A 72,089-nucleotide genomic window follows, 5' to 3' on the forward strand; every position below is an offset into this window, starting at 1 on the left:
ACTCTGCAGTCTTCAATCCCAATGACTAAGGAATGTATAGCTTACCTCTGCCCGCCACCACCGTGTGAACCCTCACAGGCATGTCCTTGTCCGGCACTTGCACCGCCTCCTCCCCAGAGTTGTCCTCTCGTCCAATGCCACCACCACCTCCGCGCTGGCCCCGTCTCCAGATGTTCCACCTACAAAGTACATTTAATAATGTTAGAATACACCACTCACTACTATATAATATTTGGTCTAGGAGGAAGAAAGAAATGTGAAAAAAAGTGTACAATTTAATAATTTTTGACTGTGTACTCTAGAGTAAAAATGTCCCTTTTTCCAGGGAAGGCTGTTGTCTTGCTGCACTTTTTGGTACAACTGATGAATGTTTGCTTTTTACTTTTTAACACGCACCACTTTTTCTCCTAACAGACAGAACCTTGACTTCTAAGAACACGAGCAGGATCAAGTTCAAACCAGGTGAGAGCTCGGCTCGACCACAAGAAATGTGTCCAATTAATCGTCAGCACTAAGCACTTTTCCATTTTCAGTTACACGTTCACTTTTATGACAAACTTGAATTTAATAAATGTGTTTACTTTTAATAAAGCTTTTAAACTTAAATAGACTCTGTGGTTTTTGGTCCTCCAGACTAGAGTGGATGAGCTAAAGGTTTTCGAATTTTTGCAAGCATGAGTCCGTGCCTCTGCCATCGGTGACTTTGGGAGCTAAATGACTCTGCCACACTATCTAGTCAGTAAGGAGATTGGGGGTTCAACTACAAAGTCTGTTATCACTGAGGTATGTGGAAAGTCTAACAGTTACAGCACCTATTATAATTGATAAGCTAAGCGATGCATTATTTAGTGTCCATAGTTCTGTTTGTGCAGATTTGTCCCTGCAACAGTAGTAGAATGGATTGTCCTCCTATCCAAACCAAAAGTAAAGTAGTATCTTATTATTTCTTGGTGGTGGTCATTCACCTTTTTATTGTTGGCAATGGTCAAAGCATAAACATTTAGAATACTTGAAAAGACATTATGGACAATCCCAGAGGACTACACTCAGTGCATAGAGCTATTGCTGACTAGAATGGGAGTCCAATGGAAATGCCAAATGTGCAATCTTAGTTAGCTACACAGACAGACTAATAAGAATAATCTAGTAATACCACACGGAGTCATAGTCGAGGCAGGATAAGAATTTAGATCCTGTCTACAAGAAGATCAAAGACGATTTAGAAAAAATCGAATGAGGAACGCTAGGAAAAAATAAGTACTCTATATTAAAATTAAAACTTACTGGGGCCAGCAAAGGAGCCCTCGACTGCCCGGTCCTGGCCTGCATCGACAACAGCACCCTCCTCCTCCTCCTCCTGTGTCCTCCTCTTGCCCCTGGGGGAAGCTGATGTACAACATGAAAGAAAGAAAAACAGAAAACATGGATGATATTTCTCAACCAAATCAAACATTTAAAAAAGAACTAACAAAGTAACAAAATATTTTTGCAAAATAGCAAATAGGGAACGACTCCACGGGATATATTATTGACCAATCTCATGTGGTCGACTACGTCATTACTTTAGTATTGCTTGATTTGAGGACCGTCGAATTGGAAACTACCCTATGTAACTCACTAAACAAAGTACTAAAAAGGTTTGCCTAGGATTGGCAGGCAGCAGTCCGCAGCACGCAAAGTGACAGCCAAAGTCCATCGTGATTGAAGATCAGCGACAACACTAAGGTTTCCTACTACATTCACCAGTCATTAAAATACTCAAACTATTAATCCACCACCACTATTTCTTCTTATCGCCATGTGTACAAAGGAAGGACTGGACTTGAGTCTGTAGGGACTGATTTAGAAGGCCCTTCCGGCTCTTTTGCTCCATTGTTGCGTGACTTTTGTGACGCAGCGACAGCACAAAAGAGGCGCAATGGTGCGGCGTATATTAACAACGTGACGCATCTGGGAGATGCATCACGTTGTAAAGCCCTGCGCCAATAGGGGTGTTCCGGCGCAAGGGAGGGCGTTCCTGCGCAGGAACGCATCCTAAAACTGGCTGAGGGAAATCTACAAGATTTCAATCAGTCACTTTGAGGACAATGATGCGTGACTCAAACCCTGCGCCTGCTTGAAGCAGACGTACGGCTTGACGCAGCATTGGGGAGATAGGGCACCCCAGAGCATTGATGGAGCTGCACCATCGTTGCGACGCAACTCCGGCAATGCGCCGCCTTTACGGCACAGATGCGTAACGTTTTGGTGACTTTTGGGCCCATGGCGCGCCGCATTGTAAATACGGCGCACCATGGGTGATGGTGGCGTGACGCACAATTACTGGCGCATCCCTGCAACTTTGCAGGGATGCGCCGGTAATTAAAAATCTGAACCTTAGTGTGTAGCATTACGCAGTTCTTTCAACTACACTCATACATAATTTCACAGGCCAATGAAATGAACACAAAATCTAAAACAAATAAGCATAGTAGCAACACTACTGAGAAGAAGGAGAGCAGTGTACCTGAAATGCACAGAAGATTTTGAAATAAAATGTACCTACAATGTAATGAGCAGCATTATTGCTCTTGGTAAAAAACAAAAATTTGCAATATAATAACACAGCAGGAGAAAACATAGTAGTAAAGACATAGCTACTACTACTCACCAAGCCCGGGGATCTCAAGGCCAAGGAGGTCGAGCAGATCTCGCTCACGGGTCAGGACATCCGTCCAGCGGTGGGTGGCCTGGTTGTAGGTGCGCCAGACCCGAGAGTGGTGGTAAATGGCCTGGCACACCTTCTCCCACCGCTTCCGGCGCTCCCGGGCCCCGTACCCGGCACTGATCTTGCCGCCTCCCATGATGGTCCTGGGGAGGCGGCGCTGAACATAAAAAATGAGTTGGGCCACCTCCTCCGGGCTAAAGATCTCCCGTGGCATCACTAGCTCCCCCCTCAAACGCCCGCACGGGAGCCGGACACGGGGTGCGGGACCCTTCCCCTTCTCGGGATGCTTCCCGGCTCCCTTCACCATGGTCTGGGCAGAAAGGAATAAAGAAAATAGAATAGGGAAGAGAAGAAAAGAAAAGAGTTTACAAAAGTAGTTTAAAATTAACCAAAAGTAGCAGTAAACACAAAAATATAGGGCTAGAAAAATAGAGGGATAGATAATAAGTAAAATAGATCAAAAAAAACTTCAAACAAGCAAAGGATGGCAGAGATTGACAGAGGATACAAAGACCATGCCCAGAACCATAGCAATGAATGAGAAACAAGATGGCCGCGCCCGTTCACGACCGCGCGGGTAAGTTCGCGCGAGATTTTCCTTGCGAACACGCGCGAGACTGTACTGGCAAGCCACGGACTTTGCGAGATTACACTTCGCGCCCGGAAACGGAAATACGTCAGGCAAACAAGATGGCTGCGCCCTTGAACGACCGCGAGGGTAACTTCGCGTCTTGCGCTACGAGCGGCTCGCAAAAACGCACAAAACCTTGCCAACTAACACGCCGCAAAAAAAACAAATTGCATATTCGCACGAATTTGCGGCTTCCGAATCCGATCTCGCGCGTGTTCGCACCCCGCGAACCCCGCGAAATTGCAGAAAAACGAGTTTTTCAAAACTGAAAGCACTCGGCAGGGGCAAGAGTTCAAACTCATCATTAGTAACAATTCCCGGTAGTGCCCCTCCAGAATTCAGTTGCTAGTTGCAACAATTGTATGACCCTGCTCTGACCCTCACAGCAGGCTCATACAATAGCTACAAGTAGGCCACAAAGAAGGTCCTGGGGAAAAAAAATGCACTGCAACAGAAAGCAAAATTACAGATAAGGAAGCAGGTGCCAGACTGGAATTTTAAAACAGTGACACATTAATAAACTAACCCCAAATTAATTCATCTCAGTTGAAGCAGGGCTGGTGTGCTTGCTTTTCCCCCCCATAATCTACAGTAATGATGAACCAGAGGGTGGCATTGATGTAACAGAGGGTTGCAGTGGTGAAACAGAGGGTGCTGGGAACCTGTGATGATGAACCAGACATAGAAACAACATAATTCGCGACCGTTGCGCGACGAAATGTAAGTTCGCAATTGCGAACTGGTACGAACCCCTCGCGAACTGGCAGAAATCCTTGCAAACACAAAAAAAAATCCGCAAATTCGCAAGAATTCGCGGATTTTGCGGATTGCGAGTTCGCAAATCCGGATAATTCGCAAACGCGAGATTCGCAAAATTCGCCCATGCTTACCTACAATCACCGTATGTTGAGATACATACACTCCAAATACCACTCAGTGCCACATAATTACACGCCACACAATTACACTGCTGAATGCAACACACACTCCACACAATACCACTCGGTGCCACATAATTATATGCTACAAAATTACACTGTACAAAACGCAACATACACTCCAAATACTACTCAGTGCCACATAATTACACGCCACACAATTACGCTCTACTGAATGCAACACACACTCCACACAATACCACTCCACGCCACAATTATATGCTACAAAATTACACTGCACTCAACACAACATACACCCCAAATACCACTCAGTGCCACATAATTATATGCTACATATTTACACTGCGCTCAACGCAACATACACTCCAAATACCACTCAGTGCCACATAATTACACGCCACATAATTACAATCTATTGAATGCAACACACACTCTACACAATACCACTGTGCCACATATTTATATGCTACATAATTACAATGCAACATACACTCCAAACAATACCACTCAGTGCCACGTAATTATATGCTACAGAATTACACTGCGCTCAACGCAGCATACACTCCAAAGACCACTCAGTGCCACATAATTACACACCACATAATTACACTGTACCCAATGCAACATACACTCCAAATATCACGCAATGCCACATAATTACACACCACATAATTACACTGCACTCAATGCAACATACACCCCAAATACCACTCAGTGCCACATAATTATATGCTACATATTTACACTGCGCTCAACGCAACATACACTCCAAATACCACTCAGTGCCACATAATTACAATCTATTGAATGCAACACACACTCCACACAATACCACTCAGTGCCACATATTTATATGCTACATAATTACAATGCAACATACACTCCAAACAATACCACTCAGTGCCACGTAATTATATGCTACAGAATTACACTGCGCTCAACGCAGCATACACTCCAAAGACCACTCAGTGCCACATAATTACACACCACATAATTACACTGTACCCAATGCAACATACACTCCAAATATCACGCAATGCCACATAATTACACACCACATAATTACACTGCACTCAATGCAACATACACTCCAAATACCACTCAGTGCCACATAATTACACACCACATAATTACACCACATAATTACACTGCACTCAATGCAACATACACTCCAAATACCACTCAGTGCCACATAGTTACACGCCACTCAAATGTCACAAAAATATGTTAATATTTCACTTTTGTTCTTGGATTTTCGTCACAATAAAATACAATGAACATTATCTTCACAAAAGTTATTTACAAAAGTTTAAGCTATTGCCATTATAACTTACAATAACTTTTATTTAAGTATTAATTATTTAAAAAAATGTAAAGCCATTGTTATTTGTAATATCAATACATCTAAGTCACGTAAATACAACACATATTGCATTACAAATGCTATAGGTGTCACATTTGCTCAAGTTAAAAGTATTGGCATTGTAAATGACAAAGCTATTAATTTCGCTATTTTCTAAACCAACACATAAATAAAAAATGTGTCATTTACAACACCAATAGCTCAAACTTTCCTAATGCGAGACCTATTGCATTGCAAATGCTTGTTATACTTGGAGGGGCCGAATATTTCAGAGCTGCACTCAAAAATACATTCTCTGGATGCTTCAAGCATTAAACCAGATGTTAAGTCCTTGACCACTGGCAGATAGTGGAAAAACATTGGACAAACTATTAGAGTCACAGAGAAGCAGGGCCAGTGATTATTTAGTATTTGTTAATGAGCAGTTATCTGTTCTGAGATTAGGAAACCTGTCTTACTTTATGGCAAACACCCTCTCTTTATACGCAGCTGGGCCAGGACTGGGGCCTCGTCACATACAGCAGGTAGAGAGAGGTTTGGGATACTGAGACTGGGGAGGGAGAAAAGAAGAGAGCAGAATAAAGAGGTGGGGGAGGGGTGACCGGCAGGAGCAAGAAGAGGGTGCAGGGAGATAAGAGGCAGTTGTGCTGAGTGCTTTTGCAGGGGGTAGCAGGGTGTGCATAGGAGAGATGTAACAGTTGGTGTAGAGTGGCTGGGAGAAACATGGAACAGTGTGGCCTAAGAGGCAGGGGGGACTTGAAGAAAGAAAGTGAGACAAAAACAAGGGGCCACGAGGGGGAGAGAGGCTGCATGAAACATAAGGCTGTGGAACGGTAGGCAGGGGGTATTTGAGAAGACAGCAATGGGCCATGTAACAGCCTGGGGCGGGGTAAAGGGGCTGCAGGGGCTGGAGGGATTTGAAGAGAGAACGGGAGAGAATGGCAAGGGGCCATGAGGTGGTAGGGTAGGCCACAAGACAGTGGACAAGTTGATGTGGAGGTTGGCTGGATGAGAGAAAGAAAAACACAGGAAAGGAGAGCCTGCAGTTGAGACACCAAGCATTAAAGAAGTGGAAGCGAAGGTGGGGGTTACTATGTTAGAGATTAAAGATGAGAGAAGCCAGGTTAGGAGTTAGATATTGAGACAGGGAATAAACATGTTTTAAACTACAGAGAGTAAGGGAAACATAAGAGGCGTTATATGCGTACCTCGTACTGATTCGAGTGTTTTAGATAATGATGGCGTGGAGGGACAGGCTGTTGAATCAATTGTGACATAAATGAGCAGACCTTATAGTTTATTTAGTAGATGAAGAATGATATATATTTTTGTGTTACTGTTCTGAATCTGCGGGTTTTGGCAATGAGACAGCTTTTTGATAAATGTATAATACTTCATCAAGGTCAGTGTTGTGTCTGCTTTAAAGATTCCACTTCCACGGTTCTCAACATAATAGCAGAACAGGAGCTCAGCCACACACACAAATACAATAAAAAATAATGTCAAAAATACAATGGAGAATACATACAAGGAAAAGCAATTGCTTAAAGCGACCCAATATGAATTATGCTTTAGACTAAATCCGGCCGTACCTTAATGTTTGCACTCGCAGCATTTCTGTTGGAGGGCAGAAGCAGCAACAGGCATGACCTCTCTCTAATGAACCAGCCACAAGCGCCTAAAAATAACCTATAGCCCCGTCACACTTTCCCATCTTCCCTCCCCCACATATTAAGCACTGGTACTACGTCAAAATCAATTGAGTAGCCACTGTTCCAACTAGAAGTTGCCCTTTTTTTGTAAAGGTATGGCACTTTGTAAAATTACTAAAGTGACGATTCCACTGTAATAAACCTTCCTGCTCGATCCCCTAAAAAACTAGACCAGCTGCAACAGGAGCGTGCAAATCCACCGCAGAAATACTAATGGCGCACATTCAGCTACGGTAGTCCTAATAGACCGTTCATCATGACAATTCTGCCCCTCGGGTCAACATTGCACCGATCTGATGTCAGCGCTTCCCTGAAGCAGATCCACAATAGAACCGGAGTAGGACAGAACAGGTGCAGGAACCGGATCCAAGCAGGCAAAAATTAAGCCAGAGCAGGAAGAGAATCGAGGCAGACACTGAAGGAGCCAGAACAACCGGACCAGTGCAGAAGGGGCCCTGGAGGAGCGGGTGTGCGTTCGTCTCTGTCTATTTCCCATCTCGCCATGTGCACTGGGACGACGGATATCTGACAAAGACAAAGAGACCTACATGCCTTTTGCTATTTTTAGTTTCCAATGGAGGGACTGACTTTATGAAAAGACTACTGGAAATTAATCTTTCAAACCAAAGGCTGCACTCGCCTGTCCTTGGAATTCCAAGATTAATACAATTAAAATTAGCGGGGTGCTTGTAGGTCGCAGGTTGGAATTCGGGCATGACGCAGCCCTTCATCCTTCTGAGATCAACTGAGTTGCATCAAATTAGGCAACGTTGCTTCGTCTGTTTTAAGCACAAATAAACCATTGTGTTCTTCACTATTAAGTAGGGCGTGGTGCTCGTGATATAATTTGGCATTATCACGTTTGTGTCATTACAGTTGCATTTGAAGAAATACATAATGCTTCATGAATCCCTTGAAACTAGAAGCTTCACAATCATGGGACTGACATAAATACATTCTAAGTCTGGTGAATACAGCAAAAACAAGCAGGGAATTGAAATCGGTGGTGCATGTGCACCACAGAGGAGCGGGAATCGAAACCAGTGGTGCGCGCGCACCAGAGAGGAGCGGGGGCTGCACGTGCTAGACACCGGTGGGAATGGGCAGAGCAAAGCCGGGACATGCGCCCGCCTTTGCCCAATTGCGTGCCTTTTTAAAAAAAAAAACACGGGAAACCCAATGGCAGCCAGCGAGAGCAAAACCACACGCACGAGCGTGTGGTCAGCTTTCAAAATCCCCTTACAAGAGGTCTCACGCTGCCCGAGCAGTGATGCGCATTGCAACGCTAGGCGCGAGAACTAAAAAAAGGATGTGGAGGAAGAAATGTTGTGGTCCCTGTGGAAAATTATGTTACTGCCAAAAGGCAGGTCCTTGAAATGGAGGACCCTCGTATCCAAAAAAAGGTGGTTGTGGGCCCCTTCTGCTCCCATTGCTGCCCCTGGTGTCATTGCTAGAGTTACTATTGGAGGATGAATTTCTCCTGTGTGAATTCTGGCTTTCATCTGAAGAGTTAAAGCATCCCAATGGTGTGTAGTCCGCTTTAAAATAAGTGTACACCTTCTCCTAATCAAATTTTCTGATATTTGAAAAACAGTTTTGTTGTATTTTATGATTATATATTTAATTCTTTACTGTATGTGTTTCAAATATTCAATGCATATTACATAGGAATGTATCTTTTTGGGCTTCAGCTCTTCAGTTGAAGGCTGGAGCTGAACAGAGAAACACTCTGTTGCACCTGAGTGCTGTATTTATCTCAAGATTAAATCTTCTTTTTATAATACTTCCTTTGTCATCCTTGGATGTAACAAGTATGCTACCATAACTTGAATAACCCAGCACCATAGCACAGAAGAGAAGAGACTCACAGTTATTATTAGCTGTTCAGGAGAAAAGGATTACACTGTTGAACCTATTAAGACCAGCTCAGTTGGCAGGAATCTCATTAATGCGTTCAGAAGACAAAGACATTCTACAAAAATTGCAAACTGTCACAGTATTAGACATGTAGGAAGTACTCATGGTATATCCACTTTCCTTTCCGATATAGGTTTTAAAAAGAAAGCACATTTTTCCAATCCATTCATCCTACCATGAACTAAAGCTAACAATTTTCCATTGTACATTTGGTCCTAAGCTGCTTTGTCCACTACAAAGAGTTTGGGAGAGAGTGGTGCAGTTTCCACTTTTGGGCAGTGGACAGCCTTGTCGATTGTGGAAATTAGGGCCTGCACACTATCAACACTGCATCACCCAGCACCAACAACCCTTGAATCTAAAGGCACTTAGACACCTGTAAGTACCATGATGTGAGACAGAACTTTCTTTCAAAATTGTTAGGAAGGATACACGAAGGGGCACTTTTAAGTATCAAAGTACCTATTGAACAGCACAAATCTGAGCTTCCAAATGGCAACTTTAACTTGAAGGTGTAAGATTCCATATCGTCAAGGCTTCATAGTAGTTTTCTTTGTACTGTGAACATATGGAGAATTTTATTTTTGCAGCTTCTAACCAGATATTGTGGTCCCTGTGGAAACTTAGGGTACTGCCAAAAGGCAGGTCCTTGAAATGGAGGACCCTCATACCTAAAAAAAGGTGGGTGTGGGCTCCTTCTGCTCCCATTGCTGCCCCAGGTGTCATTGCTAGAGTTACTATTGGAGGATGAATTTCTCCTGTGTGAATTCTGGCTTTCATCTGATGAGTTAAAGCATCGCATTGGTGTGTAGTCTCCTTTTAAATAAGTGTACACCTTCTCCTAAGCACATTTTCTGATATTTGAAAAACAGTGTTGTTGTATTCTATGATTATATATTTAATTCTTTACTGTATGTATTTCAAATATTCAATGCATGTTAGATAGGAATGTATCTTTTAAGTCTCTGTGTTGCTTAGCAGTTATGGAATGTTGGGCTTCAGCTCTTCAGTTGAAGACGAGCTGAACAGAGAAACACTCCGTTGGATCTGAGTGCTGTACTTATCTCAAGATTAAATCTTCTTTTTATAATACTTCCTTTGTCATCCTTGGATGTAACAAGTATGCTACCATAACTTGAATAACCCAGCACCATAGCAAAGATGAGAAGAGACTCACAGTTATTATTAGCTGTTCAGGAGAAAAGGATTACACTGTTGAGCCCATTAAGCCCAGCTCAGTTGGCAGGAATCTCATTAATGCGTTCAGAAGATAAAGACATTCTAAAAATATTGCAAACTGTCACAGTATTAGACATGTAGGAAGTACTCATGGTATATCCAGTCTCCTTTTTGATATAGGTTTTAAAAAGAAAGCACATTTTTCAAATCCATTCATCCTATCATGCACTAAAGTTAACACTTTTCCATTGTACATGTGGTCCTAAGCTTTGTCCACTACAAAGAGTTTGGTAGAGAGTGGTGCAGTTTCCACTTTTGGGCAGTGGACAGCCTTGTCGATTGTGGAAATTAGGGCCCGCACACTATCAACACTGCATCAACCAGCACCAAAAACCCTTGAATCTAAAGGCATTTAGACACCTGTAAGCACCATGATGTGAGACAGAACTTTCGTTTAAAATTGTTAGGTAAGGATACACGAAGGGGCACTTTTAAGTATCAAAGTACCTATTAAACAGCACAAATCTGAGCTTCCAAGTGGCAACTTCAACTTGAAGGTGTAAGATTCCATATCATCAAGGCTTCATAGGAGTTTTCTTTGGACTGTGAACATATGGAGAATTTTATTTTTGCAGCTTCTAACCAGATATTGGGCCATATGTCATCCAGTCTGTCTAGATTTAAGTTATTTTACCACTTAACTATATGACCAATTTTTGGTCCACCTGCAGAATTCTCAAAAACACATACATTGCTGATCACATTTTTTACCTGTCTGGTCAAATAGACTTTTGTTTAGTTTTGTTCCGTGTCTCATCGGTACAAATCTTTCTATAAATTTTTCAGGAGCAGTAGAATATTGCAGTGTTACAGATTTGTGATAGTTTTAGGGAGTATAGAGTAACAACTAAGAATAAGGTATGGAAAAAAATGGAAAACAAATTAATACAGGAATGGAAAGGTACACATTTTATTCAAGAGCTCAAGGTGAAGATGGCTCAATCGAAGAATATGTATGAGCATTAAGATCACTAGCAACTTCATGAAAATTTGAAACTATTACTTATGTTCATGTCCTTAGAATTCAGATAATGAGGAAAACTAAGAGCAAGAAAGTTCAAAAAAGGTTATGGGTTGGTGCAGAAATGACTCTCAGTGCAACTGTAAGCACTGCCAAAGGTATTGTGCAACCTGAAGTCTGAGAAAATTGTGCAACAGATTAGAGATGTTAAAGAGAATACCATGGTCAAAAGTGATATGGCTATGAGTGATGTTAAGTTAGTAAAATATAAAAAATCTCTAAGCAAGAGGTACAATGAAAGCAACGTTCATGAAGGGAAAAATACTGTAGTATGTTAAAGATGTGGTAGTAACAGTCAAATTAGGTATTGTGAAGGATGTTCAGCTATTGACAAAATATGCAACTATTGTGAACATAATTGTCATTTTTGGAAGAGTTTGCCATGCTTTTCCTAAAGGTAAAGTCTATTATATTAATAACGAAGATGGAAGTGATAATATTTCTGATCCAAACATTGTGTTGTGTGTAACAGACAGCAAACTTCAAGGTTTTCCTAAGTGCATTTTAACCCCTTGGCAGCTGGGGTAAGTCCCCCACGGAGCAGGGGGTGGGGGGTGCGGTGGAGTAATCTGCGGTCTAGCTGTGCTCATGACGAGCTCAGCTCGCCATGACTCACAGTGGAGCTGTGCTCATGACGATCTGAGCTCGTCACAGACCCGCCCACTCATTAATTCTCCCGCACAGGTGGGGAATTAGACACGTGTGGGAGGGCCACAGCCGTTATGACGAGCTCAGCTCATCATGAGCACAGCTCCACTGTGACATGAGCATGGGAGGGGTTAAAGATTAATGGGAGGGAATTTAGGCATGATACCTATTGATTCTTATGCATGGTTTAGTATAATAACTAAGGGCCCGATTACAAGATTGTCGGTCTTCCTGTAGGACTGCCACCTCATCAGGAAGACTGTGGTGAACCTGCCTGCCAGATTCCGAGTTGGATCCAGGGCGGGTGGACAGTGCGGCGGCGATGTCACAGCTGTGGTTATGTTAGGTTAATTGGAGAGCCTAAACAGCTTACCGCCACTGTTACAGAGCCTACAGCACGTTCGTGCACGGTGTGGTGTGCACCATGTCGTGCATGGCACACTGTGCACACATGACTGCACTTTTGGGGGGGCACATCATGTGCCCCCATATGCATCCCCATGGGAAGATTTGCCTGGGAGTCCTGCTGGGGGACCCTTTCAATGCCTTTCTGCCAAGCATTTCTGTCGGAACCGGCGGATGGTCGAACGAGTGACGGACGAATTTCCAGAAATACCGATGGAGTCCCCATTGGAATCATGAAGGCTTACACCTCCCCCTTATAAATTCGGCACCCTCTGATTGGTCTACCATACACTCCCAGACAGTTATTCCGAATAGAGTGAATACCACGTTATTTACCAATGTAACCGAAGAACCTAGGAGAATTTATCGACTGCGAATCTACAGACCATCCTCAGAATACTTACCCGGCATCCATAAACCAGTGGGTGGACTGATTCCCAGATTACACTCCAGATTGCAAGCAATCGTTCGTGCTCCATCCGCCAATTAAAATATTGGTGCATGAATACAGACTTCCTGAAGAAGGCTCACGCCGAAACGCGTTGAAAAGGAATGCACTTCTGTATTGTTTTGTAATAATTGATTCAATTGTTTATTATTTCACCGATTGCACATGTATTGTCTTTTTTATATATAGTAAAATGTATTTATAATGAATTAAGAAAAATAATTGCTATGAAAAAAAGAAGTTATAAAAATAAAATATCATAATAAATTAGCACTAGAGTGTTTCTAGTCATTAGTAGGTTAGTTTTCTCTCCCCTTTTTCAACCAGGCACATAACCCGGTGCACATTTGCTCTCCTTTTACCCCCATATGCTGTTTCCTTGCCAGGGTTCATCCTATTAGGCAGGGGCCCCATTTTTCCTAAACCTATTGATTCTTATGCATGGTTTAGTATAATAACTAAGGGCCCGATTACAAGATTGTCGGTCTTCCTGTAGGACTGCCACCTCATCAGGAAGACTGTGGTGAACCTGCCTGCCAGATTCCGAGTTGGATACAGGGCGGGTGGACAGTGCGGCGGCGATGTCACAGCTGTGGTTATGTTAGGTTAATTGGAGAGCCTAAACAGCTTACCGCCACTGTTACAGAGCCTACAGCATGTTCGTGCACGGTGTGGCGTGCACCATGTCGTGCATGGCACACTGTGCACACATGACTGCACTTTTGAGGGGGCACATCATGTGCCCCCATATGCATCCCCATGGGAAGATTTGCCTGGGAGTCCTGCTGGGGGTCCCTTTCAATGCCTTTCTGCCAAGCATTTCATGGTGGGGTCCCTGCCATGAAATGCTTGGTGGAAAATCTGGTCTGAATCTGCTTGGCGGTGCTGCCATCTGCATCACCAATATTCCCGCTTGGGGAGTAATGCATCAAAAAAAGGTCCAAGTCCTTGAATGTCATTACACATAATTTAGTGGCTGACTCTAAGGCTTCATAAAACCTCTTTGTGTTTTTCCTAAAGTCTGGCAAATCTTTCTTTATTGTCATTAATTCATACCTACTCCACATAGTATGAACAAATTGAGGAATGAGGTCTGAACAGGAACACCAGCAGCATCAGGACGTGCAAGAAGGGGGTGTATTTCCCTCATGGGATATTCCCCATTCATTTTTTGATATTTTCTTCTAACCGTAACACCCTAATGCAACAATTTTCAACAGCCCAATGAGACATCTGGGGAGGGGGTCATGTGACCTTGCGCATCATGCTACAATGGTAACACCTCTTGTGGGGTATTTTCATTACACCATGTCCACCAGTCCTCTATCCTTTCAGTCATATATTGAATGAGTAAGTTTTGCTGAAAGACATCAAACCTATTTACAGTTGGTATAACAGTTTTCATGGTGGCATTATTTATGTCATCCATCCATCTATTGGCTATCTGATTTAACTCTTCTGGATCAGCTCTCTGTGATCCATATCTAGTATTAGGCCTGTCCTTCCAATTCCCACTCCTATCTCTCAAATTAACACTATGCTTGTGAATCACAGATGGGGTATCAGCAGGCGTGTTTCTAGCAGATGCAAAAGTGGTTTGTCCAGTCACTAGTCTTGGTAAAAGATTTACTTGAGGGGTAGTCAATACATTTGGTGCAGGTATCGCTTGTCCTGCTTGAGACTGCTTGTGACTACTGTTGCACAGCAGATTAATTAAGTGTTGGTCTGGGTGGGACAGGCAGTTGCAGTGGGGCAGGAAGGATTGGTACATTTGGAATGGGTGCTTGAGGTGCATTTCCCTGCTGACCCAGCCGTAGTGATACATTGTGTGCCAGTGCAGCAGGTATGGGAGCCTGTGGGACATATGGTGGGGGATTCCCCAATAGTCTCTCTAATACTTCATCCTTGTCCACATGTTCTTTCTCTTGTGTCACATATATCTTGTTAGTGGTCATTCTAAACACTGTCCATACATTCAATACTTTCAGTTTGTTTTACTTGATCTTCTGCTTTGGTTTTCTGCAACACTCCTCGTTCCTTCTCTCTTTTTTGTTCTTTAATTACTAAAATTGAAGCATGTTTTTCCCATTTATTTAAACTGTCTCCCATCACTTGTCTGACCTTTTTCTCAAACAATCATAGAGCCAGGCGGTGCAATCCTCTGCGGCCGACGCCGCCACGTATTAAATTCCTCCAAAGTTGCCCCAGAGCTCAAGGACACCACTCCTACAGGAGAGAGTTCAACACCCTTTCTCAATTAATTTATTATTCCCTGACGTGTTTCGGTGCACCGCCTGGCTCAATGATTTCAGGACTGCAGGGCTGTAATGGAATGGCAGCCCGATCGCAGCACGAAGGAGAAATTAATTTAAAACTGCGCATCCTTTCTTGAAGGCCACTTGAGGGATGTAAACATTGTGAGAACATTGGGGATGTTGTAACTTTGGACAAATACATGGACCCTATTGAGGGAAATATCGGCACTGCAACACCCAGCATGCTATTCACTGGAGAGTGCATGCTAATGGAACAATGCATTTGCAGTGTATTTTCCATTGTTTGTTTTTGCCCCGCCCTATGATTAATGTGAAGTGTCACCGAAACGCGTCGGGGACTGATAAATTAATTGGTTGCGCTGTTTTTTGAATAATAAAGTTCTGTTGAACAATCAAACATTCATACAAAAAGAAAAAAGGTACATCACCTAATGAATAAAAAAAATTGTTCAAACAGCTAAAACATCATAAATAGATTAAAACAGTACAAAGTGATAAAACTCTAGTAGCCAGAAGTATACACATCCACATGCTTGCTGACCGCACAGGTTCAGTCAATTCTAGATAACCTAGATCTGTAGGCGGCTCACAATAAAGTTATCACTGCGCAGAGTGTGAAGGGATTAGGTAACAACTGTAAGTGCAAAAGTGGCATGCCTAAACTTCAAACTTTTTAACAATGGCCAAATGAATCTTTGTCTAGGCAATGAGAAAAATGCGCACAATAATGTAAAATGTAATTTGTCCTGAGAAGATCGAAGATCGCCGCCACAGGGACCACGTTGGTCTAGCAGGACAAAAAAAGCCCGCTGGGGATGCTAAAAAATGATGCAGCTGATTGAATCTGAAGCGTGTGATTAAAAAATCTTATCATGAACACTGGATAGGCCCTTACTTATTGAAGCTCACGGTTCAAAGTTGAAAATTTGTGATGTAAATCTTGTATAGTTTTAACGTCCCCCAAGGTTAAAGTGTCATGTGCAAAGAAAATGTCTGGCCTACCCAGTGCTTTAAATGGGAAAAAATAAGTGCAGGTACTCATTAAAAGGAGCTAGAGTTGTAGTGAGTGGGCGGGGCTGGGGGCGGGGCTAAGGGCAAGACATAATGATACTTAACAACTTCCATAATAGTTGTAGCACACACCAAAACACATAATGAATGTGTTTATATAAACAAAGCAGGTTAACTCATTACACAAAATGAAAGAGAAATGTGATAATATGTTAACATGTCCTTTTTTTGCAATAGTTGCACCTTCTTAATGCCATACTGTTAATTGATGTTGTTTGGCACAATACTGTATATTTTTGAGCACATGAGTAGGAAGAAACTGAAAATAACCCCACATCAAACCGAAGCTCTTATGGCAACAAGCAAATGAAGCAAATCATCATGACCCTCCCCAGAAGATCTCTCTTGTCTCTTCCATCGATCTTTCCATTTATCCTTTCATCCTACCATTTACCCGCTGATGTCCACCATTTACCCTTTACATTCTGTTGTCTATTCAGTTTTTCATCCATCATTCAGTTTTTAGGTCTCGTGACCTATCAATGCGCAAGCGCATTGAGCGGAGCGAGACTATAGGGCTTTAAACAGACTGCTGTGCCCGTGCGCTTTTAGGTCAATGCGCAATCGCATTGACCTAAAATGCACGTGCACAGCATCAAATTGTCAGCCATATGTTGCCCAGCTTGGTGCCGCTCCACCCCCTGCAGCATCAAAGGCTTTCACGACCGGCCGGCCGTGCTTTCAGTTTCACGGCCGGCCCGCCGTGTGAAGTGCACTTCAAAGGCCGCTCTCCCTGCTCCGCCCCCTGCTGCGGCCGAGACGCATTTCTCCTCCCCCCTCCCCACAGCAATGCCCTCCGTCTTGTTCTATTAGGCCGTTCTCTTGTCAAATTCATTCAGACAGTCTCCTCATTTCCTCTTACCCAATAATTTTACTTACGTGTACCGAACTTCTGCCGGTCTGAATGTTTGTAGATTATTTTGCATTGAGTTTGCAAAAAGGGCAAAAGAAGATAGAACAGCTACTCGTTACGTTGCAAGGGAGGTATGGGCATTCAGTTTGTTTCTAATTCTAACAGTACTTTCGATTTTTCTGATCTCTGTTTTGTACAGTTGATCGTTTCGACTTTTGGTGTCAGACTTTTGTTGTGTTTGGCATGGAATGCCTTTTTCACTAAGTCAGATACTACAGGGAAGAGCAGCATAGTTCATTTTTGTGTGTAGCATTATATTATGTGTGAGTTCCAAAATCAGCAATAATAATATGTCGTGTTAATCTGTTAGCTTTATTCCATTTATGCAACTGATAGATCCCACCTTGCAGCAGTGACTCCATTCAGCTGGTCGCTTTTGTGAGTGTTTCTGTAAACAAGCTTGAGAATGGCAGAGCTATGAAGATTTCTGTTCATACCGTGGTGCTTGTGACTTAGCGCTTGCATTAGACTGGAATTATTGTTTTTTACACCAACAACTGTACTAAGCCTGTGTTTTTTATTTTTATTTGTTTTTACTATTAAATCTGCAAAATAAACGTGCCTGTTAGTGGGCTCATTATGGATTATTTTATGATTGATCTCAGTTCACTTTCTGCTGTTTGTGGGTCACTCAAGACATCTACAACAGCTTGTGCGGTTTGCTCGCTGCTTGGGCTTTTGTTTTGACAGTGCTTGTGAAAGGGTATAATGGTCTCGCTCGTCCTCTGCTCCACCCATTTATAGATCATTTATAGATCAGTCGTATTTCCCCTCTCTCCTGTGAACTTGTCCGTCACGCGGCTTTTAAATGACTCGCATTTACTTATTCCCTCCTTGCTATGGAGTATATACATTTTATTTTAATGTTTCCATCATTTCGCCTTTATTAATTGTGTGTCTCTCTATCTGTTTGTGTGTGTGTGTGTGTGTGTGTATATATATATATATATATATATTCACTGAAAAAACCATAGGTTTCACATCAGTTATAGTTAGGAATTAGCATTTAAAAAACCTATTAAATTCACTGAAAAAAACATAGGTTTCACACCAGTTATAGTTAGCTGGAAATTTTACTGGCATAAAACCAATGAAATTCCACGTTATAGTTAGTTGGACTCACTATAACTTGGGCGTGTAATGCACTGCTGATGACATCACATATTACATCACTCATGACATGGTCAGTGACATCACTCATGACATCACTGATGACACCATCCAGTGAATGTGTGTCTTTCTGAAAAATAAATTGTTTTATTTATGTATATGTAAAGGTCGATGGAAGAATAAATGTTTAAATTATTGTCTTAATGAATGTTTAAAAAAAAAAAAATGATTGGTTAACTGGCTTATTAAGTGTATCTTAGTGAATACATATATTAGCGAGTAATGTTTAAATATTTAAATGTTTGTATCAGTGTTTCACTTTGTGTATAAATGGCTACATGGGTTGGTGAGTAGCTACATGTGTGTGTATATGGGTTATTAGATGTTTTTTTAGTATCAGTATGAGTGTCTGTATGGTTTGGTGGGGGTGTTACTTAGCATATAGATGCATCAATGACTGACTCACTGTTTATATGTTTTTTTGAAGACAGCATATGTGCAGGACTGTATGGGTGGATGAGTGTGTATATGTGTGTGTTAGTGAGTGAATGACTGCCTCAGTAGTGTCTTTATCAGTAACTACATATGTTTTAATCTAGTATATGTGAGTATTGATATATATAAGTCAGTATATGTGAGAGTGAGAGATTGAAATAGTTCCTGTTTAAATAAGTATGTGTTTCTATAAGTGATTGTTTAAGAGAGTAAGTATGTGTAAGTTTCCTTAGAAGTAAGGTGGTAGTGTGTGTATATCTGTAGATGTTAATAAATGGATGTTTATTAGTTTATTTGCATGTGTGAATATGTGTGTGAGTAACTTTTTGATGACTATCGGTGTGTAACAGGATGTATAGGTGTATCACTACATATGATGAGTGAGTATATGTATGAGTGACTATATAGAACTGTTGGTGAATGAGTGGATGTGTATATAGATGGTGGAATTACTGAATTGGTTGTTGTAACTGGTATGGGTATATCCACTTTTTTGAAAATGTTAGTTTCTATTTTTGATTATATGTTTCAAGGGTTACTTTACAGTGAAAGGAGGTCTGTCACTCTGTCACAAGGATGGTGTCATCAGTGATGTCATGAGTGATGCCACTGACCATGTCATGAGTGATGTAATATGTAATCAGCAGTGCATTACTCGCGCAAGTTATAGTGAGTCCAACTAACTATAACGTGGAATTTCATTGGTTTTATGTCAGTAAAATTTCCAGCTAACTATAACTGGTGTGAAACCTATTGTTTTTTAGTGAATTTAATAGGTTTTTTAAATGCTAATTCCTAACTATAACTGGTGTGAAACTTATGGTTTTTTCAGTGAATTTCATAGGTTTTTTAAAAGCTAATTCCTTTCTATATCGAGGTTCTAACCTACGATTTTTTATAAATTTGCTGTTTTGTGTAAGTATTAATTATTATTATTATATTTTTTAATAATTTTTTCCTGGGGCGCTCTGGGTGCGCACTCCGGTAAGCTCTCTGGAAAGCGCACCCAGAGCGCTACTTTCGTTCGTGAAAAAAAATATGAATGAAAAGTAAATATTAACGCAAGACATTTAGTACCATACATATAAAAGCAGTTTTTTTAAAATAAGGAAATGATAATGATTTTGCATTTTCGTGAAACTATCAAAACGTCACTTCGGCGCGCCTCGTAAGCGCCCCCGGAAGCGCCTACGTTCGCGCCGCGTGTGCGCACCCGGAAGCGCTCCGGTGCGCGCAGCGTCAGCGTGTCAAGTCATGTGACCTTAAAATAACACTTTTCATTGGTTGCTAACAGGTTTTTTTTTACAAAGAATGAAATCCCCACCCATTTCCTTCACTTCTTCTTTCACTTTTGTGACTGAAAGACCTGGCTTTTTGCTCTTGCATCTTTCTGGGTTAATCATGGCTGCCAGACCATCCAGCAGTGAAGATGAGCCTGAATTCATCGATGAAGAGCCTCCTCAGCCAAAGGTGAAGGAGCATTTCATTTGGAATTTTTTTTCAATACCACCTAACCAGAAAAAGGTGAATGTTCCAAAAGTGGAGTGCAGGATCTGCAAACAAGTCCTGTCACGGGGTGACCCCACAAAGAAATATTCTTTTGGAAACTTTACAATGATACGGCATGTGGAGAGGAAGCACCCCCAGAATTTTGCCCGGGAAAGTGTCAGGGCTCTGGCACAAGAGGTTCCCAGTGATGGGGCCTCTACATCCACCGGAGGAGCAACTACTTCTGTGAGGGGGCGATCGCTGGAGCTCGTTCCAAATATTCAACCTGCTTTCAACAAAGATGTCCTGAAATGCAGATACTGCGATCAACTCCTTACCTATGGGGAGCAAAGTGTCCTGCTCATGGTTCGAGCATTGGAGAACCATCACTGCCGTTCCCAGCCCTAATGTTTTTGTTCTTTTTGCTCCTGTTGAGCAGTTTCCATTCCCTGTTTTTGTTTATGTTCTTTATAAAGAAAAAAGAAGAAAAAAAAAGTTATTTTCAGAACTACCTTCAATTCTCATCAAAGAGCTATATTCTTAAAAAAAAGAAAAAGAGTAAGTGAAGTGGAGTGCATTGATAATGGAAAGGAAAATGAGTACAAAAGAACAGAAAAGTATGAGAGGAGAAAGGAAGTGAAGTAGGGGGACTGAAAGAAGGTGAGTGTTGGGAAGGAAAGAAAGGAGAAGGAGAGTGTATATGGGGAATGTGGACATTCAAAGAAAATGTTGAAAAGGAACAGGGGTGTGGAAGGGTAAGAAAAGATGCGTTGCTGGAGTTGAAGACTGAAGGCCTCATTTACTTTTTGTGATGCACCAGTGCTGTAAAAAATGCACCTTATTCAGTCATATTTACAAAGTGACGCATCTAGGTAGATGCGTCACTTTGTAAGCCCCTGCGCCACATTATTCCTACGTCATGTGTAATGTATGCAAAAGGGACGTATTGACGCAAGAAAGGGTCTTAGAGGTGACGCAGTGAAATGTATGAGATATCACTGCGTCACTTTTATGACGCTTTTGCGTCCAAATATTACGCCTGTTTCACAGCAGGCGTGCAAGCCCTTTCTCATGGGGCCTGGCCCCATGTGAAAGGATGCATTGCTGGAGTTGCTTCATTTTTGAGACACACTCCAGCAATGCATCATTTTTGCGCTTACAGTTACGTCTGAAATACTGACGTATATGTAAGTACTTGCGACATAATGCGTCATATATTTAATATGACGCATGAGTAGAAGACTGAAGGCCTCATTTATGAGGCCATGCGTCACTTTTACGCCACCGGAGCGTCACTTTTTGTGACGCACCAGTGCTGTAAAAAATGCACCTTATTCAGTCATATTTACAAAGTGACGCATCTAGGTAGATGCGTCACTTTGTAAGCCCCTGCGCCACATTATTTCTACGTCAGGTGTAATGTATGCAAAAGGGATGTATTGATGCAAGAAAGGGTCTTAGAGGTGACACAGTGAATAAACTGGGTTTTCCCCATGCTTCGCTTACCCGGTCCGCTCCCCGGTGCGCATACCGGGCGCTCCCCCGCGCAAATCGAATTTTCTTTTTTTTTTGACCCAGCGGGACCCTATTTATAGCCCCCACATCAAACCTAGGGTGTCAGGGGGGTCTACCCTCCCCCCTTATAGTCATTTCTCCCTTTTTTTTTTGCCACCGCTTGTGTCTCGATCCTACTGAGACACAAGATGGCGGCCGCTCCGGACTGTTTGGAATGTTTACAGACACCCGAAAGCCAATCAGCTTTCTGTGCGCAAGTCGCGTGGCGCGCCCGATGCGCTCCCCGGTGCGCGTACCGGGGCGCGCCTATAGATATATATATTTTTTTTAACCTAAATTACTCAAAAACCACTGGAGCACATATCTTGAGACATAGCAAAGGCACATCGGGCTACCAGTCCCTACAATTTTGCCAAGTTTGGTGGAAATCCATTCAGCCGTTCGGGCTAAAAGTGAGTTCGACCGCCCTATGGAAATTAACATGGGGAAAACACGTTTTGGGACCCCCCTTTTATCTCGGCCCCCGCTTCACGAATCCCCCCCAAACTTTCAAGGAAGGACCGGAGCTCCGCGAGGCAAATTTGAGGAAATTTTCAGGCAGATTTGTCAACCGGCGCCAAAGTTATTCACAATAGAATTTTGAGATTTTGCATTGAAATAAATCCTAACTATAACTACCTACTGGCGACCGCCAGTAGGTAATATATATATATATATATATATATGTATGTATATGTGAGTGTCTGTGTATCCATAGAGAATTCCGTGTTTGGTTTGCTATTCTGTTTTGTTTATGCCGCTGTGTTTCTTTCCTCCGGGTAATGTATTCATGACTGTTGGATATTTACATGTCTTTCTTATAGCTGTCCTGTTCATTTTCTATGGTGTGTATACATGAGGTATTTAACTGTCATACCCATATTGGCTCTTTGTTCTACGATGTTATACCTCTGGAATATTTAATTTTTTGATTCTGCAGCATTCTTGTACTTTATTTAATGTCTTGGGATGCTGGCCTCTTTAACATCTCCCATTTACTACTACTTTTGTTTGTTTTTGATCATTCTCTCTTATCTCGTTTCCACCTTCAGTGTTTTTTCCCTCCGATATTTTAATGTCTCTCTCGCAGGTCTTCCCCTTCCCCCTTTCCCTGCATTTATGACCTTAGGATATTAGACTTTCCCCTCCCATATTCCTCTTCTGTGCTGTTTTTAGCTAGAGATCAGTCTGTCTCCTATCTTTTACTATTTTTTTTGTTTACTTTTTTTGTTGGAATATATTATTTCTTGCTCCGGTCTCTCCACACTTTATACTATGTTTGTAACCCTTTGACAATTTAATGTAGCACTCCAAATGTTCGTTTTATCCCTTGGCTACTGGTCTCTGTCTGGCATTTTAAATACTCTCTCCCCTCTCACCTATGCAGCGCACATGCTCTGCATAGGAGGACCTTTAGCCGTCGCGCTTTTCTTTTTGGAAGCACATACTCATGCTTGTGGCGGCATCCACCTTGCGGGAGCGAGCAGGGGCGTGCCACATGCACGAGTATGTGCTTCCATAAAGAGCAGACCGTGCACGCATACACCACTTCCGGGCCAGCAAACATACGTCGATAACATGGTTCTCACTCTCTCCTCCTCTATCCCTCTCCCTGCTCTCCTCTCTCTCTCTCTCTCTCCCTCTCTCACTCCACTCCCTCTCCTCTCCCTCCTTCCCTATCGTCACTCTCTTTACCTTCCCCCTGCTCTCCTTTTTCTCCATCTCCCCCTCTGCCTGCTCTCCTCTCTCTCCCCTCCGTCCTTCGCTCTCGTCCTCCCCCTCTCTTCCTAACCGCCCTCTACCCTCTCTCCCTTTCCCTCACTTCCATCTCCCTCTCTCCCTTTCCCTCTCTTCCCTCTCCTCTCTCCCCATTTCCGTCTCTCTCTCTCCCCCTCTCTCTCTCCTCCTCTCTCTCCTCTCTCCCTCTCTTTACCCTCTCCCTCTCCCTGCTCTCCTTTTTCTCCCTCTCCCCACCTCCCACTCAGCACCACCACAGCATCACTCAGCACCACCACAGCATCACTCAGCACCTCCACAGCATCACTCAGCACCACCACAGCACCACTCAGCACCACCACAGCACAACTCAGCACCACCACAGCATCACTCAGCACCACCACAGCATCACTCAGCACCACCACAGCACCACTACAGCACTACTCAGTGCCACCACAGCACCACCACAGCACCACTCAGCACCACCACAGCACCACCACAGCACCACTCAGCACCACCACAGCATCACTCAGCACCACTCCAGCATCACTCAGCACCACCCCAGCATCACTCAGCACCACTCACCATCCCCACATCATCACTCTGCATCACCCCAGCATCACTCAGCACCACAACAGCACCACTCAGCATCACCACATCACCACATCATCACTCGGCGCTACCCCAGCATCACTCAGCACCACCACATTATCACTCAGCACCACCACATTATCTATCAGCGCCACCCCAGCATCACTCAGCACCATCACAGCATCACTCAGCGCAACCACAGCATAACTCAGCGCAACCACTGCATCACTCAGCGCAACCACAGCATCACTCAGCGCAACCACAGCATCACTCAGCGCAACCACAGCATCACTCAGCGCAACAACCGCATCACTCAGCGCAACAACAGCATCACTCAGCACCACCACAGCATCACTGGTTCAAATATGTTCTTTCAATCTTTCAAGATGTTTTCAAGCTTTATTACAAATCACAAAAAGATGTTAATATTTCACTTCTGTTCTTGAATTTTCGTCACAATAAAAAACACTGAACATAATCTTCACAAAAATTAATTACAAAAGTTTAAGCTATTGCCATTACAAATTAAATAAATTATTTAAGTATTAATTATTTAAATAAATCAAAAACCATTGTTATTTGTAATATCAATACATCTAAGTCACGTAAATACAAAACATGTTGCATTACAAATGCTATAGGTGTCACATTTGCGAAAGTTATAACTATTGGTATTGTAAATGACAAAGCTATTAATTTAGCTATTTAAAAAAACATAACATAAATAAAAAAAATGTCATTTATAAGACCAATCGCTCAAACTTTCCTAATGCGAGACCTATTGCATTTCCAATGCTTGTCCACCCTTCATATCCAAACCTATCCATCCATCCATCCATCTTTAAACCTATCCATTCATCCTTACACTCATCCATTTCTTTATCTATCGTTTCACTCATCCATCAATCCTTTCGCTCATCTATCCATCAACCCTTTCACTCCTTTATACTATATCCACCCTTTCATTCCATCCACCCATCCATCATCCACTCTTTCATCCATCCTCCCTCCCTTTCATTCATCCATCCAATCTTTCACTTATCCAACCATCATCCGCCCTTTCATCCAATCATCCACCCTCTTTCACCCATACATCTAGTCACTCATCCATCCATCCACTCGCTCACCCACCAACCCTCCCCACTATGTTATTCATGAACCTTTGTCGCCACAGACATTTACACACAAAGTGCCACCCATTTCTTTAAAATACCTCCTGAGAGTATCTTGATTCTCTTTCTCTCTCGATTTTTCATTACAAAGACCAGGCATACAAATGCAGGCAAACACACAAACATAAGCAGACACGCAAAAGACTGCTGTATGTTAAAAGCCATGTTATACTCTTCACCATGACTTTTTTAATTGCCACTGCCAGGGGACTGCCATGATTCCTGTGTTTGCGCAAATGCAGAGGATAGCATGAATGTGGTTGACAGCACAGGGCCTGAATGGACCCCAGAGCTGTCAAGGTTTCAGATTGCTTATGTGTGACATTTTCATAGATTCAGTGGATTTATGAGAGTCAGGCAACTACTAGATGTGTAACACCCAGAGTGGCACATTGTTGCTTCCAAAATCATGGAATGAAGTCAATGGAAATAGACAAATATCAGAAATCACAATCATTTGAGCAACAAGGAAGTCAAACTCTGCTGCAGATGCTATTGAAGCTATTATTTAATTTCTAAAAAAAAAAATCAGCACCCTCCACCAAATCTCAGCTTCAGGTGCGGCCAAACCACATGTAACAAAGGGATCTCTGTGACAAAACAGTAACTCACTGAGCTATCCACATACAATATAGTATATATAATATGCTTTTTTGAAGGAGGCATATTAACCCTCTACGCTACTTAATGGTGAGAGGGAAAACTGTCAGTAGAGAAAATTCTGACCTCTCTCCAGCGGGAACAATAATCACATGGCTTATCTCTGACTTGGCAAGTCTACCTGTGCTGAGAAAATAAAGGGTGCTGCTTCGTAGTCACTGTCAAGCAGGGATGTGAAACACTTTGCACTACTAATAAATCAGCAAAACTGCAAGTTTAGACAAAACATAGCGCATTTTCAGCACAGACGGACAACTCTAGAGTGCCCATTCGCAAGGCCCTCTGCCATGCTGAAGCCCCCTAATCATTTCTGTAACAAACATTTTAAATGTCGATCAGCAGCAGGACATTATTAAATAAATATCTGACTTGGCTGAATCTCTTTACAGCTGTCAGAACGATCCACTGAGAGGAGCTGCTGTCCTGGCACCGCGTGGATCGCTAGCCTGTCTCTTCTTCAGAGTCACACACTGCATCAGAGAAAGCCTTCTATGTACAGACCGGGTAATTGAGGCATTTGACGAGAAAGTAGTTATATTAGTGCTCAAGGAGCCTCTTCCATCGCATTGTCTGGACATTAACCCTCAGATCTAGAGAAATAACGGGAAGTGTGAGAATCCGCCGCCCTTCCCACTGATAAAATGTATCTTTAAAGCATTATCCTGCACTGACTTTTCACTACCTGAAGTGCGGTGCTTTGAAAATCACACGCGCACAGCACACTAGGAGGTAAAATGAATCTCCACCCTGCTCTGTCAAGCACAGCTTGACGGTGAACACCGCATATTATTCAAATGAGCCCTGCTGAATAGCTCAGCAGGAGCTCAGATCGGGGCTACAGAAGTAGCGCCTTGGCTGCCAGACAATTCCACTTCTGCTCATTAGCCTTTTAATGAGTACCGGTACTGTCCTCGGGCAGTAGAGAAGTGCCGGTACTCAGAGTGACAAATCCAAGAAGTGCCGGTACTCCGTACCGGTGAGTACCGGCCCATTTAAAGCACTGGGCCTACCTAAACCTGAAAGACTCCTTTACGTATCGTATCCAAGGAAATTTGTTGCCATGTTCCAATGCCAGGCAATCCGATACGATCAAACGATTTAAGTTCTTATGTTCTGAAGTCCATATTTTTATCCAGCACACTAGAGGTTTGATTGCCACTTGGTCCGCCAGTTAACCAATCCCTAGTTCTTCATGCACAGACCAGACTGGTGTGCCTTGGGGAACTCGTAGGATCCGACACAAGAAATTATTCTCTGCCACCTGTAACCTATGCAGGGACAAGTACCCCCAGACTTCACTACTGTATACAACTCTAGAGATACCTTTGGATTTATACAGTTTTAAGAGACCTCCGAGGCCCATGAGCCCAGTCTACTTGTAAAACTGGTGATGGCTCCCCATTTATTCAGCTCACTCAGCTTCACTTCTAAAAGAGCTTCCCACTGTAGCAAATAGGGAAAGGCCGGGACCTTACCAAGGGTATAGTTGCCGACTTTAAAGCTTTTTGTTCGGAGCCCCCGGGGACCCAACACTAAGACATAGGACTTGGTATAATTCACAGACAGGTCCAGCCTGTCCATAAATGCCACAAAGTAGTCTATTAAAACTGCAGGCCCCGGCCCGTACGGGGCCTATAAAGGAAATGAACACTGCGTTGTCGGCATAGAGTAAACCTGGCAACGCTCTCTTACCTACTCTAGGGGAGTCTGACTGGAGGGCCAGAAGGGCTGCCTCAAGGCCATTAATATAAACTGAGAATAAAAAATGAGCTAGGATGCAGCCTTGACGCACCACCCGTATACAGTTAAAATGGTTGTACATGTCTCCTCCATGGAAAAATCTCACTGTTGCCGTTGTGTGGCATGGAGTGTTATCAATAGATGGACAATGCAAGGTTCCACTCCCAGAGAAGTTAATATGTCCCAGAGCTTAGACTGGTTTACCCTGTTGAAAGCGGAGGTAAGGTCCATGAAAGCTAAATACATGCCACCCAATTGGGCCACCGTGTATTTAGAAATCAGAAGGTGAAGATTGAGACATTGGTCCATGGTTGACAGGCCTTCCCGGAAGCCATATTGAACCTCTGATACAATATGGCTATCTGTAGCCCACAAAGACAATCTAGATAAGAGTACCTGACACAGGACCTTAACTGCTTCAAAAAGGGAGATTGGGTGGTAAGATTGTGGGTTATCCTTGTCTCCTTTTTTTTAAATGGGGACTATGATGGCGGTGGACCAGGAGGGCAACGTGCCCTTCGAGGCCGCCGCAGTTAGGACTTGAGTCAATAAGGGAGCCCAGACCTGGTATTATCACGGAAAAGGTCCGGAGGTATACCGTCAGGGCCTGGGGCCTTATTTGATGCCAAGAGCTCAATATTTGATGCCAAGAGCTCAATGCTTGAGGTTACCCCTATCTTGTCAAGGCTGGACTATGCCAGTTCACTCTACTTGGGGGCTAATAAGGCTGAGGTCAAACGTTTGCAAAGAGTCCAAAATGCGGCAGCCAGAGTCCTGCTTGGGCTCCTAGAAGCTGCCCGACACCAGTGCCTTTCGACGATTACACTGGCTACATATGGCCAAGCGTATCGAGTACAAGGTCCTTTGCTTGTCCTTTAAAATTCTGAAGACCTCCTCCCCGGGAATCGTGGGCAATCTGTTAGTGCCTTATACCCCTCGGCGCCCCTTGCGCTCTATGGGGCAATGCATGGTCACCGTCCCTCGGGTGAAATGTGTATGTGCCGGTGGACAGTCGTTTCGTAGCCTAGCGGCTAAACTTTGGAACTCCCTTCCTTCCCAGATTCGCTGTTTGGACAACTATCTGATGTTTCGGAAGGCTATCAAAACTTTTCTCTTCCCCCGGCTTAGGACTTTGCCTCTGTGTCTTGCTGCTCACAGCGCCGGGACGCCTCTTTGCTGAGGCAGCTGTTGCACTATTTAAGATGGGTTAACATAACATAACATAAGAAAGAAAAACGAATGGGGGGGGGGGCACCACACAGGGAGGGATATCTACAGTGACAGGTTACATTATAAACTTTTTCAAAATGAGACACCCACGGCTCTGGCGTAATGTGGTGGCAAACTGACGGGTTGACTGGTTCTGCGAAGCAAGGGCTGTTGATAATTTTCCAGAATAAAATTGAATCCCTCAGTTCGCCCGCTTTAATTAAATCCTCCCAGGCTTGCTTTTGAAGTTGGGACCTGTGCTCTCTCAGCTACTCTTTATAAAGGCGTTGGCACACAGACACTCTATCTTTCTCCTGTGGCACCAGTTTCAAGGTTGCTTTTAGCCTCCTTAAAGTCTGTGAACATTTATCATCAAACCATGAGGGTGAAATGTTAGAACCTTGCTCAAACATAAGGTCAACATTTGGGATCTGCTTTCCTCCAAACATTCCCATATTGGGTTTCTGATCGAAACCTGTATTAAACTCAGTTCAAATCCTGCAATTGCGGTGGCACTCCCAGAAGGATATCACATTCAAAAACTTGACAGACCACGCAGGGTGGGCGGAGACATAGCAATCATCCATAAAGATAATATCAAAATCTCCATCTTAGATCAATTGTGTAATGATACCATGGAAATCCTAATCTTTAGAATAGACTTACATCCGCAACACAACTTGAAAGGAGCTCTTATATACAGACCCCTGGGTCCACTGTCAGACTTCTCCTCCCAACTGATGGAACTTATCTCCCCACATCTCAACTAGAAATTTCTTTTTTCTAGGAGATTTTAATATCCACAGTGAAAATACTGCTAATCAGGACGCCTCCGCATGTCTGGCAGACCTGGCCACACTTGACCTTACCAAGATCAATGAATGCCCTACTCACTCTGCAGAGCACACGTTGGACTTAATTCTAACTAACTCCCCGAACATTCTTTGTGGGACAACATGCCCTCTGACATGATCAGATCATTGTAGTCCCAAGGATCACACAGACTCTAATTCTCGCCCTATGAGGTGGCATAGACAATGGCACAAACTCAAGCCTCACCAGTTCCAGGACTTAACTCCATTATCCCAGATCTCTGACTCTGATAATGTGGAGGATTGACTGGCCTGCTTCACTACCCTCATAAAAACCACAGTTCATCATCTAGCCCCCTGAAGCAGTTTCCACACTCTACCAGCCGCCCCCAGACCATTTGTTATTCTCCCCATCTCCGGACGGAAAAAATTAATTGTAAAAAACTTGAGCAGCAATGGCGCCTCTCACATTACCCTCAGGACAAAGAAAGATTTAAAGAAACGTTGACTCAATACCATAAAAACTTGAAAACTGCTTGCAAAAAGCACATTGCGCAGCAACTTGAACTTGCAGTGAATCTCCCCCAGAACCCTGTACCAGATCCTAAAGTCTTTCACAAACCCTAAGGCGTGTTACAACGAAGAGGCCCATACCAAATCTTATGTGATAACATAACTAATCACTTTACCCAGAAAATGGACACGATCTATAATAAGATCACTGGTGCCAGTGGTTCACAGAAAGGTCTTACTATAGATGATTCATCAACCACATCAAACGCCTTGATATTGGAGAACTTCCCAGTACTTACACCCAAAGAAGTAGAATCACTACTAATGAAAGTTAAATTTGGGTCCCCATTAGATGTTATCCCCACCAGGACCATCCTCCCTGCTCTCCAAGCAACTCGCTGCCCCTATTCGTTCCATTCTCAACAGCTCTATGAAGGAAGGCAGGCTCCCCCTTGAATGGAAAGCAGCGCAGATTATTCCCATTTGGAAAACTCTTAAAGCTCCCAAGGATGATGTTCCCAACTACCGCATTTCTCTGCTCCCCCTCCAGAGCAGGCTTCTGGAAAAGCACATTAACAAACACCTATCCAAATTTGGTGAAGCCTCAAACTGCCTAGATGTCTCTCAAGCGGGCTTTTGGCCCAGACATAGTACAGTCTGCCCTGGTAGCAGTAACTGATAACATCAGTTAGTGGGCTCGTTATGGATTATTTTATGATTGACAATGGTCAAGCAGTACATTTGGTGCTGCTTGACCTATCTGCGACCTTCAACACCATTTCCCACCAGACCCTTCTCAAGAGACTTAAGGACATCGGCCTCCAAGGGACTGCACTGAAATGGTTGTCAAACTTTCTGTCTGACAGAACCCAGATGGTTAATCTGGGCTCTTTTCGTTCTAAGACCACAAGAGTGACCAAGGGAGTACCTCAGGACTCCAGCCTGAACCCCACTTTGTTCAACATTTATGTTACTCTCTTGGGGCTACTGAGGAATTTAGGATTCATTCCAATCTCCTATGCTGATGATACCCAGCTCCTACTCTCCTTTGATAAAACTAATCCCAATACTCAGGCCTCCTTTTCGGAGAGTATGAAGGTTATTGCTGACTGGATGAGTGTCAACTTCCTCCAGCTTAACGCATAAAAATCGGAGAATATGCTGCCTGGGGAAGCAGTGGTGAGGTGGACTCCCAGCTGGTGGCCAGAGAAACTGGGCCTGCTCCTACTCCGAAAAAGGTGGTCAAAAACGTGGGTGTTCGCATAGATCAGAAACTAACATTAGAAGAACATGTCAACGCCACTATGGTGGCATGCTTTCACACACTCGGTCTACTTCAAAGAGTCTTCCTCTTTTTACCCTCTTCTAAGCAGAAAACTCTGATCCAGGCATTAGTGTTAAGCCTTCTGGACTACTGCAACGGCCTGCTGATCTCAGCCAACAAAGTCTCCTTAAATAAATTGCTGGTAGTCCAGAACACAGCAGCCCGCCTAGTTGCCAATGCTCCTCCCAGACGGCTTCTCCACCCCTTTTACAACAACTGCTTTGGCTCCCAGTGCGGAAATGGATTAAATTCAAGATCTGCTGTATTGTTTATAAATCTCTGCATGACATGGGTCCCAGCTACCTATCAGACAAATTTATAAGGTACCTGCCTTCCAGGTCCCTTCGGTCAGGATCAAAATCATTACTTTACTCCCCATGATTAAAAAAAACTCACTTGGGTGGTAGAGCTTTCTCCTACCTTGACGCCCTCTACTGGATCCAGCTCTCCATTCATTTACGTCAATGCCCAGACTACCTGAAAGTTAGAAAGCTGCTAAAACCTCTTTGCTCTGATGTGTGTCTTCCTGGTTGACGGTAGCAGTCATAGTGCAGAGATACCCCTGCCAGGGTGATGTGGGCGCTTTATAAGCAAATAAATATCAAATATCAAACCAAACCCGCCACGCTGCCTATGGTAGAATAGCCAAGCCCTGTCAGTACCAGTGTCAGTTGGTTATGGTATTAAAGGCGCTATACTCTATATTAAATTAATGAGCCAGGGGCCACTCCCAAAAGTGTGGGTACAAATATGAAATCTAAATTGGTTGCTGAACCCCTACCTTTATAGGTCGGGGCAATTGAGAAATAGACCCGGGTGCCGAAGATCTAAGGAGTTTACCAGATTATGAGTAAACAATAAATTGTTTAATGCCTTCCCTTCCGTTGTGTGTTCCATGTGAAGGTCATCTGAAAGCAAGCAGGGATGGGCTGTCGACTGATTCGTCACAAAAGATGGACAGATATGACAGTTAAATTCACCCACTAAAATAAAATGTAACTGCCCACGACCCTCCTCCTTTTACGAGTCAAAGGAACAATTTAAGGCACCTTCTTGGTGTTGGAAAAATTAATTATTACAAGTGAGTGCTCTCCCTATGTGCATTTCTATGCCCTGAAATGCCTGGGAATCCCACTTTAAAATCTTTAGGTCTTTACATAGATCGAAGGCCACAAAGATGATAAGACCTCCACTAGCTCTACCCATGATTGAGTTTAATGCTGGACCAAAAATAGGCTTATACCCATTCAGAAAAAAATTATTCTTTGTCTCCCATGTTTCTTGTAAACATATAATTTTATATGACCTAACAAACAGTAGCCATCTATCGTCAGTAAACTTCAAAAACAGACCTGCCACATTCCAGAATATAAAGCTAAATTCCCTACCAGAAATGTGATTGATGTTACCAGGGGGGGGAGTGGAGCGAGAGGCTCCTGGGACCTCTCCTGGGGCATACGATTAGTCACGGGGAGCACAGAAAGGGGTGGTATTGAAACAGTCACATTGAGGCTCAATATTAATGGGGGGCAGTCTTCCTCTAAACTCTGTCTCAGGGGATCAATTTGTTGGCTGGGCGAGACATCTGGCTCCTCCACCTTCTCCAGTCAATCCAGCTCATTTAAATCTGCGAGGGGGCCATAAGAGTTTGAAAGTAGCAACGCCTGCCCCAAACTTTCTTTATCCAACCTGCCCCTTGTGGGCAGTGCATCCCCTGGAGCACACAACGGGGTCTATCAAAAAGAAAAACAGGGGGAGTAGTTTGATGCATGAGTTTGGGGAGAATGATTTAGAAGCCCCAGAAAAACTTTACGTGCTTGCTCCAGGTAGCATACCGAGATGATGATGCAATCTTCCTCAAAGGATTTCCTTGATGGACCTATCCACGCCAACCTCCGTGCCATCAAAATATCCTTATGGTCCCTGACAGAAAACCCGGAGTGCAAGGCCAACCAATGGAAGGCTTTATTGATTAGTTGGGCCATAGATTCCTGTTTATGAGCAAGTATCCCTGGCACCCCTGACAATTTATTTATTTATTTAAAACATTTATAAAGCGCAGCTGTCACCTTGCAGGTATCCTGGCGCTGAAGACAACTCTCTAAGATGAATGCAGTAGGAAATGAGCAGTAAAGTGATTGGCGTTTAGCATTTTGGATAGAGCCAGGTTTTAATCTGGCTCTATCAAGACAAGACTACAGAATAGGGAGCACATGCTGGGGGAAGGTCAATCACGGGGAGCTGGTGCTCCTTAGAAGATTGCACCCCTATATGAAGGGCATCATCGCAGCCTAGTGCCTGATGGGCACGTACAACGCTGGGAGCACCATCTCCCATTATCCCAGGACCACCCGCCCCTAGCGCTATATGTTGGGCCATAACTCCCTTGGGTTTAGAAAGGACCTTAACGGGCGAGGCGCCACTGTTACTCAGGGGAATAATAGAAGGGCTAGAGTCAGCTAATAGGGGGCGCGCTGGCAGTTGGGAAAGGCAATGTTTTTCTACTGATGTTAAAAAAGTATCCATCTTGCTTGCCAAAACACTTGTTACTAATTCCAGTTTATCCAATCTTATCAGGAGTGGAGATAAAAGATCTGTTAGAGTCACCGTGAAGTTGTGTAAAGCTGGTGCCAAGTGGGTCAGCCCATTTACAGCAATCGCCAGTCCCTGACATGTGATCACAGAGGCTTCCATGATCTTCTTCGCCTTCCATTTCCCTTTGAGGACGGGGGAGCTCACCGGGTCAGGGGATAGAGTAGACAGTGGAGGAGGATACTCAAGCCTCGGGGCTAATGTCTTGGGTGGGGATAACACCCTGGGCGCCACAGTTGAAGAGGAGGGAGGGGCAGGCAAAACCTGGGCACTGGGAGAAATCGGCAAGGTAAATGGTAAGCTTAGTCCTGTGCACCCTAAATCTAATGAGAGCCGCCTCTCCACCCGAGCTATCTCTTTGTTAATGGCGCCCTCTGATTTTGCCAAGAATGTATCAATGGTACGGCACTGCTGACCCGTAGGAGTCACTAACTGAAACTTCCTTTTTCCCACTATGGTGGATCAAGCAAAGCCAGAGGACAAAGAATCCAGTGTCCTAAAAAACCCAGGGTTGCAGCAAAATGGATGACAAAGGTTAATTCGAATTTTCTTAGAGTCCACGCAAGATTCCACAAAATGCCCAAACAAGTAAATAGAGTACTCACAGAAGTATCTTTGTCCTGGATTCCTAGGGCGTCCCCATCCGGTTGACAGATGTTAGAGACAATGGTAAAAGCTGTCACTCCAACTCAGCCCTTTCTCAGGTTATACAACCAAGAGAGCCGGCCCAGCCCAGCCTTGACCGCCCGCGGATGGGCGTAGATGGGCTCCCCGGCACATGTCCTGCACTGCCTTTAAGCACCTCCGACGCGAAGAGCTGTAACAGGCACCTCCTGGCACAAAGGAACCTGGGGAATTGAGTCCCCCTATGAAGCAAGGTGAGTAGCGGGCTTCCGCGCTGCGGGAAGCCCCGTCCACCCTTAAGCGCCTCTGGGCGCGAAGAGCTGTCACAGGCGCCTCCTGGCGCAAAGGAACCTGGATAATTGTGTCCCCCAATGAAGTAAGGTGAGTAGTGGGCTCCATACCCATATGCACCCTCTTATTTATGAGACTTTAATTCAATATTTTTGTTGTTATTCTCTTATCATTCAATTCCTATTGCACACTTTGACTAATCCCAGTATTGCACATATAATACAATAAATTGCCCTTTTCAATTACCAATATTGCACATGAATTACAGTAAAGTACCATTCACTAAGCGCTAATGCTTCAGTTGGGTCGAAGAATTCTTCAAGTATGGAAATAACTATTAATAAAGTGACTAGTGCTAAAGTGTCTAGGTGCTCTATCCTCTTATTATGTCAGTATTCCATAGTCTTCTTTCTGTATATTATTCCAATGTTTTACTATTCTCCTTCCCAATTAGTCTATTGCATATGATGATTGTATCCTCCATAAAGTGCTAACTGCAATTCTATCCCTTCCTCTCATTTTTCTCTATTCTTCCTATTCTGTCCATCTATTATGCCCACCGACTTAACTCTTGGTAAAGTGCAAAGTGCTTGAATTATTCCTTTCATCCACTAATTTCTTCCTTTTAAAAAAGTCATTCATAAAGCAAATGATTTGGCTCTTAAAAGATGTGCAAAAACTAAAAACTGCAACAACAAAAAAGGTAATTTAACCCATTAGTTGATCCCTCTAAAGAGTCTCCTTCCTAGACCCCTCAAAATATAAGAATTTTTCCTGGGACTTAAAATACATCTCCTCCTCCTGGGTTTTGACCCACCACATCTTTTAGTAGGTCTTCTTTCTGTAGAATGTGCAAATTCTTTTGTAAAATTTTCTTTATAGCTGGTTGTGATGAGTAAAAAGAGTCTCTAGATCTTATCTTTGTTCTGTTGCTCATTAGATGAAAAATAACCTGTTTCCTTGTTTTCTTTTTAACTCTCTCTTTGGTATCATTTAGCACACTTCTAGGATGTCCCCTTTGGATGAACCGTTCCGTCATCTTAGTTAGTTCCCCTTCAAGTCGAACAGATCCTTTTGGCTCATAACATCTGGGTGCCCACTGTTAGCGTGAAGTAGGGAATTAGTTGATGTTACTTTCCTTTCAATTGTGGATATTAACTCATTTCTTACCACATCCAAGTTAATATGCAAAACCTCACTATGGTTTTACTAGTTAATGCAGTGAACTTGATGTTCAAATTATTGTCATTGAGTTTTTGGATGAAGTCCTCCAGCATTGACAGTTCCCGATCCCACAAGATGAGTAGATCATCTATATTTCGGAACCAGAGCATGACCTTCTCCATGGAGATGTTATTGTCTTCAGCCCAGGCCACCCCCTTCTCCCACCACCCCATGAACAAGTCCGTGTATGAGGCGGTAAAGGAGGTGCACATGGCCATGCCCTGCAATTGGATGTAGAATTGTCTTTTAAAGATGAAACCATTATGCATTAGACCATATTACAACATCTCAATCACCATTTGCATGTGCTCCAGAAATTCAATAGGTCTCTTAAAAAATATTCAAATGTCAATATAATATATATATATATATATATATATGTATATATATATATATATATATATATATATATATATATATATATATATATATATATATATATATATATATGGAAGAACTGCGAGCGGAACATTAAGCATATATATATATATATATATATATACATACATATATATATATATATATATATATATATATATATATATATATATATATATATATATATATATATATATATATATATATATATATATATATATATATATATATGGTATATTGACATTTGAATATTTTTTAAGAGACCTATTGAATATATATATAATATATACAATTGTGGATTAGTGGAGATTTGCTTCAACAAGATATTATTGCTGCAGTGAAAAAGATTGAATTATCTGAGTAATGTATGAGGGTTGCCTTGCACCAAAGTAGCAAGAATTTAGATAACAGTGTTGCTACACTAACGGAAGGAATGAAAACGTGATAAGGAAAATACCAAAGGATAACAACAACAAAAAAAGAGTACTGAACAATCTTGCCACTGTTCTCAGCACATGGAGACCCTTACCGGTGGTTAGCAGTGCTCTAAAAATACTGTCTGATTGATTGATTGCCTGTTCTGGACGTACACAACATCCTGTTAAGCGCCTTAAGTGTCCAGCTCACAGTCTCAAATGTTTGGAACATGACATTTTGCATGAACATGCAAGAGGAAGAACAAAGATTCAGATTTCTTGTGTTGCAAAGAACAATACTAATTCTTCTGTGAGTAAGTCAATTTATTATTGATTAATTAAAATCTTATAATATACATTTATAAAAGAACATGTTACAGAATACGATATGTTCCCAACACTTAGGCACATTAAAAATACATACAAATTACAGTTTAAAATCGATTTAAAATTCCTAAAATACCAGTCCCCAGGTTTCTGCAAGTGACACAATTATATACTGGTCATCTATGCTATCCCACTGATCCCTTAAATACAAGTCATAAATACCAAATATAAAGTGCTAAATTAGCATCTTGTCTGTAAGTATTTAGTCAACTTGTCTAAATAGTTCAGCCAAAACCTGCAGTAATTGTAGGCTGATATGGGTTCATAGAGTTTTAGTTTTATAGTCACAAGTGTAAAAAACCTAGTAAAAGTGCAATTTGGAACTATATAAGACATTTTATCACTTCCTGTCTACATTTATAAATACCCTTTTCATTAAAGGGTATCTTAAATAGCCTTCTTCTTTCTTCCAATAATGCAGGACAGAGACAAACTAAATGAATAATGTTCTCCTTTCCATTTTTACATAATCTGCAACATGTCGGTTTTGTTACTCCTGCCAAGGCATCACATGAGCCAGGACTGGTAAAAAACCAAATCACGCTCTTGTGAAAAAAATGTTTTGCTTCATAGATCAACCAGTCTGTAGATAGGGCTGTGGTTTAAAAGATGAATACTCATTCAGTATCATCCAGGCATGCAATCTTTACTTGAGGGTCTCCTTGTCTTTCCCTATTGAGGTTTTTTATTCAATTCCATTGATGACTTTTTTTAAAGACACTGGGTGGAGTAATGTATCCCTAACAGAACAAGCTGAGAGATCGTCTGTTGCTGATTCTAGGTACTTTCAAGGAGGAGAGTTTCAATGTGTTTGGATTTCTTGCCAGAGAATTTGGCACATGTGATTTGGAGTATTTAATTTTATTCTCTTCCAAATCTTGATATAATTTTCTTTACTTGCAACAATGTGATTTCTTAGTCCAAATTCTAGCCTTATCTGGGCCATTGAGGGATAACTGGTTAGACAAAAAATAGATTTAAATATTGTTATCACTATATTGGTTCAAATTATAGATTCTCTACTGCACAGTGCTTCACTTCCATAGGAAATGCTAGGCAATATATTAAAACGAGGCACACACTAGGTATATTTAAGTAACTTCATGTTTATTGCACCCACCATAGGGACACAGCCTTACATCAGCCAGCTAACTCCGCACTCCTGGCAACCTGGCACTGACTCCGGTTGCAAGGTCAACTACAGAGTTCTGCTGATGACCTAACCTTCCAAATGGTGCATCACAATTAAAGGCAAGTTACAGCACATATTCAGCCTTCACATACTATAATTGAACAAAGGAACAATTCAGCAAAGACAAAAATGGGTAAGAAAATATGGAACAAGGATATAGACATGAAGAAATAGATGATAAGAAAATAAGCTTACAAAACAACAACAAATAAGTGAATCAGTCCTACTCCAACCACCATTCCCCCATCAATAGTAACAAATGGAGAACACTAAAAGAAAATTACCACTCCAGTATATAATCCCGAATGGTGCTGAGGAGATCTACTCACTCTTTTGTACTCTTGACTTTGACCTCCTTGACTGTTAAGATTTTTGCTCCCCTTAACACCTGAACTTGAAATCTCAATCGAGACATATTCCAAACTGTGACTCCACTTAACACAACTACATTCTCCTTGACCTCTTCAATGCATTTTGGCACTAAAAAGTTTTGTTGACCCTTTGGAGACGATACTGGTTTCTATACATACACCATTTCTCCAATTTTCCATTCATTTCTCTTCACTCCATTCCTGACATCAAATCTCTGTTTATATTCTGCTTGGTACTCCTTTACTCTTATGCTACTTCACTATTGTACCCATCATAGCAACTCAACCATAAGGGAGTGAGTTTGGAACCAGCCACTCTGCCTTTGAGCTTCTTAAAAGGTGAGAATCATGTGATGCTATTTGGTGTGTTCCTGTGTGCCCACAATTTATCCTGCAGTATACCTTTCACAGGCATTTTGGTTTCAACTCCGGTTTTTGCAAATGCTCTCAACAGCCAATTTATGCTCTTAACTAGACCATTTGCCTGCAGTGCATAAAGAGTGCAACGGTGAGTAATAGATAGATCCACCATTGTCTGTCACAACAACTTCAAGTATACAATAACATTTCTAGTGACCTTGGAGTTCATATAACATGCTGAGACCCATTTGGATGTGCAGTCGACTCATACTAGCATAAATCTTTCATTGGGCGATAACACCTCAAAAGGTCCAACAATATCCATAGCTAATTTGGTTTAGGGTTCTTCGGGTATCTCCACAGGTGACAGTGGAGCTGTTTTGACCTTTGACAATTTTCATTGCTAGCACAAAGGATACAATCCCTAACCACTTCCTCCACCTGATGGTCTACACCTGGCAACCAATAACATTCTCTCACCCTATACTTCGTCAGACTATGTCCAAGATGGCCTTAATATGTTAAATTGATCAATTTCTAACATAAATCTTCTGGTGGAATCAATCTCTCACCTCTGTACAACACGTCTCCCACAATGTTCAGCTCATCACACACATTCCAAAATGCCCTTGCACATTGAGGAACAATGTTGATGTTGGACTTTCCTTCAACCACTAAGTCGATCACAATCTTCAGTGTAGCATCTCTGGCAACACTAGCACCCCACTCAGACTTGCTAAGTGCTGGTTCCTTGATCCAAGATACTGATGGTTCCACACTTAAAATGGCCGACTTGTGCAAGGGCATTCTAGACAAGTAATCTCCTTGTACATTTTTTTGTACCTGGTAGATATTCAACCTTAAAGTTGTATTCCCAAAGTCTTTCAACCCACCATTTGATTCTGGGTGTGGCACTCTCTACATTCCTGCATGCAGACATCTGGACTAGCTGGTTATGGTCAGTTCTTACTAGAAAAGGCAAACCCCAAAGAAAAAAACTAAAATGACTGATGGCCCGCATGCATGCCAATGCCTCTCGCTCTATCACTGAGAAGCATTCCTCCACCCCTTGAGAAAGCATGAGGCAAAACCTATTACTCTTTCCTTCCCATCAACAATTTGTGAGAGTACAGCACCCAATCCTCTCAAACTTGCATCCGTGGTTAAGTTGGGTTTTTTAGTTACATCGAATTGTCCTAAAGTTGGCATCCGTGGAATGCCATCCTTGACATCACTGAAAGCTTCCAAACAATCTACCAACCACACAAAATCTGAATCCTTTTTTAGCAATAATATCAAAGACTGCACCACACTGGCAAAGTTGTAAATAAACTTAGAGTAATATTCTGATAATAACTTGGTCTTTGTCAGTCAGTGCTGATGCTTGTAAGATTGCCTCAGCTAAATCAATCTTGGGACTAATTCCATATCCTGAGATGGTATAACCAAGGTAGGACACAACTCCTACCCTGAATTTGCACTTGTCCCGTTTGAGTGTAAGTCCTCGCTCATGTAGTCTGATAGTTCTCTGCCCAGAACCTCACCATAACTTGCTCTGCCTTTGCCACAGACCCGTATATTGTCCTGTAAATACAGAACTGAGCTTATTCCTGCTAAAACCTCCTTCATCAACCTCTGGAAGCACGCAGCAGCAGATGCCAGACCAAACGGCATTCTGATTAATCTGTATGCTACCAGAGGTGTAACAAAAGAGGCCAAATCCACAAATTCTTCATGAAGCATAACCAGGTGGTACGCCGATGACAGATCCATCACGCTGAACACGCACCACCCAACTTTGCCAAAGCTTCATATATATTTTGTAAAGGCTGTCTGGCAGCCCAAATACAGTTGTTTAAGCTCCTCAAGTCCACACACATTCTGATCTTGCTGCCCTTGTCCTTGGGAGCTAAACAGTTGGGGCCAACCATTTGGATGTCTCTATCTCTTATATCACTCCCTGTTTCAACAACCTTTCTAGTTCTTCCTGCAAGGGTTCCAACATAAGGGTTGGGACTTTCCTATCTTTATATACTACAGATTGTGTCTTTGCCTTCAGAATTATTTTATTTTTAAACCCCTTAAGGAACCCCAATTTGTCACTGAAATCTTCTGGGTACTTTTCCACAATGCCTATGTCATCACTCTGTTGCATAACCAGCATTGCGTCCATTGCATTAGATTTCAGTGTAATTCCAAGATCCCTCTGATGACGCCATCACAAAAGATTACCACCTCGCCTGGCAACAATTTTTGTGCCCTTCTGCCCTCTGTTCCACTCGTTTTTTGTGCATTTCTGCCCTCTGTTTCACTTCGTTTTCCCCTCGTTTTTTGTGCCCTTCTGCCCTCTGTTCCACTCGTTTTTTGTGCCCTTCTGCCTTCTGTGCCCCTCGTTTTTTCCTTGTTTTTGTGCCAATTTTACCTTCTGTTCCGCTCGTTTCCCCAGCCGCTGTGCCCCCTGGGGCCCTGCCCCCCTGACTGCCCACTGCCCATTCGCTGCCCCCGCCTCCCGATTGTATTGTTGTGGTCTCGCTGCCCCTACGCCAACATTCACAGCTCTTGTGTGCTGTGAGGACGCATGGGCATTTCATTTTTCACTACGACAGGCACTCAAGTCCTGCGGACCCCCTGGGAATGTCTCACGGACCCCTGGGGGTCCGCGGACCACAGTTTGGGAAACGCTGCTTTAGACTTCTTGGAGATGTGATGAATATTTCAGCAGAGTGTTGCGCTCCGTAGGCTTCCTGAATAGAGTGGTATAACTATGGCGTCCTCAATTCTAAGTGAGAGATCCAAGAAGCTAATCAATTCCTTGTTGTAGTTCATCGTGAATTGGATGTCAGCTTATTTTTCATTTAGCCATGCTTGGAAGTCAATTAGGTTGAGTTCTGAACCTGTCCGTATCATAAGGACATCGTCAATATAACGCTTCCATAATGAAATATTATCAATAAAGGGGTTGTCTGTACTGTATATGTAGATGTCTTCGTATTTATCCATGTACAGGTTAGCCAAGCTGGGGGTGAATCCAGCTCCCATGGTTACTCCTTTGCACTGAAAGTAGAAATCCTTTTGGAATACAACGTAGTTCTTTGTCATGGTGATGTCGAGTAAGTCAAACCGGAATTCTGTGGGGATCCAGTGTGGAGTAGGTCTCCTATTCAATACTTCGCATTCAATTCCTTAATTTTGTGGAATACTAGTATATAGAGATAATACATCTAGTGTAACAAGAAATTGGATTGGTATATATAAAGGCTGTCTTTCCACCATCTGGATAATGTGTATTGTGTCCCGCACATAGGATTTGGGTTGAGAGACCCAGGGTTGAAGGAAACTGTCTATGAATTGATTGAGAGGTTCCAAGATGGATCCTTAGTCAGACACAACTGGTCTTCCAGGTGGATTGGTAAGATTTCTGTGGATCTTCGGGAGAGTGTAGATAGTAGGTATTCTTGGATGTTTCTTGTTGAGGAACTTGTTTTCCGGTTCACTCAAGTGACCTTCTGGTAATCCTCTTAGTGTGAGCTGGTGAATCAGTAGTAGCACATCAGATGTAGGGTCCAAATTCAGTTTGTGTAGCTGTCTTGGCAATTCAATTGTTGCTGGATCTCTGTGACATAGTGTGTGTGTGTGTGTTGTGTGTGTTGTATTTGTATGGCGCGAACAGTAACCCGTAAGCATCCCGGCGCTTGTACTCCTACCACAAGGGAACCCCTCCTGGCTTTTCCTTGTGAGGTGTCCACTCCTGGGCATCCCATGGTGAAACCAGGCATCCCTTGTGTATCGGGGGCCGTTGTGGAGACTAAGCAAGCTATTGCCCAGAGTTGCAGCGTGGGGCCCATGCTTAGATTCGGCACTGAGGCGAGAATATCTGGTCAGAGGAATTTAAGGCCGATCCCGCCGAGGCGGGAATTGAACCCTGGTTCCTGGCCAGCGCTCTGCATCAAGGTCTGCCGCTCTAACCATTGAGCCACACTTCTCCACAATAGTCATAGTCTTCGGTATTTTGAACTACAACAGCACCTCCTTTGTTGGCGGCCTTGATAACAATGGAGGTGTTTGTCTTCAAAGTATTTAGAGCTTGTTGCTCATCTTTGGTTATTTCATACCAAATGTATTTTCTGTTATCCCATGGGAACATAACGTCTGTTAATACTATCTGTTCAAAGGCCTGTATCTTCTGTCTCATGTGGTATGCCTTCTAGGCTTTATTTCTTTATGAATAATATTCCTTTACCGGTTCATTTGTTGACAGGCTCTGCTTCCCTGTGCACTGTATTCACACCTGGAGTTCAGAGCTGGCTAACGCTTCCACGTGTTGAGATCGTGGTGCTGCTGCTTCTTTCATTACTTCCGGAAGCAGCGTGATGTAAAACAATGCACTGCGCTCGTGTGTCATATACACATTCCTTTCAGATTTGGCTTGACGTACACAACTGTGGTGCAACTCTTATTCTGGAATCAGTCTGCTCACTCTAGTTTCTATTACACATCACGTCTGTAACCTCCTCATGACATCGCGTGTTGATGAAATCAGCATTTGAAGCCGATAGTGCTTGCGCCTGAACTGTCAACCGCAGGTATTTAACATTACACTGTTCATACTGCATTTCCATTTTTTCTTTAACCCTCTATGTTGCGGAAAGATTTAATTAAACGCGACGCCCTTAAACTGTTCTTCATTTTTAGCAAAGGGGTTTGCACCGACCTTTCTGTTAATCACTGTTGGCAATTTAGATGGCGTTCTTCGGGTACTCTGCATGCAGGAACTTCTGGTGGATGCTGTCTTTAGTTCGTCATCAGTATTAAAATGAGGCACACACCAGGTATATTTGAGTAACTTCATGTCCCCCCCCCCCTTCCCCCCCATAGAGACACAGCCTTCCATCTTCCCACTAACTCTGCACTGACTCTGGTTGCCAGGTCACATACAGAGTTCTGGTGATGCTACACTCCAATAGGGGCTTCACAAATAAAGGCAAGTTAGAGCACAGTGATTTTGCAGTTATTACCTTTAACAATGGGAGATGGCTTGGCCTACCCAAATACCTCAGAAATGGGGGAGAAAAGCTAAAAGTAGGGTATTACTACTCCTCTTCAAATCCATCTTATGCTGCTGAAAAGGAACCATTGCCGTCAAAGAGTACTCCCAGGTACCTATATGTTTTCACCTGCTCAAGTTGGCAAACTTGTAAGTACCACCTATGCCTTCTCTGTATCCTGTGACTTACTTCCATAACTTTTGTCTTTTACTCATTTATGGCCATGTTATTCGCCCGTGAGTAGCTTGACAATATGTTTATGAGAAGGTGCAATTCAACTTTTATTTGACTTAAGAGGATGACATTGTCCGCGTATAATAGGTTTGATATCTACTTCTCTGCTAACTTTGGGGGATGTGCAATTGCTTCATCCAATGCATGTGTTAGATTTGACAGAAATAAATGACATAGATATGGAGAAAGTATGCATCCTTGCTTTAGCTCCTGGGAGGTTTTAATTTTTCTCGACAAGTGTGAACCATCGCATATTCTCACGCTGATCTAAGTGTAAGAGTACAAAAACTGAATTGCCTGTAGAAGACTTGCAGGGATTCCTTGTTTAGTCAGCTTTTGCCAGAGAATTTGTCACTGTACACCATCAAACGCCGACTTAAAATCTACAAAACATAGGTAAATTGGTTGCTGATTTGTATTTATGTATGATTATTGAAGGAGCTAAAATATTGGCAGCCGTACTTGACACTTAAATGAAGCCCCATTGGTTTAGCAGAATAATCTGCCTTACTACTGCCCATTACGAAAATTCAGATAGGAGAATTCCTGCTAAGAGTTTTGTCTCTGTATCTTGCAGCGTAATAAGGTGGTTATTTGCAGGTTGCAACCAATCCCCACTTTTGAAAAAGGGTGTAATTATAGAGCCTTTCCCTGAGTCCAGATCACTGACAGACGACCATTATTAAAAAACAACGCTTGTTAGGCAACCTTCCCAAAAGATAGGATTTTCCTAATACCCGGCATGTGGGATTCTGTTTGGATCAGGTGCCCTTTCTTGTTAACTTTTCTTACTGAGTTTGCATACCTGCTCTTCTGCGATAGGCGATTTACAGTCTCCTTGATTTATCAGATTCATTATACTTTGCGTTTCATGAATGGAGCACAAATTTACATCCAAGGCTTGCTCAAAATGTGCTGTTAAATGGCCAACCCAACCAGCTTCTGTTAAGGTACATTCAGTAATCGCCATTGGGGCTCTATTCAAAGTATTTCTCACCTTCCAAAAGTCTCTTGAATTTTTCTTTTTGCTGTTGTACAGTGCTCTTGCCCAGAGTGTTTGTTTTGTTTTTAAAATCTCTCGACAGATTAGCCTTCAAAAGTCTCAATTTATGATCTTCCATTTGGTTTGGATCTCTTGGTTCCCTGGCCACTTCTTTGCTGGTCTCAGAGTTCTATTGCGATTCCTTTTCAGAATACGGCATACAGCTGAAGTTCAGGGGCCAGATGTAGGTGGCCATTTACCGGCCGGTAATGGCCGATTTCGGCCGTTACCGACCGGTAAATGGGTTTTTGGGATGTAGGGGGCCAATTTTACAGAATCTGTAAATTTACCGAATCGGTAAATTTACCGATTCGGTAAAATACCGAATCAGTATTTTTACTGATTCAGTAACTTCTAGATGTAGGTGGGACTCTTCTGAGTCCCAAAGGCCTTTCAGATTCGGTATTTTACCACCCAATCCAATTGGGTGGTAAAATACCGAATCAGGTGTGCATGCACATGTGTGCATGCACACCTATGCCATGTGACAGACAGACATGCCCTTAGGGCAGAGGTCTTCAAACTTTTTGATGCAGAGACCCCCTTGTAAAACCTTTTTAGGCCTAAGGACCCCCTTGCAACAAAAGTTTCTAGAAACTGGTACTCCTCATCATCAACAACTATCGACAACCATAAATGCGCCTGTTAGACCTCATCACATTCATCCATCATTCATCCACCCACACTTTCACACATCCATCCATCCATCCTTCATTCATCCACCCTTTCATCCTTCTATCCATCCATCCATCCATCCATCCACCCTTTCATCCTTCCATCCATACATACATCCATCCTTCATCCAGCCACCCTTTCATCCTTACATCCATCGTTTACCCATCCACCCTTCCATCCATACATCCCTCCTTCATCCATCTACCGTTTCATCCTTCCTTCCATCCATCCATACATCCTTCATCTATCCACCCTTTCATCCATCCATTCACCCATCATTCATCCACCCACTTTATCCACGCATCCATCCATCCATCATTCATCCATGCAACCTTTTATCCATCCATACATCCATCCTTCATCCATCTACCGTTTCATCCTTCCTTCCATCCATCCATACATCCTTCATCTATCCACCCTTTCATCCATCCATTCACCCATCATTCATCCACCCACTTTTTCCACACATCCATCCATCCATCATTCATCCATGCAACCTTTTATCCGTCCATAAATCCATCCTTCACCCATCTACCTGTTCATCCTTCCTTCCATCCATCCATCATCCATCCATCCATCCTTCATCTATCCACCCTTTCATCCATCCATCCTCTCATCATTCATCCACCCACCTTTTCACATATCCATCCATCCATCCTTCATCCAACCACCCTTTCAACCTTACATCCATACATTCATCCTCCATCCATCCATCCATCCATCCATCCATCCATCCATCCATCCATCCATCCATCCATCCTTTCATCCATCCATTCACCCATCATTCATCCACCCACCTTTTCACACATCCATCCATCATGATCCAACCTTTTATGCATCCATACATCCATCCACCCTTTCATCCATTCATCCACCCACCTTTTCTGTGCCTCTCTCATGGGGGGGACGGGGGGAGCGGAGGGGGGTCAGTATCTCTCTGCGTCTTCTCCATGTCTCATGGGAGGGCATCTCTGTGCCTCTCTGCTGGGGGCGGACAGGCTGTAACAACATCTCACCTGAAGAACAGACTCTAAGGCACATTTCTACTGCACAGGCGCCAGGTATGAGGGTTCGTGCTTTAAGCTTTACAGGCAGGACCCACAGCTCCAGGCGAGCAATGTCCATTGAACTCAAAGGGCTCCCTCAGCCACCCTCCCCTGCCCCCCATCCCTTCCCCTCCTCGGGCTTAAACACCTTCAGGGACACACACAAAGCCGCTCCCCAGTACTTCACACGTCTTTAAAAGACCTTTTACTTGTTGATGAGGCTTTGTTGTTTTTCACCCCTCTGTGTGAATTAGGTCTCCCCCTGAGCACCCTCAATCAGCCCCACGCCATCTAAGGCAAACTGACAATCTGCGACCCCCTTCCCAGGACTCCAGGACCCCCCTGGGGGTCGCGCCCCACAGATTGAAGACCCCTGCCTTAGGGCATGTCTGTGTGCCACATGTGGCACACATGCCTGTATTTGGGGTGCTAGAGGGTGTCAAAGTGACATCCCCTGCACCCTTGCTGGAATCGGTATTTACCGAATCGGTAAATACCGATTCGGTAATGCCCATTGATTCCTATGGGCTTTAATGCCCATAGGAATCAATGGGCATTACCGAATCGGTATTTACAGAATCAGTAAATACCGGATCTCAACGATTTGGTATTTACCGATTCTGTAATACCTACATCCCCCCCCTCTATTTTACCACTTCTTAAATACCGAATCGGTAAAATTCGGTATTTAAGAAGTGGTAAAATAAAATTACCTAGATCTAGGCCCAGGTCCTGTTTAAATTTTGAATTGGCCATTGAATTGCCTAGTGTTATGATTATTTTTCGCTGCGTAAGTGGCCATTAATTTCTGTGTAAAGAGAGCCCATTCCACTATTACTTTGAGAGAATCCTCTAGAAAACAATGCTCCACTAGTGTTGAAGTTTTAATCCTGATTGAGTCTTTAGATTCTTCCGACTAGGACATTCTCCTATATTGTACGGTTGTTAGCAGCCCAGGAAGGGACTTTCCCTTTTGATGTCTTGTACATTGGATCTGAATCTCCATGATTTGTTGTCCGTGGTCACTTTCAGCTGTTTTTGTAATCTGATAGGAAGATATCATTTGAAATAAAGGTAAGTACAGTACAGTACTTTCAGGCCTGCTTCCTTGTAGGTCCATGCAGACCTGGTAGGTCCATGCGGGTGGTGACCAAGGGAGTCCAAGTCTTTTACCATATCCAGTCCCATAGTATCTCTATATCCGGAACCCTCCAGGGTAATCAACTTCTTGGGAATGTCCCAAATATGATCTTGTTGCAGTACGTTATTTTCTCCATTAAGTGACCATAGCAAATTCATATTAAAATCACTTGAGGTTATGATTTCTGGGTGTGTTGCGTCTGGTAATATATGTAGTAAAGTATCTATAAGTTTACTAGATGTTAGCTTTCTGGCACTTGCATCAGGATGTACATAGACAATAATTATTATGAGATAGATTGTTTAATTTTTATACCTGTTTCACAACTTCACTATTAAAATACTATTGTCATGAGCCGACAATCACTGAGCCCCAAAGGGGACCGGGGGTGAGCTAGGGACCGCGCTCTCTTTCCCCCAACCCCCCTCCCACAAGACGGTGGGAAAATAAATGCTACGGGGCCATAGACAATTGCGGGTGTGGACTGAAACAGGTGTGTGCCTTAACCAGTGATGTTATATGCTTTCACTAATGAATAGCGAAATCTAACGCTGGGTCTCTCAAAAGTGCTCAAAGAGATCCCATCAGACTTCCACCCTGTACCGCCCTACATCATTTGGGAACCTTAAATTTGCACATGGGGAATCAAGAACCCAGTGCAAGATTTGGCCAGATTCAGCCGAATCTAACACATCGATCCCAAACCGTCTGCGATGTAATATGTATTGGGTACCAGGGAGTAGCTGAAAAGCAGTGCCAAAATGTGTAAACCAAGAAGTGTGTAAAGTGTGATGTTTAAAATTGAGTCAAAAGGAGGAAAATATTTTTATTGGACACCTCCTTTTCCTCAACAATAAAAACAGTGCAAATGGTAGCTTCAACAAATAACTACCCAGCTGGAAAAAATGGTCGACATGTTTCTGCAGTTTTGTATTGGGCCCATGGGTCACCTTACTGCTTCATCAGGACCTATCTTGCTACTGCTAGGTGTGGTGATGTGAATCAGAATCAAAAACAAGGTGAAAAACAAAATCAATATCACCTGAGAGTCTCCTGTGTTCGCATTGTTGTAGTACACCAGATGGACAGACACACACACACATAGATAAGAAAGAGATGTACATATCATTAGTGACAATGGTTTATCAAAAAGCATCTACTGAATTACTTTATCCAGTCAGAAATGTGTACTACACAACATCATGTTACGTGGTACTGGTATACCATGAGAGCTAGATCAACAAAGTATCTCATAATCATATGCACTTTATAAACATATAAACATTACACTCACCCAGTTTGCAGGAGAATGTTAACCCCCCTCACCTGGCTACAGCTCTGGTAAAACGGAGCACCGCTCTATTCAAACCAAACAAAAGAAGACACGATCAGAGGAAGCACCTCGCCACTGCGATTTAGAACAACGCTTTTAGCCTTGAGTAGGCTAGTAGTATTTATGTATAATTAAATCACACCTGTTTCGTCCGTTACCCATACCTTGTGCCATAGTAGCAACGGGGCTATCTTGATGGTATCTAATATGTAAGGAATGCCTAATTCCTAATGGCAACTATAGGTAGCGGAGGAGGCAGGGGCGCCTAGAAGAAAACGGATAAAACCATTTTCACAGGCTTGTATTGCATATGACCCTTCAACGCCCCATAGCCCTGCCCGTATGCACCAGTGGATACACATTTTGGGGCCGATTAGGATGGCGGACGGACTTGCGTCCGTCCGCCACCCCTGAGTAGGAGGGTCCATCCGCATGGGCAGCGGCGGTCCCTCCATGGCAATTAGGATGGGACCGCCACCCTGGCGTTCACATCCTGTATGTTTTACATTGCAGCGGGTGCTGCTTGAAGCAGCACCCGCCGCAATGTAAAAAATGAAAGCAGTGCATTTGCATGCACAAAGCGGCAGGCACCGCGCGGTGCCTGCCGCTTCGTGCACGCAAAGGCAGGGGGGTACCATAGGTACCCCCCATGTGCAACCCCCGCGCAACCTTCACCCAGGGGGCCCGCAATGGGCCCCCAAAGTGAATGTCCGTATGCTTTTCCACGGCGGAAAAGCCGCCGCGGAAAAGCATTACTTTCGCTACATCCTAATATGGCTGGCGGTGTCTGATAGACACCGCCAGCCATGTTAGTGCTTTTCCGCCGTGGTCGCCTTCCGACCGCGGCGGAAAAGCAGAGGACAGATTGTGAGACCCTCCAGCCATCCTAATTTGGCGGTGGGTCTTTCAAGCCTCCTCGGCGGATTTCCCGCATCCTCCGGGCCGGTGGTGGCTTCCGCCGGCCCGGAGTATGCGGGAAATCCGCCATCATAATGACCCCCTTAGTCTTGTAAACTTCCATCAATTCTTTCACGGGTCTTTCGCCTATCTTTTTAGCGAAGTTTAAGACTACCCCCACAGCTCTGGTAAAAAATCAACTTCCTAGCCTTAATCGCCGATTTCCAGGTGCCTCTCTTATCGAAGGTGATGCATAAGTAACAAAAGGTGTCAGTGTTTTCCATTTTTCTATTTTCAATAAAGATGTTACACGGTATGCTTCTATTATTACCGCAACCCATAGTGAAAGTCTTAGATATATTCACTCTTAGACCCCTCTCTTTCATTTATATGGCAAAGCTGGTCACTGCCCTTTAAAGGCCCCGTTGTGTTCTTGACATAATCACTGGATCGTCGGCGTATAATAAAAGAGGAACGGGGGCGCCCCCCTATTGTCGGATAATCATTTTGGTCTCTACTGAGATGTTGGCCCAAACTATTTATATAAATTGTAAAAAGAAAAGGGGCCAGTATGCACCTCTGTATGACACCCTTTTCGATAGGGAATTTGGCCGAACACTCCTCCCTCTTCCCATAGCGTACCCTCGCCCCTGCATTCTTGTACAATTCCTTTATGAGCAATAATAAAACCTGGTCCACCTTAAGATCTTCTAAAGTAGCCCATAATATGCTGTGGTTAACGCAGTCGAATGCTGAGCTCAAATCTACAAACGTGAGAAAGAGTTTACCCCTTTTATCCTTTGTATATTTGTCTATAAGGAAGGCCATGTTCAGTCCCTGCTCTATGGTTCCCATACCTGACCGGAAGCCATATTGTAATTTTGTTAAGAAACCCTCCTCGGATGCCCATGTTTGAAGTCTATTTAAAATTATTCTCCCCACAATTTTCATACGGGCGTCCGGAAGAGAAATAGGCCGATAGCAACTAGGGTCATTCCTGTTCTTGAAGATAGGTATAACTATCGCATCTGACCAGGTAGGAATACGTTTAAAATTACAAGTGCTATTTAATACCATTGTTATCAGCGGGCCCACAGATCTATGTTTGATCTATATACATCCACTGGGATCCCATCTGGGCCTGGTGCTTTGCCTGCCGCGCTCTCCCTAATGGCCCGAATCACCTCCTCTAGGGTAATATTCAAATCAAGGGGAAAGACTCCCTGTTCATTTTCTGCTTGCACATCAGTCACTACTCCCTTTGATTTATAAAGGTCCCCAAAGTATTCTGCCCATCTTTCTCCCCTGATGGCCACATCTATGATGTCTACATCTTTGTCTTGATAAAAGGGGCATTTACGGCTTTCCAGAAGCCTCTGTTATCCTTCATAATGCAAGCTTGATGTAAAGTTTCCCAGGCTTCCTGCTTTAGCTGACTTTTCCGCTTTTTAAGGGCAAGGCGATACAGGATCCTCGCCTGTCTAATGTCTTCCTTGCATTTTGGTGTAGTATGCAGGGTATTTTTAAGATGCGTATGGGCTCTGGAGCACTCTCTATCAAACCATCCATTCAGGTTTGATCTTCCCCCGCTATTTTCCCAACTTAGGAGTCTATAAGCCTCCTCTGTTATCCTTAGGAAGGCAAGGTAAATATCCTTAGTTGCACTCCCCTGAGTGAGAAATATTTCTATTTCAGACTGGGTTTTACCAATTAAATTACGCAAAAAGGCCTCAGAGCCAACTCTATCCCATTTTAGGGAATAACCATTTGTTGCAGCAAGTCGGACCTCAAACTCATAGGGAGTCTGTCTCTTCTTGTTTTAAAAATGTTTCACGACCAAAAACTGTAGGCTAATTGGTTAGTGATCACTCATTGAAATTGCTTCTGTATTACATTCCAGAACACTAGAGGCATATCTCTTAGATAATATGATGAAGTCAATGATAGTGTTACAACCTCTCCCATTAAAGGTTGGCTGAAAAGGTGTGCAATTTTCACCCAGCTCATTTGCAAAACCCAGATCAAATTGCTAAAGTATGTCATTGAACAAGTCTCCATTCTTATTATGAATAAAATGTGAGGATGTTTCCTTGTTATCATCATCTAGGCCGCAAATGCCATGTTCACTATGTGGACAGAGAGAGCAATTAAAATCCCCTACCCATATTAGAGGCATGTCTTCTACCCTATTCTCCTCTTTGGTTTTTAGTTCACTGCCCAGTTCACTTATAACTGTCTCTTTTTGATTTAATGGGACATTGTTATAAAAGTTAACTAGGACCACCTCCTTGTTCCCTCTTAGCTTCATGATCAAAATTTGATAGAACTCAGACCAAGATTTTATCTTAACGTTTAGTACCCCAGCCTCTACAGAGATGTAAGTACACAATCGCCCCTTGTTGCGGCCATGATCAGTTGTGGTTGCAGGGGTATGGATATATTTGAAAGTAAGCTCCTCCTGAAGAAAGAGAAGAGTCCACATCAGGGGATTTCACAGAGGCACCTTTATTCAATTACCCTACAGTAACGGCAAATGCATTTTGGCTTTCTAAGACTTCCTCAGCTCCAGGAGTCATCAGGTGGAAAACACGTCATTTTCTTATGTAATGTCCCACCACAAACTATTGGGTTGCGAACTGCTCCTCCCCAAGCCAGTGCTTTGGCTCACCTGGGGCAGATTGTCCGTTGTCATTGAACTGCAATCCTCAGAATGCTGTTCATTCGTCCAGGTAAGTACAGCGGAGGATGTGCAATCAATAAGCAGAATGCGGGTCATGCGATGACAACGGAATATTATGTTTCCCCTGCATGATGTGGAACTTGAATGCAGGCGCCCCCTTGAGTCCCCAACCCCATCAACCCACAGTTTCAAGAGTCCATTCGGTGGGGGCAGATACGGGAATCTGTTACGCCCAGCGTGGAGTGCAGTGACACCAACACCGCTCTATCTCCTGGAACTGGTGGTGGGCTCTGGCATGACCAATCCCTTGGACAAAGTAGAAATCTGCCGCAGCGGGCACCTGAGGAAGCCAGGCCAGCTTAACGATGCAGGGGCTTCTGAAGCGCGTCTCAGGCCACCTGCTCTAAAACATGAAAGTAAGCTCCTTCTAAAGAAAGAGAAGAGGCCACAGCAAGAGATTTCACGGAGGCACCTTTATTCAATGACCCAGCAGTAACAGCGAATGCATTTCGGCTTTTTAAGCCTTCCTCAGCGCCAGCAGTCATCAGGTGGAATACCCGTCATCTTCTTATGTAATGTCTCGCCACAAACTATTGGGTTGCGAACCACTCCTCCATCAAGCCAGTGCTTTGGCTCACCTGAGGCAGATCGTCCATTGTCTTTGAACTGCAATTCTCAGAATGCTGTTCATTCGTCCAGGTAAGTACAGCAGGAGATGTGCAATCACTGAGCGGAATGCGGAGCATTCGATGACAATGGAATCTTATGTTTCCCCTGCATGATGTGGAACTTAAAAGCAGGCTCCCGCTTGAGTCCCCAACCGCATCAACCCACAGTCTCAAGAGTCCATTTGGCGGGGCCAGATACAGGAATCCGTTACGCCCAGCGTGGAGTGCCGTGACACCAACACCGCTCTATCTCCTCCTGGAACTGGTGGTGGGCTCTGGCATGACCAATCCCTTGGACAAAGTAGAAATCCGCCGCAGCGGGCACCTGAGGAAGCCAGGCCAGCTTAACTATACAGGGGCCCTGAAGTGCGTCTCTGGTCACCGCGCTAAAACATGAAAGTAAGCTCCTCCTGAAGAAATATTTCTATATATACCTTTTGAAAAGGCATATTATTCTTGATACAATTAGTCACCATATAGTATGATTTCATGTCATGTTAAACGGCTCATTTGTGGAGGGTGAGAAGTTAAACTTATCACTTTATCTATGTGCATATTTTGTTTATAAATCACGTCATGCCAGACGTGTTACCTGTGCCTTTAAAAACCCCATCACCCTATGCCTGGGTCGAATGATCGAGAACACGGATGTGATAGAAACGCGTATGCTTTCTGCCAAGAAATAAACGACCTTTTTATGATTAGAGTGGCTTGTGGATACAGAGAAGGAGATTTGTCTTTTGGAATATTTATTTATATATATATGTATATATGCAAAGTACCTCCTCGACGAACAAGAAGAAGACGCCACAACAGGGGAGACAACGGAGACCTCTTTATTGCATGTAAACCATTTTTAGGGGGAATGCATTTCGGCGTTTGATGCTGCCTTCTTTAGCGCCAGATAGTTTAAGCAGGAATTGGGCGCCATCACAGGTTCAAATACCCTGTACCCATCCAGCTTAGTGTCAGCAAGCTCCGCCCCCCGGATGGTGAAAGTTTACAATGTTAGATGTCAATCACGTAGGACGCCCAATGCACCATCACTACATGTCCCAGAATGCTGTGCATTGTTCTGGAGGAACAACGGGGGTGGTTAACAAGCCAATATGCCGGATACTGTCACTCATAGCAATGCTGATGCCTCCTCTGCTCCCCAGACCGCACCAACCTCCATATCCCGTTGTAACAATCAGCAGGGGAAAGTCCGGCAGTCCAGCTTGCCCGATGTGGCGTGAAATCACACCAGCACTGCCTTTTCGTATTTCCAGGTCAAGAGGTGGGCCCAATCATCCCAGTTACCTGGGTCCAAACAATAGCACCAAAGCGGATGCCAGCGTTGCGGGGTCAACTTGCAGTACGGGGTCCTCTTGATGCGCGATTTTGGCACTCGCGCTAACTGTGTGCAAAGTACCTCCTCGACGAACAAGAAGAAGAGGCCACAACAGGGGAGACAGCGGAGACCTCTTTATTGCAGGTAAACCATTTTTAGGGTGAATGCATTTCGGCGTTCGATGCTGCCTTCTTCAGCGCCAGATGGTTTAAGCAGGAATTGGACGCCATCACAGGTTTAAATACCCTGTACCCATCCTGCTTAGTGTCAGCAAGCTCCGCCCTCTGGATGGCGAAAGTTCACAATGTTAGATGTCAATCACGTAGGACGCCCAATGCACCATCACTACATGTCCCAGAATGCTGTGCATTGATCTGGATGAACAACGGGGGTAGTTAACAAGCCAATATGCGGGATACTGTCACTCATAGCAATGCTGATGCCTCCTCTGCTCCCCAGACCGCACCAACCTCTATATCCCTTTGTAACAATCAGCAGGGGCAAGTCCGGCAGTCCAGCTCACCCGATGTGGTGTGAAATCACTCTAGCAGTGCCTTTTCTTATTTCCAGGTCAAGAGGTGGGCCCCGATCATCCCAGTCACCTGGGTCCAAACAATACCACCAAAGCGGATGCCAGCGTCTCAGAGCCAACTTGCAGTACGGGGGCCTCTTGATGCGCGATTCTGGCAATCGCGCTAACTGTGTGCAAAGTACCTCCTCGACGAACAAGAAGAAGAGGCCACAACAGGGGAGACAGCAGAGACCTCTTTATTGCAGGTAAACCATTTTTAGGGCGAATGCATTTTGGCGTTCGATGCTGCCTTCTTCAGCGGCAGATGGTTTAAGCAGGAAATGGGCGCCATCACAGGTTTAAATACCCTGTACCCATCCTGCTTAGTGTCAGCAAGCTCCGCCCCCCGGATGGCGAAAGTTCACAATGTTAGATGTCAATCACGTAGGACGCCAATGCACCATCACCGCATGTCCCAGAATGCTGTGCATTGATCTGGAGGAACAACGGGGGTGGTTAACAAGCCAATATGCGGGATACTGTCCCTCATAGCAATGCTGATGCCTCCTCTGCTCCCCAGACCGCACCAACCTCTATATATATGATATAGATGTTGTGACTTATGGAATAAATTGCACTTTATAAACTACCTTTGCTGTGGTCCGTTCCTGATGGTGTGGCAGCATGGAGGTTTGCGTATGTACACGGAAGGATTTGGTTTATATATATATATATATATATATATATATATATATATATATATATATATATATATATATATATATATATATATATATCCACAGAATCCTCTCGTTCCGAACAAGGATGACAAGCCACACCATCAGGTACTTCAGAAGGTTGTTTATTTGGGCATAAACAAACGACGCGTTTCGAGCTCACGGGCTCTTGGTCACATGACCAGCATTTTTTTACTCATCTTTAAATACTGATACAAAATCATAGAAAGGGAAGAAAGGTCTCCGTGTTTACAAACATCACACGGAGATCTCTTTAAAAGCTATGCGTTTATTCACAGCAAAATTAGAGACTCGTAGAGTATCTATAATAATGCATTTTCCCACTTGTTTGGTTTTAAAGAAAAAAATGTAAGTGAAACATAACATTTCAGGTTAAATGTATCACGTTTCATAAGGCACATTAAGGGTATAGTACCCGTAGTAAATTTCCGAAATAACATGTTGGAAGGCGAGGAGAAAGTGATCAAGGAGAAATGGAAACTGTAATTTGAGAAAGGATATGGATATATCTATAAAGATTAAGATCGCTTGGGTGTAGTACCCTCTGTATCATCATCTTATGTGTTCCAATCTCATTTAATTCGTGTTTAAAATAAGTGAAAAAAGAGCTATGGTCTATGTCTAGTCAATAATGTCAAATAGTGAGAATATGTTGCTCAAAAATAATTTTCTCTACCCCCCCCAAAAAGAAAAGAGAGAAAGATCTCGTGCTCATAGTCGTATTCAATAAATCCATGTGAAGCAGTGGTGCTCATAGCAATACTTTCTATCAGTGGTTTGTCGCTTCATGTCAAGACGAGGTCTTACACTCTAGGGAAAGAGAAACAGTGAAAACAGAACATATTAGTACATTGAAATCAACTGTACATATTCATTTTTAGGACATCATAGCTCTATACACGAAGTTATAGTATTCCACAATTTCAACCTGTTAATTATTTTGAAATAATAAATAGCTATATTCAGCAAAGAACCAAACGTTACTGAAAAACAAATAATATTAGTTAAAAGACATATTTGAAGAGATATGTCATGAAATCAGAGTACCTTAAGAGGGAAACTGAGAAGCATGCAGAACAGCAGTTCACAAATGTACATACATTTCTTCGTCAATATTCATCCCAAAAGGAAAGATACACCCTGCCTGTAAAATGAATTTGGACTCTGCTCTGCGTAAAGCTGTCAGACGATCCCCTCCTCTGATGTGTTTGGGGATAGAATCAAGTGCGAAAAATTTCACTTTGGTCCAATCTCCATCATGGTATTGGTGGAAGTGTTTGGCCGTACTGTATGCAAAGTCCTTGTTTGTGATTGCACGCCAGTGCTCCAAAATTCGCTTTTTTACGGGGAAAGTGGTAGAGCCTATGTACCATTTGCCACAAGGGCAAGTAACGACATAGATGACATGGTCAGTGGTACACTGGATGTTTTTGGTTATTCTCCATTTCCTTTTTATTCTTTTAAGCTCGACCTCCCTTACGTTGGAGCTGTGGCTGCAGGCCTTGCACTTCCCACACCTGAAAAACCCTCCTTTTGCTGACAGCCAGGTCTTCTTTTTTTCTAAGTGACTCTGTACTATTAGATCCTTGATAGACTTTCCTCTTCTATAGGTGATGGAGGGGTGTGGGTCTAGCCTTTCTTTTAGTACCTTGTCTTGTAAAAGGATATCCCATCTCTTCCTTATTATCTGGCTGAAAGCTGAGGACTGGGTATTGTAGGTGGTTATCAGTCTTATAGGAGTTTTTGGATTGGGGGGACTGGCTCTGGAGTCTTTAAATAATGCCTCGTTTCTCTGGGTGAGGGCTACTCTGTCTTCGCCTTTTTTCAACATATTGGCGTGGTAACCTCTCACTCTGAACCTGTTGTGCATTATTTTCTTGTGTTCCTGATATTTCTCTTCAGTGCTGCAGTTCCTCCTGGCGCGTAAAAACTCGCCAAAAGGGATTGCCCACCTAAAGCTAGGAGGGTGGCAACTATTCGAATGGAGCACGGAGTTCCCTGCCGTTGTTTTTCTAAAGATCTCTGTTTCGATCGTATTGTTCTTGATCACTAATCTGATGTCAAGAAAGTCGATCGTCTGCTGACTATGCTGCATTGTAAATCTTAGATTCAGGTTGTTCAAGTTAAGTGCTTCCACAAATCCAATTAAGTCGTTCTCGCTTCCCTCCCACACAAAAAAGACATCATCTATATAGCGGAGCCAGACATTCACGCATTTGGTCCAATGTTCCAGGTCGTCGTTCCTGAGCACCTGCTCCTCCCACCAGCCCACCAGGAGGTTGGCGTAGCTGGGGGCAAAGCAGGTGCCCATGGAAGTCCCCTGGATTTGTTTGTATAGAGACCCATTGAACAGGGAGACATTTTCATCTAGGCACAATTCAATCATTTGAAGCAGCATTTTCGAATGAGTTTCCAAATGTCTGCTCCTTGTCTTCAGAAAATATTCACAAGCCTTCAGACCATCTCTGTGTCGAATAGAGGTGTATAAACTTTCAACATCTAGACATACTAGCCAAAAATGTGCCTCCCAGTTTATATTTTCAACTTTCTGTAAAAAGTCTTTGGTATCTTCTAGATGTGAGGTTAGGTCTTTGACATACATTTTTAGAAAGTGATCGACATAATGTGAGACGTTCTCTAAAAGGCTGTTTATAGAAGATACAATCGGCCTTCCCGGGGGTTGGGTCTGATTCTTGTGCACTTTGGGGAGTAGGTAAAATGTAGGGGTGGTGGGATTCTCATTAATGAGGAATTTAGTCTCATCCCAACTCAGTAATTTCATTTTTTCCCACTCTCGAATATTTTGGTGAACCCTATTCAGTAGTTTCCCCAGATAGGAGTGATCTACCTTAGTGTAGCATGTGGTGTCAGACAGTTGTCTCATGGCTTCACTGATATAAAGTTTCTTGTCCCACAAAACTACGTTATATATATATATATATATTTATATATATATATATATATATATATATATATTTATATATATATATTCACTGAAAAAAACATAGATTTCCGACATGTTATAGTTAGGAATTAGCATTTAATAAACCTTTGAAATTCACTGAAAAAACCATAGGTTTCAGACATTTTATAGTTAGGAATTAGCATTTACAAAACCTTAGAAATTCACTGAAAAAACCATAGGTTTTAGGGGTGTTAAAGTTAGCTTGACATTTCGCTCGTATAAAACCATTGAAATTCTCCCGTTATAGTTAGTTGTACTAACTATAACTCTTGTGCCCGCAATACACTGCTGATGATGTCACAGCTTACATCATTCATGACATGGTCAGTGACATCACTGATGACATCTCAAATGACATCACTGGTAGCATCATCCAGTGACTGTGGTTTGGTTTGATATTTAAATAAGTATTTTATATATATAGCAATCTGCCTTGAAGACTGAGTGGATGTATAAGTGTCTGAATGGAGGATTTAGTAGCAATGTGATTGACTGTCTAGTGGTGTTTGTGTAAGTGTGTAGCTTAGTAAATATAAGTATGATCAATTGTTTGCATAAGTGAGTAGGATGTCTGCATAAGTGAATAGGACGTGGGCTGGTGCGTAATGTTAATGTAGGTGTATAAGTATATTTTATAGTATTCTATTGATCTTAGTTAGCATGTATAACTGAATCTATACGTAAGTGTTTAGATGTGTGTGTAGATGTAGGAATCACTAAGTGGGTTTTTAGAAACTTGTATTGGTGTGTCTATGGTTTCAAACATGATACTGCATATTTTTTATAATGAGTGTTGAAAGGTTATGCTACTGTATGATGAGGTGTATCAGTTTGTCACATGGATGATGTCTTCAGTGATGTCATCAGTGATGTCATTTGAGATGTCATGAATTATGTCATATGTGACATCATCAGCAGTGGATTGCGGGCGCTCGAGTAATAGTTAGTACAACTAACTATAACGGGGAATTTCAATGGTTTTATATGAATGAAATGTCCAGCTAACTTTAACACCCCTAAAACCTATGGTTTTTTCAGTGAATTTCTAAGTTTTTTTAAATGCTAATTCCTAACTATAACATGTCTGAAACCTATGGCATTTTTCAGTGAATTTCAAAGGTTTTTTAAATGCTAATTCTTAACTATAGCATGTCTGAAACCTATGCTTTTTTCCAGTGAATTTCAAAGGTTTTGTGAATGACAATTTTTAAATGTATTTATTGTTATTTTTATTTTTTTATACTGATTTTCTACAATTTTAAACAGTTTATTTTTAGATATTTTATTTTTTAAATTACATTATAATTACATTACAAAATATAATTTCTCAAAATGAATTACTTTAGTTTAAATACTTTGCAAATAGGCAATAGACTTTTAGGTACAGTAGTTACAGTTGTTGAAATGGGCAACTCAATTTCAAACACAATGCAACATTGAGGTCAATGTGAATTTCTAGTTCAATGAAATTAATTACTTTTTGGATTACTTTTCTAACCACAGGACTGGATCCTAAATTCAGTCCTGAGACATCACCTGTAAACAGTTGAGTAAAAGCGTTTTGGTTACAGTAGTGATTTTAAAGAATTTTATTGTATTTTAAAAGATGACACTTGGAAACTTTTTCACTTTGAATCACCAATGTTATCCTATGGAAGGAAATTCACTTATCAGGTAAGTAGTGTTAACGTTACTTTTTCTTACTCTGTGGTGGATCCTGGTTTCAGCTTGGGTGCATGTCCTGTAAACAGTTGAAAGAATGTGTTTAAGTCATACAGGCAATTTTTAAGGAATATTTTTAATTTGTGAAAATAGACACTTGGAAATTTTTCCGGTTAGAACCAGACAATGGATTCCTACGGAAGGAAGTACAAGTTAATGGTAACGACGGCTAGAATTACTTTTCAGGATCAGTACTGGGCGCAAAGAAATAGCACTGAGGTCACTCCTGATAACAGGTGAGTAAATCGGAATTCGTAGTTCTGCTGATTTTATAGGAATTTTTTTTTAAAGTTCAAAAACTCCACACAGAAGAATTTCCAAGTGAAACCAGTCAATGTTAGCCTATAGAAGTGAATTCAAGTAACTGGTAAGCACGGTTATAATTACTTTTCATGATCAGTACTGGGCTCAAAGATGCAGCACTGACGTCTATCCTGATAACAGGTGAGTAACTCGGAATTCGTAGTTCAGCTGATTTTAGAGGAATGTTTGTACGTTTAAAAAATCAACACTTAGAAACTTTTCTGCTGAAAACCACACAATTTATTTATTTATTTATTTATTAAATTTGTATGGCGCAACAGCTACCCTGAGGGTTTCCCGGCGCCTTGGACCTGTTAACTTACTAGAAGTAATGGAGTGTTGTGAATACTACTACTGATTAAAAAGCCAAGCTTTGACTCCCCTCCGAAATAGGAGGTAGTTTTGTTCGAGACGCAGTTTGAGTGGGAGAGAGTTCCACAGAACTGGGGCCAGATAGGTAAATGAGCCTCCACCCAGGCAAACTCGTTTAAATCTGGGAACAACAAATTTGGCTTGTGACATGGATCGAAGAGCACGAGAGAAAAGTAATTTTGGGCCAGTCTACATATATAGGAAGGTGCCTCTTTCACATTAATCCTAAACATATAACAGAGTGCTTTGAATTTCACTCTGTTGGCGATTTTCAACCAATGCAGTTTCTTCAGATGTTCTGACATACTTGTACGCCCTGGAAGATGAAGGAGCAATCTAGCTGCAGCGTTTTGTATAACCTGAAGGCGGTTAATAGTATCTTTATTAGATCCTAGATAAAGGATGTTTCCATAATCTAATCGAGATCCTATTAAGGCCTGTAATACTGTCCTCTATGCTCCTTCCGGAAGTTGCCAAAGGATTTTCCTTAACCATTTAAGGGTTGCAAAGCAAGTTGAGGCAGTTTTCGTGGTATGTGCACGCATTGACAGCTTATCATCAATTATTATTCCGAGGTTGCGAGCAGATTGTACTGCAACCGGGGTAGGGCCCATTTCATCTGGCCAATGAACGGGCCCCAAAGATCCTTGTGATCACCAAAGATAAGTAACTCTGTCTTATCCCCGTTCAGTTTTAATTTATTAGAGTAAAGCCAATCGGCCATTCTAAGGAGTCCGGAGCGAAGAGGGGATATATTAGTTTTGTCTGTTGTTGCTAGGGAGAACACCACTTGCATATCATCCGCATAGGAATAAATAGTAAGACCCATTTCTTCCGCAATTTTTGCTAATGGAGTAACATAAATGTTAAATAAAAGTGGGCTTAAAATAGAGCCCTGAGGTACCCCACTTTAAAGAATTCAAAATATCAGAGGAGTTGTTTTTGGAGAAGACCTGAAAGGTCCGGTGTGAGAGGAATTGTGCCAACCATCTTAGTGCTTTCCCTCTCACTCCTATGCCCTCCAATGTCTGGATCAGGGTATTGTGGGAGATGGTGTCAAAAGCGGCACTCAAATCTAAAAGAATAAGTGCCTCAGTGCCCCCTCCATCGAGTTCCTTTCGGATGGCTTCAGTAACCCCTAAAAGTGTTGACTCTGTGGAGTGTCCCTTTCTGAACCCTGACTGTGAGTAATGCAATAGATTATTATCATTGACAAAGTCAGATAATTGTTTATTTACATGCTTTTCCAAAATTTTCGAGCAAATTGGTAGTAATGATATTGGACGAAAATTAGAAAAGATCGCGGGGTCGCCATCGGCCTTTTTCAACAAAGGGACTACCATTGCACGCTTCCAATCATCGGGTACCACAGCTTCCTCTAACGAAGCATTTAGTAAGGATCTAATTACACCCAAAATAGAGGAGTCCAACTGCTTTAAAATGGATGCAGGAATTGGGTCCTGAGGCGAGCCTGACCTGATGCTATTGAGTATTTCTACAAAGGTCACATTGTCCATAGGTTGCCAACTTGTTAATACAATCTCCGGGGAATTTACCATTTCCACTTTCTCACTAGAGGGAGAGGTAATAGCCACAGGAACTGTGACCTCATCATTTTTGCTAAAATGAGAATAGATCTTAGTTAATTTCTCATTAAAAAAATTAGCTATATGATTGCATTGCATAGTGGATAGAGTCGGAGGTTCTGGTTGATGAGCGGCTCCTGCCAAGTTTTTTAAAACTTTAAAAAGGGTGCCAGGGTTGCTGTGTGCGGCTAAAATGGTATCTTTAGTATGATTACCCGTAGCAATTTTACAGGGGAAATGGTAAGCATTAAGTGCATGCTTATGGATTCCTTTGGAAGGAAATACAAGTTACTGTAAGTACGCTTAGAATTACTTTTCAGGGTCAGTGCTGGGCTAAAAGATGCAGCACTAGGTTCTCTCCTGATAACAGGCGAGTAAATCGGAATTCGTAGTTCGGTTGATTTTAGAGGAATCTTTGTACATTTCAAAAATCAACACTTAAAAACTTTTCAGCTGAAAACCACACAATGGATTCCTATGGAAGAAAATACAAGTTACTGTAAGTACGCCTAGAATTACTATTCAGGGTCATTTTCGGCTGATTTTAGAGGAATATTTGTACAATGGTGAAATGGGCCTGAGGTGACATGTGTGCAAACACGCCCTGTGGCGCGTTTTAAGTTGCGGGATTAAGTGTCCTTAAATCCTGAGGTCCCCTGGGGGCCAACTAGCCCACCAGGTACCTCTAGTCTAGTATGCACCAGGGGGCTGCGTTGCAGAGAGGTGTTCAAAGGCAACGCCCCTTTTTACAACACTCTGCAACGCAGCTCTGTGGCGCTTACTAGAGGTACCTGGTGGACTAGTTGGCCCCCAGGGACCCTCAGTATTGACAAGGAATTAATTCCCCGCGTTAAACTACGCCGCAGGGCGTGTTTGCACAAATGTGAACTCAGGCCCCGCCCCCTCCCTTCACCACTGTGCAAACGCGCCCCCTGGCGCGTTTTAAGTTGGGGGATTAACTCCCCTTGAATACTGAGGGTCCCTGGGGTGCAACTAGCCCACCAGCTACCTCCAGTAAGAGCTGCGTTGCCGAGAGGTGTAAAAAGGGGCGTGGCCTCAGAACATCTCTCTACAGCGTAGCCCCCTGGCACATACTGGAGGTACCTGCTGGGCTAGTTGGCCCCAGGGACCCCCAGTATTCAAAGGGAATTTGTTCCCTCTCTGAAAACGTGCCAGGGGGCGCGTTTGCAGAGTGGTGTAGTAAGGGGGCATGGCCTCCGGCCGCAATCCCGGTTTTTAAAATAATTTTTTTTAAGAAGGGGGCTCTGTCGCCCCCCTTCTTTTTCTATTTATTTGGCCCTGGGGACCCCATCCCGCAGGGCCTGCCCCCAATTTTTTTTATTTTTTAATAAAACATTTGGAAGGGGGCTCTGTGGCCCCCCTCCTGAGGCCATAGTCTGCCCCGGGGACCCCATCCCCCAGGGCATGGGCCTTTTTTTTTAAGTAGGAGGGGCTACCTTGCCCCTCTCCTGTGGCCACTTATGGCCCCGGGGACCCCATCCCCCGGAGCTGGCTCTTTTTGAAAAAAAAATGTTCTTTTTGGGGAGGAGGGCCGCGTGGCCCCCTTCTCAGGCCTCTAATAGCCCCAGGGACCACATCCCCCGGGGCAGGCCCTCACCTTTGGGGACCATGGGGGGGTCCCCAATCCTCCCACGGTTCTGCTGCCTCCCAGCCTCCTGCGGGTGCCAGCATTGCTTTTCCATATGGGGAGCAGCTAACATGCTGCTCACCATATGAAAAAGCAATCTGCTTTGCTTCATTAAAGCGACAGCAGGTTTCCCTGCTCTCGCTTCACTGAAGCAATGAAGCAAAGCAGTTTGCAATGGCAGGGTGGGAGCCGCGAGGTTAATGGGTAATAGGTCCTAACTACAGCAGATTATATATATATATATATATATATATATATATATATATATATATATATATATATATATATATATATATATATACATATATAATAAAGAGAGAGCCCAAAACTTTGAGGCGGGTAATCTCAGGAACCACAGCACCAATCACAACACCCAATACAGTGTTGGAAAGGGCAGTTGCAGCAGAAGGACATAGGCTATGCAGACGCCCACCATATACATTTAAAAGGTAAAAGAACCGTGCCAGCAAAGTAGTCCTTTGTGGGCGTGTCTGCGTTGTGCTGTGGGCGTGACAAACGCTGGTGTCGTGTGGTACGTTCCGCCCTTCATGCCATGTCTCATATCGTGTGCTAATCCACCCTGCTCCCTTTAAATACCCCTGCACCCCGTAATCATAACCCACCCTTACTCCTTAAAATACCCCAACACCCTTAAACACTAACCCATCTTAACCCTATAAATATATCCTGTACCCCAAAACCCAAACCTATCCCTAAACCCTAAAAATACTCCTGAACCCCAACACCCAAACCTAGCCCTGAACGCTATAAATACCCCTTACCTCAAAACCCAAACCTACCCCTGAACCCTACAAATACCCCTGTACCCCCAAACCCAAACCTAGCCCTGAAACCTAAAAATACCACTGTACCCCAAAACCCAAATCTACCCCTGAACCCTAAAATACCCCTGTACCCCAAAACCCAAACCTAGCCCTGAACCCTTAAAACACCCCTGTACTCCAAAACCCAAACCTACCCCTGAACCCTAAAAACACCCCTGTACCCCAAAACCCAAACCTAGCCCTGAACCCTAAAAATACCCCTGTACCCCAATACCCATACCTATCCCTAAACCCTAAAACTACCCCTGTACCCCATAACCCAAAACTATATCTGAACTCTTAAAATACCCAAACACCCCAAAACATATACCTCAGTACCACAAAACATATACCCCTATACCCATACTTACCTTATCCAAACATTAAGAAAACATGCTTTTACCATTCATGCATTTACAACGAATTTCGTTGTAAATGTATACGTGGTAAAAGCATATAAAATGTAATGTCATGCATTATAATGGCATTGCGGAGTCATGGTACTTTTGTAATGAAAGTATGCGGAGTGATGGTATGCGGAATGAAAGTTGCGGAATGATGGGTGATTACCCTCCCCCGGTAAGTACATTGGTGGCATGGCAGCCCACATCTCCAGCAACATACTCATATTTTTTCACCACCCATTTGAAAAATGCACAGGTCTCTCTCATTAATGGCTAGCACCGACATACACTTTTAGACACACCTCCCACCACAAGTTCTAGAATTGCGAACTTTAGAGCTGGGGAGCTACGATCGAATCTCGGCATCAGCTCAACATCCTGTGATTCCAGGCAAATCGCTTTGTCTTCCCGTGCCTACCACAAATGAATGTGTTCTTCTATAATGTAAATTGTGCTCATGCCATGTTGTCGAGTTTGCGCTATATAATATTGCAAGGAAAAATAAAGTAGGGAAACTCGAGTTCACACACTACTGAACACGCACTCTTCAGTGCATCAGCAGTGCACTGTGAATCGGAGCGTTTCACAGGCCTGTCACAGATAAGAAATGCTATCAAAACGAAATCCTACAAAACAATATACTACTGGCCGGCAGCAATTTATACCCGGACAACGTCGGGACGGGCTGCTAGTATATATAATATATATATTTATATATATATATATATATATATATATATATGTAACCATAGGTTACAGGGAAGATATTGTTATGCTCAGATTTCACTTGTAAAAAAACTGTGAAATTTCGCATTTATAGCTATGTGAGCTAACTATATCTTACGACCCCGCAATGCACTGCTTATGATCTTACATGTTACATCACCAATGACATGGTCAGTGGCAATGATATCACTGACATCGGAAATGACATCATGCCATGAGTGTGTTTCGTAAACGTTTCTGAGACTTAAAGATATATACTAAGCTACAGCGGCTGCTGCTAAAAAAAAAAATGCTTTTTTGCCCTGCGGGGGACACCAGGACCAAAGTGTGATAGATATCCTGTCCATGTTTTCCAAGCGCTATTGGGAATAATGCACTTTAATGTGGCAGAAAGGATATCCGTCACATTTCTCATCCGCTGAACTCTAAATCAGGCCCATAGTCACAATTGTGTAATAGTTCACAACAGCACTTCTGCGCTCATTCCTCAAAGCTAAGGGTAAGTGAGGGAAAGTGAATGGGAGCTGCATTCAAATTTCAGAGAGTAGAAGAATAGAAGCACGCTCTGATATGGACATTTAGTGCACTGTAAAATAGAGTGATTCTTCTCCTGCTGGTGGGCGTGGGTGGGCATTGCTGTCTTATTTTTTTTCTAGGAAATTTAGCTCTCGCTCTTTCCCTGTCTCTCTCTCACTCGTCTTCAATTAAAACTTCCATCTGATGATGTACTGCTTGTAACCAGTGATATCTGCATAGGATGTATAAATTTAAATCATAATACTCCATCATCATAATTATTATTGTTTTATTTGCATAAAATCTTTTTCCAGGATGCCTTTCAAAGCTTCCATTAAAAGTTTCCAATCACAATGAGCGGAGGCGTAAATTACTCAACAGAACTGTCACAACAGGATGGAAGAACGATCACCGGCAAATTTCATATACAGCAGAAATGCAGCAAAGAAAGAAGTGTTTAGAAAGAAGAGCAGTTTAAGAGAATGGTACTTGTGTAAATGTACTGGCCAACCTATGACACATTGCTTATGTTATAGACCTTTATTCTTCTGAACAGTCCAGGGTTGATGGTCATCTCCGCCACCGACCTTTTCTCTGCTCCACTCCAATCGTTTGTTCAGGTGCACACATTCTGGTAGGAACCCATGCAATTCCAATGGAACATTGCATAGGAAGCATTCCATTAATAGGAAAATACAAAGGCCAAGATAAGGTACAAAAAGAAAAAAATATATAAAAACACGCATAGATAACCGACAAAAGGAATTACCACCCAGTACATATGTCCCTCCATTCAGAATCCTAAATAAAAATGAAAACAAAGCATTCAAATAGTATTAAAACATTGGAATGTTGAGCGCTCCATTGAAAACAATTGAGTGATCGGGGCTTCTAATGGCTGGTAGAAGCCCGGAGCATCAACTTTCCAAAGTTTAACAAAGGCCTCACGCAGCCCAAGGGAATTTCAACCCCCTCAGGCTTGCGGAGACCTTTGTTTTACAAATTAGAACATTCTGTCCTCTAGGGGGTGGAATGTTCTAATAGCGTTAGCGCCCCCAGTAGTGGGCTCTACTGGGCATTAAAGGCCCAATCCCTTGTTAAAGGCCCTTGCCTTCTGCTCTGGCCTATAATGCTGGAGGGGGCCTTTAATGGCCAGTAGAGCCCGCATCTGCGGGCTCTATGGTTATATTAGAAGATTAGAATTTTGGGAGCTCCTTTGAAGGCAATGAAGTGGCTCTGGGTTGGGTTTGCAGTCGCTGAAATGCGCCTTCTGCTCCAAATTCCAATATGTGCTTTTCTGTTTTAATTTAGATCATTCTACCCTCAGTGGATGGAATGTTCTTACAGCTTTATACCACTTCTGCCTCAAGTTACTAAAGGTCCTCTCCCGTGTTATAGGCCCTCGCCAGTGGCTCAGGTTCAGGGACATTACCAACCGGTACAGCCTTCAGCAGCATGCTATAAGCATAAATAAGGATATTATTACAACCCAATTAACCCTTGGATGAAGTTATCAATCCGGTGAAAGACTACTCGTATACATCCAGCTTCTTGAGAGACTTGCCCTTCCAGCCTCTAATGCACTCACTCTTTCTTGACCTGCATTTTTAGACCTCGTTACATCATAACACATATCCAACTACTGAGGAGCAGAAGAGAGGTCTGTTCTACAAATAGGAGGAACAACGCAAAACCAAAGGGGATGATGGATGTGAACAGTCCAGCCCAAACTGTGGAGCAATGTTCAACACTCCCTCCATCATCCCCTTTGGTTTTGATTTGTTCGCCCTAAGTTGGCAGGGTATGCCCAGACGTGGGTCCCTTGTTCACTTTGCCGCTGGATTAAGCTAGCCTGGCTGATGACGGCTGATTAGCCAGAAAACGGTCTCAGGATGCTTGTTTCCGATCCAGGGAAGACATGGCTTGGCAGTTCGGGCTGAACTGTTCCCATGAGGCACAGGGTCAGACTGATTTGCATATGGCCATGTCCGAACTGGGGTGGCGGAGTGAGCTAAAAAACGATGATGGAATAAACCCAGATCAGTTGACTGGGGGTGAGTGCTGGCATTCTTTAACACTCCGTCCATCATCCCCTTTGGTTTTGCTTTCTGCAAATAGGAGGTAGAGTGTCACAAACAGAAGGCACTGTCTCTTCACATCCTCCTCTCGTTTCACCACTTAGTTCTTCATTGACAAGCCACCAATATGATTCTTTTTACTGTATGTAGCTTTATGATACCAGTAATGTCCTCTAGCACCAGCAATTTCTTGATATGCCACTCATAGCTGTCTTTTAACTTCACACTGTTTTTTATTTCACCGTCCTCTTCATTTCAGTAAAACACACTCTCCTTTTGACACTTTATTGCCACATTTTATGCACAGACTGTTTCACCTCTTTTGCGCCATGCTTAGTATCATAGTACTTTATGTGTTTTACTTGGGGTGTATCAATCTATCTCTTAAATTCACAAAGATCCCATTTAACTAATCCACTCTTCTTGATCCACCCGAGATTGTTCTTAGAGTAAAGTGTCTGCCCTCTCACAAATGCAAACAAGCTCTCTCCTATAGACTCCAGTTTGGTGATATGATCTGCCCACACCATTCTTTTTACCTCAGACCACCAACCTTTTCCACCACATTACACTAGCTGTCTAGTGCCTTTAATGATGTAATTTACTCTCCCAATTGCATCATTACCTCCTGGGTCACAGAGTGAAGTGAACCTGTGTTTAATTCGGGAGCGTTTGCAACATTTCCTTTTATCAAAATAGAACTACATTATCAGTTAGAATGGATGCAGGCACACCCACATTCAGAAATATCTCATCTAAAAATGTTAGCACACATTTTGGTGCTGATTTACTATTATTTGCCACATAACAAGGAAAGTCGGTATTCAGCGTTACGTGAAAGGGAGAGACCAGAAATGCCCCATATTTACAAAGATAGGGAGCATTTCTGCTCTCGCCTTGCTCTGGTGCCTTTAATTGTTAGCAATTCCGTTAAGGTTTTTTTGTCCACGTTAAAAGCGGTCCAGTAATAAAATCTGACTACTGAGTAGCAATTTATCAGGTGGGAAAAATACCACCTAATAATGAGTTTTGGGGGACTAATGTGGATTTTCGTGATTACATCCCAACCTCTTCATGTTCAGCATTTTTGTCTGCAGCTTTGACCTGCCCATATTTATTATGAACACAAAATAGCGATATGGGTAGCAACTTCAGTTACCAGACATACTACTATGAACTTTCCCCAGCTTGTCTAATTGGGTTGCAGCTTCTAAACCACCACTGCTGACATCAGCCACCACAATCGTTTCTGCTCAGGGTCATACCTTGCAGATTTGAGACCTTGCAAACAGCATATTTACCATATTTAATTTCTTCAAAAGAAGCTTAGCATTTCTTTGACACACAAATTGTGCTTTTCAATGACAGGTACATGGTGTTTTTTTTCTGTAAATGTGTTCAAAACTTGGAATAACATTCAGCCATTCCCAAAACATTTCCTGAGATCATCCTTCGATTATGGTGCAGGGGTCCTTTTCACAGCTTCCAGTAATATTTCTGTTCAGCAAAGCTGCCCTAACTGATTTTGGCCGTCAAACACTTTTTCGCTACAATTTCCATTACTTTACACAATCTGACATTATGCTCTTTATATTCTTTCCTATAACCGAGATGTCATCTTGGAAATACACAGCATCTGGCATATCACCAAACAATTCTTTCGTAAACCTTTGAAAAAGAGCAGCAGATGGAGCCAATCTAAAAGGCATACAATGGAACTGAAAGCAACCACATGATGTAATGAACACAGATAATGAACCAATGTCTGGGTGTAAAGTGATTTCATGATATGTCTAGGACAGTGCTAGTGTTGAAAACTATTTTGTGTTCCTAGTCAAAGAAAACATCACATGGATTCCAAAAAAGGAAATGTATCCACTACAAATTGCTGTTCAAAGACCTAAGGTCAGCACAGAGCTTAATTTTTCCATTAGCACAATATTCCATGATCAAGGGAGTAATCCATTTTGACAATTCCGTAGGCCCTAAATATGAAAAGTATGCTCCTCACTTTAATAATCTTATGTAAGGCATCAGATCTCAGTACGATCCTAGTTGTGAAACCTTTTAATGTTACAATTTTACATGCAAACACCTTTGGGAATTGTTCCAA

Source organism: Lissotriton vulgaris, chromosome 2_1 (genome assembly GCF_964263255.1).
Source record: "Lissotriton vulgaris chromosome 2_1, aLisVul1.2, whole genome shotgun sequence".
Taxonomy (NCBI): Eukaryota; Metazoa; Chordata; class Amphibia; order Caudata; family Salamandridae; genus Lissotriton; species Lissotriton vulgaris.